Source organism: Meriones unguiculatus (assembly GCF_030254825.1).
Source record: "Meriones unguiculatus strain TT.TT164.6M chromosome 13 unlocalized genomic scaffold, Bangor_MerUng_6.1 Chr13_unordered_Scaffold_34, whole genome shotgun sequence".
NCBI classification, from domain to species: Eukaryota; Metazoa; Chordata; class Mammalia; order Rodentia; family Muridae; genus Meriones; species Meriones unguiculatus.
The window spans coordinates 2,164,786-2,236,874 of record NW_026843646.1 but is presented as its reverse complement, the minus strand read 5'-3'; the positions used below and the strand labels follow the sequence as shown (position 1 = coordinate 2,236,874).

Genomic DNA, 72,089 nt, shown 5'->3' with positions numbered 1-72,089 from the left:
AGGCTGTTCAACTCAGCTGTTCTGGCTCAGACTCCCCTCCAGTCTGGCTTCTCTTCGTTTCTGACTGAATTGCTCTGTTTGACCTCATACTAACTTTGGCAATATGTTATAATCCTCTAGATGGTTCTCATTCTCTGGCTCTGTCTGTCTTCACCTGTGCCTAGTTTCTCTCTTCAACTTGTGTCTGTAAAAGTCTCCCAGTAAAACTTTTTTTCTTAATTCTGCAAACTCAATTTGACTGCATTGCCTCTCAACTCACTGACTCACTCAGCTGAACAGCCTGAGCAGAAATGGCTAGAACTCAAACATCTGCATGCCTCAGTTTCCTGAGGGTTAGGATTAAAGGTTTATACCATCACACCCAGACCTAAGCTTTTCTTTCCTGAAGCTTGCACTATACCTGGCTTGCCTAGTCCACAAGGATCAGCTTATCTCTCTCTCCTGTGATTAAAGTTGTGTTTGTATTCCAACCAGACTGTATAGACCTAGAAAGTCTTTGGATTTGATCTCTTGCTAGAACAGTCATGTTCTGAATTAAAATTCATTTACCTAAAGGTCCAGATTTGTTTTTGGGAAAAGAATAGTTTTTTCCACAGGGGCAAGTCTATACTGGTTGACAACACTTTGAAAAGGAAAACAACAACAACAGAAAAAACAAACAAACAAATAAACAAAAAATGTCGTTGTGTTCATGGCTGACATGATCAATGAAGGCATTCCATGAGGCCTTCATGTAAGAGGAATGGCATAGTTCTTTCTCAAACCCATTAACATTCTTGGCATAGCCAGTAACAGACAGGGGCCTAGGCCTTGGGAGCTTTCACTAAGTTATCCATGTATTTAGAATAAAATGGAGTTCCTTCTCAAAAGCGAGAAACATGTTTGGGAGAGCCTGTAATGGTCTGAGTCCCAGGCCTTTGCGGGGGGGGGCATTGCTTCAGATCATAAGATACTAGCTCTTTCCACCACTTGGGGCTGTGGTTGTCACTTCCAAGGCCACTGTAGGCTTAGTTAATAATGTTCTTGAGAGACCCTGTGTTCCTCTTAATGCAGCTTTGTTTCATTAGACTCCTCATGAGTTTGTTCCTACATATGATATTTTCTGCTGACATTATAGAAGTTAACCATTTCCTTCCATTTCCCCTGTGTTGATATATTTTTTAATGTATACACCTTACCCTTGTTCATTCAAATACTGATTTCTTCTGCACCCCACCCCCAACTCTCTGGTTTCAATCCGGATATTGCATTGTGATACTCATTTTAGACATCCTGTCTCAACTCTTGTGTAAACAGGACAATATAAAGCAACTAAACACAATGTTGAGCAGGGAGGAGGCAGAGGACAGGAAAGAGGGGAGGAGCCAGAAAGCAGGAATGAGTGGGAGGAGCAGGGGTGAGAGGAGAGTGAGGAGAGCAGAGCTGGAGGAGAGATCTTGGAGGACATGGAACATGAACCAGACCTAAGATTTCACAAAAAGCAAGTTTAATGTGGGAAATCTAAATATTAGGAAACTGAGGGCTTGGAGGTTTAGGAGGGAGTAAATATTGCCCAGCATTGTGTTCTAGGTTAACTAAAAGCTAAGTCTCTGTGTGGTGATTTGGTTATACAGCTGTTTAAGATTAACTGCAAGCATTACCGGTAGATAAACCAATAGTAAATATTAATCGTCTTCTACAAAACCCTTGAAAGTAGTATACCAGATGTTATTCTTGAGAAGCTAACATGGCCATGGACCTCTCAGAGGCTGAACCACCAACTAAATAGTATTCATGGGCTGGACATAGAACCCCTCCACATATGTAGCAGATGTGTATCTTGGTCATCATGTAGCTCTCCTAACAATGGGAGTCCTGGCTGTTTCTGACTCTGTACCTGGGTTTGGATCACTTTCCTCCACCTGGACTGCCTTGCCTAGCTTCAGTGGGAAAGGGTAAAATTGGTTCCATTTAGACTTGATGCATCAGGGTATGTTGGTACTTAAGTGGGGAAGGAGATCTGCTCCTATGAGGATAGAGGTAGGGAGGAGTGGGGTGTGGGGATGAGACAGGGAGGAAAGGAGGGTGTATTTTTCCATCTGGCTGTTAAGTGATTAAATAAATGAACTGAAGGATAAAAATGCTTACTCAGCTTAACACATAGCTTGTATAAGACATCCCCACCCCAGCTTTTATTTTTTCCAAAGTTGCCTTTTTCTCTTCTGGCACACTCACTTCAGGACCCTGTCACTGAAGAATGACCTGCTGTTTGAGGGCACTAGTCTACTTCTGACAATATTTTTGCTGTGTAAATCTTTCTAAGTGGCTAGACTTACAAGTCTCCAGTCCCCATTTAAATTGTTGAAAACATAACCTGGGGACTGAACCTCAAAGTGACTTAAAGGTTACAAGATATGTGTAATGCAAAATTTTGTCCTCAGCTGGCTCCTTTTGAGCATTGGCCAGAGCTGAATGTATGCTGTCATTAATTGCATGCTGTCTTAATCTTTTAATTGTGTTTGCAGTGATTTCTCCTTGGGAGGGGATATTAATTCTAGACCAGCTGCATCTTCAGCCTGGTAGATAAATGTTTCCAAGACAAGCTATTCAGACTGAGGTCACCTTCATCCCAGTCTGTTTCTTCCTAGGGTAATGACCTTGATTTCCTCTTGATTAAACTTTCTAAATTCTTTAGTTAAAGGGTTGTACCAAAAAAGAACTTTATATTTTGAATTAGTGATATACTGTCCATTGTAGTTACAGTGAAAGGATTTCCATGTGGAGCATGGTTTCTGCCTTCTGTTCAGAACAGGAAGAACATTTTTTTATGTACAATTGCTGGGTGAAACAGGATAGGCAATAGCTAGATCAAGGACTAAAATTTAAGGCAGTCAGCTGCAGGGGTCACCCTATGAAGGACATGATCCCCACAGTGTTAGTGAGATTTTTCAATTTCTAGCACATATTAACTTTTGCATGTGAGTGAAAATAGACCAGATTGGTGGGTGTTCAATTTAGGTAGCTTAGATGGAGCCAGTGAATATTGAATTTCCAAGTAAGGTCTATCCTATGCATTTATGTGCAGTCTTCTTGGACAGGACTATGTCTGCTCAGAAATTTGAGACTAGTGCTAGTGGCAGTAATCTCAGCAGCTAACACTGCAGGTAGAATCAAGTCGAAACTGTATCCAATCAATGCCAATAGCTCTACCAGAAAAGGGCCTGCTTTTATTAAAAGTCAGTATACCTACACATTTTTCAATTATATTTATCTTTCTAAAAAAGTCAATTGTTGGTATTACTTACTAAGTTTTATTTTCTTTATGTATCACTGCTCTAATCTCTTATTTGTTTCTCTTTTCCAACATTTCCCAGTTATTAAGAATTTCATTCCTGGGACAGGAGACATGTCTCAGTGGTTAAGAGCACTGTCTCTTTTTCTAAAGGACCCAGATTCAATTCTCAGCACCCACATAGCAGCTCACAACTGTATGTAATGCTAATTCCAAGGGATCTGATACCTTCACAGTACTGCACAAAAAATAATATTAAATGATTTTTTTAAAAGAATTTCATTCCCATTTAAAAAGGGATTTCTCATTAGTTTCTGTTTAGAGCACTGTCTCCCAAAATGCATCCTTTCTTCACGCTGTGTAGTTAAGAGTTACTTTGAACACGTAATCCTGCGTCTGTGTCCCAGTGCCTTGCAACTCATTTCAGGCTGGACCTTAACCTGGTCAGTGAAATGGAAAAGAGACCAGTGAATGAGGTTCCTCAAACATCCCTGGCTTTTATAGGGTGGGCAATTACAAATAAAGAGGGACCTGTGTATGAAATGAGTTCACTGACCAACTATGAAGCTGGTGTCATCATAGCACAAAAAGGGATGGAGAAGAAGGATGGTGAGAGCTTTCCTGCTTGGACAGGAAGTGTCAGTTATTCAATTTTAGATGGTTAGGAAAAGTCCAAACTAGTAATACTTGGATTTCACATACCAAGGCAATTAAGATTCTGGAAGAGGAACTAAACTTATTTCTAGAAACCAAACTTCTGTAGTTACATTGATTCAACAAACACAGAAGATCTGGACAAAATGGTGTGGCCGAGCCTAACAGGAATGTTATTACTCTAACAATAATGGTGCGTCCCAAGATAAAAGGAGTGAATAATACTTGGTGTGCCCTGTTAGGCATCTCTAGTCCTAGAAAACTATTGGAGCATGAAACCTGTTTCAACTTTTACAACAGTTTTTGAGATTATAATTAAATCATTTCAGCCTCCTCATTCTTCCTTACTGTTAAGTCTCAAATGCTGGGACAAATGGCTGAGATACCTATTTAACAACTCAAAGCAGGCCCAGTTGCTGGTTCTCCCAGCATAATTCTGTTTCTACCTGCCATAGGTTAATGGTTGGCATTTCAGCCTTCTAGCCTAGGGTCTGAGTTCCCCTTCCCCTGGATGGTCTTACTAATGTAATCCAACCATTTTGGTTACCTGGTCTTTTTCATCTATTATTTAATATCCTAGCCTCTTGGTCTGGCTTTGCCCTCTCCTCTCCTCCCTTTCCTTGTAAGGCTCTCAGTCATGTCCCCTCTGAACTCTCCCAGACATCCCTGCCTCTTGCTATTCTGTCTCTTTTATGTATAATAAACTTTCTACTGTAACATACCTAGAATCATTCATGTCCTTACCTTTTTTTCTTTTTTTCATTCATTTCTCATTTACCACTCCTTACTTTTAAATTCATGGTCACTTTTTGCTGTAATTGTTGTTACTGTTTGACTTTGACTTGTTTGGCTTTGGGATTTCTCAGCTATGAGGTAGGGATAGCTGCACTGAACATTGATTGTGTGTAGGAATATGCACACAAAGGACCCTGTGTCTTGGAAGAGGAACTGTCTCCTTGTGTCTTGGAGGCTGGAATGTTGTACTAAAATACAGATTTCTTATAGTAGGTCTCTGTCTGACCCTAAGGTGGAAGGGCCCAACTAGGAAGGCCTCAGCTGTCTGAGCCTTTTGATTGGATTCCCCAGTAGAGGAGCTGCTACTGTCCTGAAGCCCAGCCAGGTGGCTGAAGGAAACAAGGGACTCTGGGCAGACCTACCAATCAGCAGCACTACTGGAAGGTAGCTCATATTTTCTTTTCAGGATTCTTCTCTGATGCAGCTGAAGAGAACTGTGAGGGGAACCACAAACCATGCAATGGTGAGTCTGTGGGCCACTGTCCCAAAAACCAGGAGGAACAGGTCTGCTAAGCTCTCTGAGTCTGATATGGTGATGCTGAGACTGTGAGTCTACTGTAGTTCTGTTGATCTATGTGGTGACTTGGGGAGTGGTCCTTTGTCACTGATTCTCCCTTGAGTATGGATTTCTTGGGGGCCTTGGGTGGGGATCTGGGAGAATTCCTCTGCAGCCCTGGCAGTTTAAAATGATGCTTAAAATATCACTGTCCAGTGTGCACACACATACATTGCTTTTGGTGTGTACTGGGAAGACAGACTGGAAAACTAATTGTCTGCTCTCTAGAAGTTCTGAACCTTGCATTCCACATTCAGGTTTGTGTGGACAATTTTATAAATAGTTTTAAAGCTGGTAGAGAAGGGGCTATGTGCATCCTCCAGCAATTTTTGTTTGCAATCTTTTTATCTTTTCACTACTTTCAACCACAGTGTTGTGACTCAGGAAAATTTAATTTCAGGACACAAAGTGAATTTCTGAAATGCAGAGGTTTTTAAGGTGTGCATGGTGTTGGGTAGGTGTGTAATGCAGATTCCATATCTTGTGGCACAATCCATGTGGGAGTAAGCAAACATGAAAACACTCACCACATCGGTTTGTGTGTGGCTTTCATTGGGGCTGGATTTGTCTGAAACCACAAGAATGCATGAGGGGCTGTAGAATCGTAGCCTACTTTTTGGATCACTTTTTTTTAACAGAGAGCTCCAGAGCATAGAGCATGTTTTCTCTCCTTTTGGAAGAACAATCTATAGTAGCTGGCGGGTCACAAATATACTTTAGCGGTCAGTTTGAGTTGCTTTTGTAAGAGTTTTGAAGTCTGTTTATTTAATTTCTACACATATATAACCAAAGGTAACTTGGTCAAGTACACATTTTTCCTGGCAGAGTTTCATTGGGAATTTTGAGGGAAATTGGAATATATTTTTAAGCTTATGGTTTTCACTTTTTCTCTTCATCTCCTAATTTTGTCAAAACTGTTGTACACATTCTTGGTAGTTGTAGCTCTGAGATACATTCTGAGGTCACAGCTGTCCATGTGTGTACTCTTACTTCATAATCCTATTTGGAATTCTGTATCATTTTTCATGGGATATAGCTTTGGAATCATCTTTCCTCTTAGAAATTCATAGAAATTTTCTTCAGATTCTGTTGAATTCATGTTGAAAAATAGCCAACATCTTTGTATTTTTAAATAGATCATTTCATTAGTGTCGTTTAGTATAAAAGGGTAAATGATATTATCCTACATAATCATTTGTTTAGCAAACTACAGTTAGTACATAAAATTGAAAGTGATATGAAATAATTTTCAATCTATAAAAAGAAGACCAGTATAGAGTTTACTGACAGAAAAAACGTTGTTACAGTCAGAAAAGCTATCTCATCAAGTATAATTTGAGAAGACAAAAAGTGAAAATAATACATGGTCCAGAATTGAACTATAAATTTGAATGTGATATGGGATCGTGTATTAGCATACAAAATCAACTCTTGATAGCAGAATTTGGGATTTCCTGTGGATAGAAACTAAAATTAGGTAACATCAAGTAGTTTTAGAGTCAATGTAAAACTGCAAGTATTTAATGTATGTAATCTGATGGTTTTGCAGATATTACCCCTACCCACACACCCTCATTACCAAAAGCAACACAATAAACCATGTTTTTACACATTTTCATTGTTTCTATGTTTATGTGTGCCTACATTGCACAGAGCTCTCATAAAATGACAGAATTGCTATGGATCCTAACAGACTTCTCAGTAAATTTTCAGGTACTTTAGATTGGTTTTAAATAAGTATCTGAATTCTCATGCTTATTGCATTTATGTTCGTGGTGGCATACCTTTCAAAATAACCTAATTCTTCATTTGTTGAGGTCACTCTGAGTATCTCAGGAGGACAGTATGGTAAATAAATGAAGACAATAGCAATGGTTAAAGGATTACACACTTTTAAAAGACTCTCACAGTCAGTGCTGTATTAGTCATGAAAGAGGATATAAGTACAGCATAAACAGTGTTAAATCAACAAACTTCTCTTTCTCTCTCTAATTTCAATCTTTCTGCATTTCTATTTGTCCATTGGGTAGGAGACGTTCAATTATCTTGTCTACCTAATGAAAGGCAGAAACAACACAACCTAGGTGAAGCAATCACTTTCAAAGAATTTTTATAACATTTTTTAGTTGGTATGTGGAGAAGGAAAATCAAATATCAGACTTTTTAGAGCAAAAGTTGTTATGGAAAAAAAGCAAATGTGCTTTTATAGTATAGTATAAAAATGCAGATAGTTGGTTTATTTTGATGGTCTGAGAGCTTTATGCCAATGAGTCATGAAATAATTTGTTATGGAACAAAATTATTATGGAAAAGTTGTTATGGAAAAAAAGCAAATGTGCTTTTATAGTATAGTATAAAATTGCAGATAGTTGGTTTATTTTGATGGTCTGAGAGCTTTATGCCAATGAGTCATGCTACACGAAGTGAAAATGAGTTAAGAAACAGACTGACTTGTTTTGTTTGAATTGAAATAATGACAATAAATTACAGTTGATTAAAAATGTAATAGTCTTACACAAGTGACACTTTTCTTAGTTTTGTTCTGATCAGCTAACCTGTCTTAGATGGTAATACTTTTATTTTTATTGGAAAAACATGTCTAAACACTTAACATTTTAAAACATCAGTTTGTATATACTTAATGTATTATATATTTAATGTATAGTGTATAACATTATGCATTTATTTCTGTTATTGTGAATATTATTCAAACATTCTTTTTGGTTGCTTCTTTTTAAAGATTTTATTTATTTAATTAATGTTCTGTCTGCACATGCGCCTGCATGCCAGAAGAGTGCAACAGACCACAGTATAAATGGTTGTGAGCCACCATGTGGTTGCTAGGAATTGAACTCAGGAGCTCTGAAAGAACAGAGAGTGTTCTTATCTGCTGGGCCACCTCTCCAGCTCCAAACTTTAGTTTTTATTATAGAGAAGAAAGAGTACTCTTTTGGAATTAAGTGAGCAGGGACCCCTATAATTCCACATAACAGCAGAAAATTACCATTTTTTTTACCTGCATGATATATATTTCACATTGGTGAGAGCAAAACTTCTGATTTCACAGATCTAGATGGGACTAAAGAATAAGCTTGTTAAACTCCTGAGTGATGCTTTCTCTCTATGCACAGAGAACAATAACTGTACGTCATGATTGTGTTTGCCTAGTCATCACTATTTCACTTCTCTTTGATTGCATCCCTTCTTCCCATTTTTTAGGTAGGAAAATTTAATTAATGCTTTTTAATTGAAAAGGATTCTTCCCTCATACAATATATTCTGACCACTGTTTACCCTCCCTCTACTTCTCCCATGTCCAGCATACCTCCCTTCTTCCCCAGATCCACTCCTTCCACTCTGTATCCTTTTCAGAAAAGAACAGGCTCCAAGATAGGACTGCCAAACAAGACCAAACAAGATACAAAACGATAAAGCAAACAGACCTCACATTGAGGATTGAAAAGGAACCTGATAGGGGAAAAAGATTCTCAAGAGCAGGTGAGAGAGTCAAAGCTACACCTGTTCCTAATGTTAGGATTCCCACAAAAATACAGAGCTAACAGCCATGACACCTCAGTAGAGGACCTGGTGCTGAGACATGCACATGCAATGCTTGCCATTTATGTCTCTGTGACATTCCTGGCCATGCAGGGAGTGGGTTCCATCCCATGGCTTAGGCTGCAAGTTAAACCAAACATTAGCTCACCACTCAAGCAAGTTTGGTGCCACCACCACCCCTTTACATCTTGTAAGCAGTACAGATTTTAGGTGGAGTGGTTTTTATTCTGGGTTTATATCCAGGTTTCTCTTTTGGGAGCCTGTACAGTACTGTCTCACCCCAAAGAGACTAGAACATAGTGGTGAAGTCTTTCAGCCTGCACCTGGTCCACCTCTCCACCTTCAGTATGAGTGAGCTGTCGCTTGTCCTGATAAACTTCACCATTCTGACATGTGTAAAATTAAACCTCAAACCTTAAAGGCTAAGGATGCTGAACCTGAACAGTGTTTCTCAGCTATTTGAGATTCTCCTTTTGAGAATTCTTTATTGAGATCTCTTCTCTGTTTTTTATTTTATATTTTTTTAAATATAAGTTACAGTTTATTAACTTTGTATCCCAGCTGTAGCCTGCTCCCTCATTACCTCTGATTCCCACCCTCCTCCCTACCCTTTTCCAAGTCCACTGATAGGGGAGGTCCACTTCCCCTTCAATCTGACTTTAGCTTATCAGGTATCATTGGGACTGGCTGCAGTGTCCACTTTTGTGGCCTAGCAAGGCTGCTCCTCCCACAGAAGAGGGAGGTCAAAGAGCCAGCCATTGAGTTCATTTCAGAAATAAACCCTGTTCTCCTTACCAGGGTACACACTTAGATACCAAGCTACCATGGGCTCCAACTTAGCAGGGATTCTAGGTTATATCCATACATGGTCTTGGTTGGAGATATAGTCTCATAAAGGACCCCTGTTCCCATATATAATTAATTGGTCCTTGTGGCACTCCTGTCCTCTCCATGTAATACTAACTCTCTCTTCTTTCATATGATTCCTTGCCCTCAGAGGACCGGACCCACAGTGCAATTGATGCTCAGCACAGAACTCACTGCCTGGTGAGATGTTTTTCAAAAAAATAAAATAAAATTTCTTAAGAATAAGATTAAAAGCTCTGATATAAGAAGGTTTTGTGAGGATGGCAGCAATGTCTGATTTAACGTCTGTGCACAGACAATAATAATTAGAGGTCCCCTCATCCACCCACTCAAAAATCTTATAAAAATTTAGTTATATAAGAAACCCTCCCTTAAACAAATCCTTAAAGCCTAAGGTCTTGCCAGTCATGCTTGCACAAGCCTTTAATCTAGGCACATGAAAGGCAGACACAGGCTGTTCTTTGTGAGTTCAGGCTGGTTGACAATAACAGGCCTAAACAAAACAGAAAATCTGAGATGGATTTGGTGGCACAGGCCTTAAATCCCAGTCCTCTGGCAGAAAGAAGCAGGCCAGTCTCTGTGAGTTTAAGGTCAGCCTGGTCTACAGATCTAGTCCAAGACAGCAAAGGCTAAAAGGAGAAGCCCTGTCTCAAAATACCAAATCATAATATATATCTCTGTGTCTGTATGTGTGTGTGTATACATATATGTATTAGCTGTATACATACACAGAGAAATTTATTCTGTCAGTTCTTTTCATGGGTAGAGCCTTCACTAGTATAACTTTCTGTTTTCTACATCTTCCCATTGAGGAGAAATTTTTACCTGATGATAGTACTCCAATGTGTCATGTTTTTCCTGCTTTTTTTTTCTCCTGGGTTTTCTCTGATCTTCCAGGAGAAAAGTGGCTGCAGTTTACCTGACCCCAACGTGAATTCACAGAACATAAAATCTCCTTCCCTTTTCTAAAATCTCTCTATAATTTTTAATACTCTTGGCACCCTTCCTCCTGTGGGACAGGCTGTTCGCTCTGCTACAGGTTGAATAACAGTTGTGCAATGTCCACTTGATTCCAGTGGGAAGAGGGAAATTGCATTGTGAGTGTGGAAGACAGAGGGTAGGCTGGGGGAGGACAGGCACAAATGATGAAATGCAAATCTCTGCATATCTGAAGAAGATTTGGTACTGAAACCGAAGCCTGAGCCATAGATAACTAAGCCTTGTCCCTTCATTACAGTGTAAACCTAAGGGAGGTGCTCATGTCACTCAAGACTCACTGGCCAATCAGAATCTTCCATCCCTCCATTTGAGGAAGAGGCTGGTTCTTCTTGGCGACATGGTGCATGTTCCCTCTATAGCTGAGTTGGATTGAATGGTTGGTGTGCTCTGGTATGAGTGCAGCTGCTGTGTGCTGTGAGGCGATTTCAGACAAGTTTGATGAGTTTGTGGTCAGTGCCCCCAACCTGGTGGAGCAGGAGGCTGAACGACAAGAGCTTCTGTGTAGGGTCTTTCATGGGGCTGGGTGGGAACCAGCAGCCAGAATCAGCCATGGGAGATGGGAGATGTCCCTTTTCCTAGCTCTGAACAGAGCAGAGCATCTGAATATCTTGGCTATGTTAGCTTTTGGTTGGGAGCAAAGAAAACTCATTTCCAGAACAGAAGGTTAAAATGAAAGCTTTATTTTCTGAGCTCAGGGAGGCAGCCAGTTCAGGATCTGAAAGGTGACCCAGAGTAAGCTTTATTGTATATTTAAAGAGTTAAATCCACACGGCGAGGGCCCCTTGGTGAGTCCTGGGGTCATCCAATCAAATTTTAACATTGTGGGTTAGGCAAGGGAGTTTCTGTTGGAGGCTGTGTTGATCCACTGGGCTCAAGGCCTTTAACTGTTTTCCAAGACATTTGGTCTGGATTCCAAGGCCCTTCATTTATATCCCTTGACACGTGGTCTGGAGCTCAAGGTGATAAAGAAACAGAAACAAAGACATGAGTGCTCTGTCTGTAATAAGGCAGGGCTTTGTAAGTGATATATTTTTACAATTCAGGCACATTGGTTAAGGTAGCAGCAAGTTTTACCAGTTAACTGATAATTAGGAAAATGTTTCAAGGGGTTCAGTGGGAGATGGCGCTGAAAGGTTTGGAATGTGAAGTTAATTTAATCTTGCTAGTAAAGTGGAAGAGTTGCTTGGAGAGGGCTGGGGCACTGGAGGATGCCTCCTTACACACTATGGGCTTGCATGTTTACAAAGTATTTGCAACAGGGGCTTGAACACAGAAATGTCCTTGGTAGGATGCAAACTCAGAGAGGCCTAGTTTCTAGTATCTTTTCCAAGTACTGACCTTGGCATTTAACATTCAGGTATAAGATTCCTTTGGAATTAATTTTGTGGAGGTTGTAAATAACATATGTGTTGAGTAGCACTTCATTATAAAGCTGTGGTGTAAACACCTAGAATTGTTCATGTAAAGGATTTACCAATACTTAGGTGACAGGAAGTCACACCAAGTAGAATTTAGCTAAGGGCTACATAGATAAGTAGCATGCCAACCAGGCATGCTTGAGATAAGGATGCTAGGTAATACATGTTTGCATAAGACGATAGTCAACAAATTTGTCTACAGCCATAACCAGGGAGACAGCCCTGATTCATATGAAGCACTGGCCCATGTCCATGTCAAAGAACAGGCATCTAACAAGCTGCTTAATTGCCATTACAGACTGACAGCCAGCATTAAAGACTGTTGTGCCATAAAGTTACAGTTTTCTTGAGAAAAGCATAGCTCTGTCACATGGGGAAGACATCTGGTGAAAACCAATTGAACAGGGAAAACACTGCCCTGATCAAACAAAGCTTTCCCCAAGAGCCTCGTGTATGGAGAGTGACCTAACTTCTTCTCGTACTCCTCAGATATGCTTGGCAGAACCAGATCAACCTGTGGCCTAGTCTTTGGGAGATTTGCCCAAGATTATGAGGTATTTGAAATAAAGCACTGTTCCTATTCTAAAACCAAGAATAGGGTGAGCTGCATGTTCAGGGCATTTGAGGAGTGTTTCCTTCAGATTCTGAGAACCCAACTCTTTCTAACACCTGGAGATACCCTCATCAGTTCCAAAGTCACTGTGTTCTTAGTAAATAATGTTCTTGAGATCCTGTGTTCCCCTTGTGCAGTGTTGTTTATTAGACTTTTCATGGTTTTATACCATTGTATGAGATTGTTTGATCAATTCATAGATGTCTCCTGTTTCCTTGCATTTCTCCCCAAGGAGTGTACAATATGCTATGCTCCTTAAGAAGCTTAATTAGGATAAGATATAGTTTGTGCAAAACCTTCCCACCCTAGCTTCTACATTTTCTACCTTCTACTTTTCCTAATATTTGAAACCTCTGAGACATCTCACTTATACCCTGTCACTGAATAATGACCTACTGTATTAGGGGAGTGGAGTACATAAATCATTCTAGGAATATCTTTGCTATGTAAATCTCCCAACTGGCTCAGTGGCTAGACTTGAACTCTCTGGTCCATATTGAAATTGTTTAATATATAAACTGGAGCCTAAAAGAGACTTAAGGAAGACTGCATGTATGGAGTACAAAATCAGTTTTAGGTTGTCTTATAGCATTAACTAGAGCTAGATACATGCTATTATTAAAGAAAACTTTTTTAATTAACCATTTAATTGTGTGTGGCATACATTCTCCCTGATGGTGGATATTAACTCTAGAATAGCTGCATCTTCATTGTTTTGGAAAAATATTTCTGAGACAAGTGTTGTTGGCTCAAGTCACATTTTTCCTAGTCTCTTGTTCCCCAGATGCATAACTTTGCTTTCCTCTTGGTTAAAATTCCTAAATTCTGAAGTTAAAGGCTGTGCACATCAGAGTCTTAAAAATTACTCATTTGAGACATACAATGAGCTGTCTACTGTGTGTGCAGTAGGAAGACAGCTTGGAAAAAATGAAAGTCAGATTTCAAGAAGCTTTAAACATTGTTTCCTAATTCAGTTGTTTTGTGATGAATGTTACAAGTTTACAAATAGGCTTCAAAATGGTGTTAAGGAAGAAATGTAGATCAGTCTTCAGCAGTATTTGCTTAGCATCCTTTTATGTTTCCACTCACAGCAGCCACGATGATGTGACTTAAGAACAGAATTCCAGGATTAAAAGGAGTTTTTGAGCTGCAGAGATATCTCAAGTGTACATAGTGTTATGCAGTTACATAGGACAGATTTCATATCTTGTGCTGGAATACATGTGGCAAGAACGAGACTTAAAATTACTATTTCACATTGTTTTGTTTATGGGATTCAGTAGAACTGTGTTTATCTTCAATCACTGGGGGCACATGAGCTATAACCCCATAGCCCACCTTTCTGGTGACCTCCATTTACAGATAGAGGTCTAGAGCATGGGTATTTTCTTTGAAAAATAATCAGTTATATCTAGAAGATAATTTGTTTTTTTTTAATTTTTTATTAATTACACTTTATTCATTTTGTATCACTCCATTAGCCCCTCCTCCTCCCCTCCCGATCCCACCCTCCCTCCGCTTTCTGCAGGCATGCCCCTCCCCAAGTCCGCTGATAGGGGAGTTTCTCTTCTCCTTTCTGATCTTAGTCTATTAGTTCTCATCGAATGTGGCTGCATTGTCATTTTCTGTGGCCTGGTAAGGCTGCTCCCCCCTCAGGAAGGAGGGTTTGAAGAGGGTTTCCTTCAGATTCTGAGAACCCAACACTTTCTAACACCTGGAGATACCCTCATCAGTTCCAAAGTCACTGTGGTCTTGGTAAATAATGTTCAGATCAAAGAGCAGGCCAATCAGATTATGTCAGAGGCAGTCCTTCTTCCTATTACTATGTAACCCCCTTGGACACTGAACTGCCATGGGCTACATCTGTGCAGGGGTTCTAGGTTATCTCCATGAATAGTTCTTGGTTGGAGTATGAGTCCCTGTGTTCAAATTTTCTTATTCTGTTGCTCTCTTTGTGGAGTTCCTGTCATCTCCAGCTCTTACTATTTCCCACTTCTTACATAAAATTCCATTCACTCTGCCCAACAGTTGCCCATCAGGCTCAGCATCTGCTTTGATAGTCTGCAGGGTAGACACTTTCAGAGACCCTCTGTGGCAGGTTCCTAGTTTGTTTCCTGTTTTCTTCTGTTTCTGATGTCCATCCTCTTTGCCTTTCAGGATGGGGATTGAGCGCTTTAGTCGGGGTCCTCTGTCTTGCTTAGTTTCTTTAGATGTACAGATTTTAGTGGGTTTCTCCTATGTTGTATGTCTATATGAGTGAGTATATACCTGGTGTGTCTTTTTGCTTCTGGGACGACCCACTCAGGATGATCCTTTCCAGGTCCCACCATTTGCCTGCAAATTTCATGATTTCCTTATTTTTCATTGCAGAGTAATACTCCATTGTATAGATGTACCACAATTTCTGCATCTGTAGATAGCTTTTGGTAAAATGGCCATTTTTACTATTTTAATCCTGCCAAGCCATGAGCATGGGAGATAGTTTCATCTTCTGATATCTTCTTCTAATTCTTTCTTCAGAGACTTGAAATTTTTTTCATACAAGTCTTTGACTTCCTTGGTTAGTGTTATACCAAGGTACCTTATGTCATTTGTGGCTTTGTGAAGGGTGTTGTTTCTCTAATTTCTTTCTCAGCCCTTTTGTCTTTTGTATACAGGAGGGCTACTGATTTTTTTAGTTAATTTTGTATCCGGACACTTTGCTGAAAGTGTTTATCAGCTGTAGGAGTTCCCTGGTAGAGTTTTTGGGGTCACTCACGTATACTATCATATCATCTGCAAATAGTGATAATTTGACTTCTTCCTTTCCAATTTGTATCCCCTTGATCTCCTTCAACTGTCTTATTGCTCTAGCAAGGACTTCCAGCACTATGTTGAAGAGATATGGAGAGAGTGGGCAGCCTTGTCTTGTCCCTGATTTCAGTGGGATTGCTTTAAGTTTCTCTCCGTTCAGTTTGATGTTGGCTATAGGTTTCTGTATATTGCCTTTACTATGTTTAGATATGTGCATTGTATCCCTGATCTCTCCAGTACTTTAAACATGAATGGATGTTGGATTTTGTCAAAGGCTTTTTCAGCATCTAGGGAGATTATCATGTGTTTTTTTTCTTTCAATTTGTTAATATGGTGGATCACATTGATCGATTTCCGTATAATGAACCACCCCTGCATACCTGGGATGAAGCCTACTTGGTCATGGTGGATGATATCTTTGATGTGTTCTTGTATTCGGTTTGCGAGTATTTTGTTGAGTATTTTTGCATCAATGTTCATATGGGAGATTGGCCTGAAGTTCTCTTTTTTGGTTGGGTCTTTGTGAGGTTTAGGTACTAAGGTGACTGTGGCTTCATAGAATGAGTTTGGTAATGTTTCTGTTTCGATTTTGTGGAATAGTTTGAAGAGAATTGGAGGTAGCTCTTTTTTGAATGTCTGGTAGAATTCTGCACTGAAACCATCAGGTTCTGGGCTTTTTTTGGATGGGAGACTTTTGATGACTGCTTCTATTTCCTTGGGGGATATAGGACTATTTAATTGATTTACCTGGTCCTGATTTAGCTTTGGTAGGTGGAATCGATCAAGAAAATTGTCCATTTCATTTAAATTTTCAAATTTTGTTCCTTATAGACTTTTGAATTAAGTCCTAATGATTGCTTTGATTTCCTCAGTGTCTGTAGTTATGTCCCCCTTTTCATTTCTGATTTTGTTGATTTGGATGGTGTCTCGCTGACTTTTAATTAGCTTGGCTAAGGGTTTGTCTATCTTGTTGATTTTCTCAAAGAACCAGCTCTTGGTTTCATTGAGTCTTTGAATTGTTTTATTTGTTTCTAATTGATTGATTTCAGCCCTGAGTTTGATTATTTCCAGCCGTCTGCTCCTTCTTGGTGTATCTGCTTCTTCTTTTTCTAGGGTTTTTAAGTGAGCCATTAAGTTGCTTGAATGTGCTGTCTCACATTTCTTCTTGAAGGCACTTAGTGCTATGAACTTTCCTCTTAGCACTGCTTTCATTGTGTCCCACAAGTTTGGGTATGTTGTGTCTTCATTTTCATTGAGTTCTAGGAAGATTTTAATTTCTTTCTTTATTTCTTCCCTGACCCAGCTGTCTTTTAGTAGCAAGTTGTTCAGTTTCCATGTATGTGTAGGCTTTTTGCTATTTCTGTTGTTACTGAGGTCCAGCTTTATTCCACGGTGATCAGACAGGATACAAGGGATTATTTCAATCTTCCTGTATTTGTTGAGGCTTGCTTTGTGACCAACTATGTGGTCTATTTTGGAGAAGGTTCCATGAGGTGCTGAGAAGAAGGTAAATTCTTTTGTGTTTGGGTGTAAGGTTCTGTAAATGTCTGTTAGGTCCATTTGATTCATGACCTCTGTTAGAGATATTGTTTCTTTGTTTAATTTCTGTTTTGTTGACCTGTCCTTTGTTGAGAGTGGGGTGTTGAAGTCTCCCATTATTAGTGGGGATCTATATGTGGTTTAAGTTTTATCAATGTTTCTTTCACAAATGTGGGTGCCCTTGTATTTGGGGTATAGATGTTCAGGATTGTGTTCTCTTCTTGGAATTTTCCCTTGATGAGTATGAAGTGTCCTTCCCCATCTCTTTTGATTAATTTTGGTTGAAAGACTATTTTATCAGATATTAGAATGGCTACTCCTGCTTGCTTCTTGCGTCTATTTGCTTGAAAAGCCATCTTCCATCCCTTTACCCTCAGGTAATGTCTATCTTTGTGACATAGGTGTGTTTCTTGTATACAACAGATTGCTGGGTTTTCTTTACGCATCCATTCTGTTAGTCTGTGTCTTTTTATTGGAGAATTAAGTCCATTGATATTGAGAGAGAGTAATGACCAGTGGCTGTTAGATCCTTTGAACTTGATGTTGGCTGTGGTCATACAGTTGTGTGCTTGGTTGTTTTTTGTTTTACTGTAGTAGGGTTATTTCCTGTGTTTTCTTGAATGTAGCTAGCTTTCTTGGGTTGTATTTTCCCTTCCAGTGTCTTCTGTAATGCTGGATTTATTTGTAGGTATTGTTGAAATTTGTTTTTGTCATTGAATATCTTGTTTTCTCCGTCTATGAGGACTGAGAGTTTTGCAGGGTATAGTAGCCTGGGCTGACATCTGTGTTCTCTTAGGGTCTGCATGATATTTGTCCAGGCCCTAGTCTCTGTCGAAAAGTCAGGTGTGATTCTAATGGGTTTGCCATTATATGTTACTTGGCCTTTTTCTCTTGCAGCTTTTAGTATTTTTTCTTTGTTCTGTATACTTACAGTTTTAATTATTATGAGGCGGGAGGATTTTCTTTTCTGGTCTAATTCATTGGGTGTTCTATAGGCCTCTTGTATTCTTATTGGCCTCTCCTTTAAGTTGGGGAAATTTTCTTCAATGATTTTGTGGAAAATAATTTTTGGGCCTTGGTGCAGGGAATCTTCTTTTTCCTCTATTCCTATTTTTCTTAGGTTTTGTCTTTTTATGCTGTCTTGAATTTCTTGGACGGTCTGTGTCAGGAATTTTTTAGATTTAACATTTTCTTTGACAGATACATCTATTTCTTCCATTGTATCTTCCACACCTGAGATTCTTTCTTCCATTTCTTATAGCCTATTGGTTATGCTAACCTCTGTAGTTCCTGCTTTCTTCCCTAAGTTCTTTCTCTCCACAATTTCTTCCATTTGTGGTTTTTTTTTTTTTTTTAATTTTTCCAATTCTATCTTCAGGTCTTGAGCTATTTTGTTGGTTTCCTTCCCCTGTCTGACTGTATTTTCATGTTTTTCTGTCAATTCCTTCAGCTGTTTGTTTGAACAATCCACTGTTTCTTTTATTTCATTCAGTGATTTAAGCATTTCCTCTTTAAAGGCCACATACCGTTTGGCTGCAGCTTCTTCTATTTCTTTTCGTATTTTATTTGTTTCCTCTGTTATCATCTTCTTGAACATAGATGTTAGGTCGTCTCCTTGAATTTCATTTATGCTGGGCTGTCTAGGGCTATTTGCCCCTGGATAACTGGCTTCTGGAGATGCCATAATGCTCTGGCTTTTGTTGGTTGAACTTTTACGCTGTCCTCTAACCATTGGGCTATCTTAGTTGTTTGAATTTAGTTTCTGGTTGTTCCTGGACTGTTGTAGTGGAGAGAATCCCTTTGGCAGGAAAATGGTTTTTCCTGAAGGAAGCCTTCTCAGCTTTTTGGGTATAGTCCCTGGATGTCTGGTGTTTTTCAGGAGTTGCTACAACTCACCTCAGATATAGAGACCTGGGTGGTAACTGTGGTCCTGATTAGTCAAGAGGGCTTTCCTCTCACCGGGAGAAGTACTGGAGACAGCTGCCCTCCTTCTGGATTTTCTTGCTGTAAATTTAGTGATCAGCTGCTGTAACCTGTGTGTCCCGTGGTTTGGTCGCTTTTGTTAGGGATAACTGGTTGAACCTTGGAGCAGTATCTGGGGGTTGATCTAAGGGTTCCCGGTCTTTTGTAGGTCTGAGGTTGGGGCTCTGTGCCCCAGAACCCAAGAGATAATCTGTGGCGGGTGAGTACTGCCCTGGTGTCTTGGGGCACTCAGTTCTGTCTGTAAGGAGTAGTTGCTATGAAGCAGGCCTCTGAGCTGGTGGAGTGTGCTCCCACCTGCTAGTCTGCGGGAGCTGAGTTTCCAATCACTCTGTGTTCCCTGTTTGCGCCCAGATCTGTGATGGCTGGCTGTACTCTCCTGTTTGCAATTTGCAGTCTGCTAGACTTTCCCTAGGTAACCCCAGCAGCACGGTTTCTTCCTTCTCTGTGGGGTCCTCTCCAGACAGGGGTTCCCAGTCCCTGTTGTACTGGGGCGCGCAGCTTGTCTGTACTGCTGAGCTGAGCGCAAAGCTCTCCATGCACGGCAGGAGCTCGACTGTGATGGTGGCAGAGACCTTCCGGGGAAAGACTGGGTGACCTGCGATCATACCCGCAACCCTGCTTCCCCGTGGGGTTCCCCCACGACTGGGACTCCCAGTCTCATGTACCCTTGTGCCCACAGATCAGTCTGGGAAAGTGACTGGGACACGCCTGCTTGCGGCTCCAGCCTGGATACCCAAAGCCTGCGTTACCTGGGATTTCTTCCGGATTCTGGCTGGGTAGCCGTGAGAGGACCCGACCAATTCACATGCTGTGGGAGCCTCCCCTCACCTGGGAAACACGATCGATGTAGTTTCAGGGCCCTGAGTTCAGTCTCCTGGTCTCTGCACGGAGAGTGCTGTCCTGCTTCTCAGACGCGCTGTTCTCCCGGCGCCGCCATCTTGGCTTCCCCTAAAAATATTTTAAATGAAGGGTACATTTCCAGTATTCTAAATATCATGCTTTCTGTTTTACATGTGTGTGGATATTTTAGACAGCATTGACCTACAATGATGTGCATGTGAATTTCACTCGAGAAGAGTAGGCTTTGCTGGATCCTTCCCAGAGGAATCTCTACAAAGATGTAATGCTGGAGACCTACAGGAACCTCACTGCTATAGGTAGGACAGTGAATTTTTTTTACCTTTTAAAATATGCGGAAAACTCTTTATTCATTATTGAAGTGCTTCTGCAATTTCTCTTGAGGATGAGCAAGAATGAGGTGAATGGATCTTTCATTGACCATAGAGCAGGACTTAAATTTTGTCTTATTTCCGATAATGAATCATACATATTGTGTTATTGTATTTTAGGCTACAATTGGGAAAGTCATAATATAGAAGAGCATTTTCAAAATTCTAGAAGATATGCAAGGTAATTTTTATGAATGAATATAGTTCTGAGAAAATTTTAATATGTTCTGGAAGTTTGAAAGAGAAGGGAGAATGCAAATGAACTGTTTTAAGTGTATTTATTGATGATGTCTAACTTGTTACTAAACCATGTACCTCCATGTTAGGTATTTGATATGTGCTTGCAAGGCACTCCTCAAAGAAAGAATGCAAGGAAATCATACACAAGATCAATGTTTAAATTGTTTACTCATTAGCGCTATGAGGTAAAAGTGAAATTTGTTTAGTCTCCTACAACTCAGATATGTGTGAATGCATCATGAAATCATCTTATTTATTATTATTCTTTAATAGTGATATAATCATGTATCACAATGTATACAAGTCATTATAACATATGTATATTGAAAGAAACAATGTACCACCCAGAACAACTAAAAGGTATAGTAGTCCCCATTTTGAGCGGATGTTTAAAAATTGATACCTATTATACTTTATATGGGCTATTTAGAGCTGCCAGCAGTACAAATAATGACACAGAGGCTTTTTAATATTTTAAAGCTTAGGCAATTTAACTGGGCAGATTCTGAACCCTTTTTTCCCTAACACAAACCTAGCACAGTGTCCGGATGCATGGCCAGCTCTACTTCTTTGTTCATGGTCATGTCCATCTGTTAACCTCACTGTCATGATGGTGAGTAGCCTATCATTTGCTTTCTTCCCAGCAACCCTCTCTCACTCAGAAGTTCTGTCCTCCATTTTGTGCAGTGCTATCACTTGTTAGCTCTTTATTATTTCCAATAGATAAGTAAGGAAGGACAAATGTTTACAAAATATATGACAGGTGATCAGCCATAGAACCAACAATAATATGATTTCGTCAGTACTTAGCTGGTTGCTGGCTCATCAATCAGCATTCACAGGTACTGGCACATTTTCACAGAATATACACTAACATCATTTACCTGGCTATTCACCTTCATTAGGAATTCTCACAAAATCACACTGCAAAAAATATAAGTTTTAGGAATATACAAATTATTCTTTTTCTTACAATTATCTTTACATATTTAGTTTGGCGCACAGTATAGGGAAATTTATTAATCCAGTTAGTGTGTTAAAGCTCTGAGGTATTCTAGTTTTCTATAAATATGTGGTAAAACATCTTATAGAAGAAAGTATATGATAAATGTGTGCCAGGTAAAAAAATATTTTTACCATCACAGGTATTTTCAAATATGCAAAACAACCCGTAGATAAGAACATCATAAATATAAAAATAATGATGAAAACTCAAAATGTAATTCTTCTTTACCTTTAATTCAAATTGCAAAATTAAGTCATGTGTCAAAAACATTCATTAGTGTAATGAATGTGGAAAAGGTGTCATATGTGCCAATTATCTTTGCAGGTATGAAAACAATCATTGTGCAGACAAACTCCCTGAAGATACTCAATATGAAGTCTTTGCACATCACAGTAGTCCCCACACATGTAAAAGTATGCATACTGGTGCAGATCACTATGAATGTAGCCTATATAGCAATGCCTTTGCACATAAAAGTCATCTGCTAAGACATAAAAGGATACATAGAGGAGAGAAACATCATGAATGTAACCGATGTGGTAAAGCCTTTCTACGTAACAGTCATCTCCTAATACATAAAACAACTCACACTGGAGAGAAACTTTATGAGTGTAATGAATGTGGTAAAGCCTTTGCATGTAACAGTCATCTCTTGCTACATAGAAGAACTCACAGTGGAAAGAAACCTTATGAATGTAACCAATATGGTAAAGCCTTTGCACGTAACAGTAGTCTTCTAGTACATAAAAGAACTCACACTGGAGAGAAACCTTATGAATGTAACCAATGTGGTAAAGCCTTTGCATGTAGCAGTAGACTTCTAGTACATAAAAGAACTCACACTGGAGAGAAACCTTATGAATGTAACCAATGTGGAAAAGCCTTTGCATGTAACACTGGTCTCCTAGTACATAAAAGAACTCACAGTGGAGAGAAACCTTATGAATGTAACCAATGTGGTAAAGCCTTTGCACGTAACTGTACTCTTCTAGTACATAAAAGAACTCACACTGGAGAGAAACATTATGAGTGTAATGAATGTGGTAAAGCCTTTGCATGTAACAGTCATCTCCTGCTACATAGAAGAACTCACAGTGGAGAGAAACCTTATGAATGTAACCAATGTGGTAAAGCCTTTGCATGTAACAGTAACCTTCTAGTACATAAAAGAACTCACACTGGAGAGAAACCTTATGAATGTAACCAATGTGGTAAAGCCTTTGCATCGAACAGTCATCTCCTAAGACATAAAAGAACTCACACTGGAGAGAAACCTTTTGAGTGTAATGAATGTGGTAAAGCCTTTCCATGTAACAGTCATCTCCTGCTACATAGAAGAACTAACAGTGGAGAGAAACCTTATGAATGTAACCAATGTGGTAAAGCCTTTGTAGATAACAGTGTTCTCCGAAGACATAAAAATTCATGTTGCAGAAAATCCTTATGAATATAACTGATGTCATGAAGTCTTTTCATGTAAGACTTATCTTGAACAAGAACACTTATTGGAGTGAAACCCTATGAATATAACCAATGAGTGAAAAAGTTTGTATGCCATAATAATCTCCATGTACATAGAAGAAGCACACTGGATAGAAACTTTATGAATGCAACCAATGTGATAAAGCATTTTGACATAATAGTAATCTCCTATGACATAAAGAAAGCACACTAAAGAGAAGCCTTATGAATGTAACTAAGGTGATAAAGCCATTGCATGTAACAGTAGTCTCCTAATACAAAAAAGAGCTCACACTGGAGAGAACTCTTCTGGATGTAATCAATGTGTGAAAGCCTTTGCATGTAACAGTCATCTCCTAATACATAAAAGACCTCACCCTTGAGAGAAACCTTAATAATGTAATCTATGTGGTAAAGCCTTTTCACAAAACAGTCATCTCCTAATAAAAATTTGCTCTTCACAATTATCTTCAATGTCATGAAAGAATTCATACTGGAACAAAAGACTATGAGTGTATTTACATGGTGAAGCTACTCCACATTTGTATAATCTTTGTCATCATGAAAGAATTCATACAGAGAGAAAATTTATGAATGTGTTAAAATGGGAGACCTTTGCACATATCTATATTCTACATCATCATAAAAGTTTCAAAATGGAGAGAAAAATCTGAGAATATAATGAATATGGTAAGGCTTTTGTGTTCTTCTGTCCACTGAATCGAATATAACTCAAACAGATCAATATGGATAAAATAAATATTGTTATCCAGTTTGATGAAGGACACATAATGTTGAACTGTGATGCCTACCCATCCAGTGAGCCAGAAAGTTACAGAGGTTCTGAGCTTGAAAATCATAAACATCTTTAGCGTTTTACAACTGAATTATTTCCATTAGTCATGGTTTAGGGATATGGGATTTGTTTATGTCTTTGAGGAAGTCACCTGATGCAAAATGTAGGTTTAACAGTCTAAACAATCATATCCATTTGTTCTTTTGTGGTTAGGAAAAGGCATTGTGTTTTAGTAAAGATATTCTGTGGTTTGGGTCAGTCATTATGTTAGGGGACCAGAACTCATGGTATAGAACAGTCATGTTTTGGGCAACAAAAGTTAAGTAATTAAAGCCGGTCAGCTATTGAGAACTCTACAGCTTTCCTAGGGACTATGAACTTAAACTTATGTTCACCCTATATATCAATGAATGCTGGTAACTAAAAGGAAATACTTAGAACAAATTGCTTTTGCATGTTCCCACATACAATTTGCTTTTACATGTTTTGCATATCAAAGTCATCTTCAAGTGTACAAACGATCAGATAGTAGAGAGAAACCTTATACATGTCTTCAATGTGATAATGCCTTTTCTTAATACAGTTATCTCCAAATACATAAAAGAACATACACTGCAGTGAAACCCTCTGAATAAGCAATGTGGTAAATCCTTTTCATAGGGTTTTCTTTGAAATCATGAGAAAATGTCATGCTGCAGAGAAACCCCATGAATGTAGTCAGTATGGTAAGGTTTTCTGCTTCATGCTACCATTATATAAGAGTAAAAGCCTTACTGTGTGGGGTACATCTTAAAGCCTTTGCATATCAGGGTAGTCTTTGAGAACCTAAAAGAACTCATTCTGTAGAACATCTATTAGAATAAAAGATTTGTTAAGTTTTTTGACCCACCAACTTGCATTCAATTACACTAGATTATTTTGCAGGAAAATTCTAACAATTCTAATGTCAACAATGTATGCATGCATTTGTGACATCCATCCTTATTTTGTTTCCAATTGAAATCTCATGGACTGAAGGCATATGAATTGAAACAATAAGATAATCCATTTTTATTTCACAATTCACTTCAATTACATGAAATAAATCATCCAGTTGTAAAATTTATGTGTGCGTATTAGTGCATTTTCTGTGACCAAACACAAGGTCTAAGGCAACTTCCAAATATGTTTACTTTGCCTTATGATATGAGAGAGGATATGGGATCACTTTAAATTGGGCAAAACAAGTGTCATACATGGCAGCTAAAGTAGGAAACTTGGAGCTCACGACCTCCACCTTTAGCATGAAGCAGAGAGTGGGAACTACAGAAAGTATAAAGCTGAACATTATCAAGCACACCCAAATAACATACTTTCTCCAGCAGAGATACATTTCTTAAAATTTCAAAAATGATACCACCAACTGAGAACGATTCATTTCTATGACTTCAAACCTATGTGTTTGATTTCTGTTACATGAAAGAATTCATGATGAAGAAAATATTTGTAGGTAAGCCTGTAGTTGCCTCAACACCTGAGTTCAGTAATGAATGCTTATATAAGTAAAACATTCATGAGTAAACATATATTTGTTTAAGAATTTGTTTTAAATTCCATTATGTAATAATACTTTGTCTTTGTGTGTTTATGTGCCCCTTCATTCTAGTTTCCATGAAGACCAGACCTTCTCATCTGCTCTTCTTGAGAAGAGATTGTCTTATACCAGGAATTATAGAAAGTTCTCAAAACCTAACCTAGGTCCTGGGAATGAAATTTGTCTTAACTGCAAAGCCATGTCTCTAGTACTGTAAATATGTTAAATCTTTATGGATCATTGTGATGTCAGGAAGTACAAAAGAATTCATAAAAGGAAGGAACCCTATTTATGCAAAAGAATTGATTATTTGGGACATAATAAATATATTTACTTTCAAGAAAATAAACTTTTTCGAATCTGTTTTTATCATAACCTTGCAGGAAGTAAATTATTTACCATGTTCCCTTAAATGTAATGGAGGAGATCACCAACTGATTGTGGTCTGAATTTTGAAACATTGGAGTAGGGATTGAATTTTCTGTATGTGTAGCAAATCCATTCACAGAAGTTTATTAGGTTGTTCTGATATTCCTTCTGTGGTGGTTATTCATGTTTTAATGCATTTCAACCTGGTAATAGGTATTTTTCTGTGCAATGTATAGAATGGGATCCCCATCATCTATGTGGTCCATTGCTTATTTATATCAGCCAGTGTGTGATCATAGTTTTAAAAGAAGGGTCTCTGAGAATGTGTGGTATTTTTTTTATGTTTTCACAGATTCATTTAAGATGTTTGTTTTTAGTCCTTGCTTGGATATCAATATTTAATTAATGGTTAATAGTATGTGTGTGTATATATATGTATGTATTGTTTAAAGTTCCATGCTTCTACATGTTCCCATATTTACTATATATAAACATATATTTGTTTAAGAATTTGCTTTAATTTCCATTATGTGATTACACTTTGTCTTTGTGTGTTTATGTGCCCATCATCTTCCTAGAGATTTATCTAGCTTTCTTAGAGATTTATCTAGCCTTCTTAGAGATTTATCTAAGAGGTGCTAATTAATGTAACAGCAATGAGATTTATTTCAAAACATGTTGTGTGTTTAGTGGACTATTCGTTCTTAGGCTATGGCAGATATATGAAGACTGTGTGACACTTTGTGGGGTTTATTTTAGTCATACTTATATGATCTTCAAGTTTATGTTGTCAGTTTCGCACAACACAAAGTCTTCCCACTAAGCTCATTGAGATTCATAAAACTTAGTTGAAACATTACATCAGTACAATATTGTATTTTATTCAAATTATGAATATATTGTCATCTGAGGATGGAAGAATATAAAATGATTTGAATAATAAATGCTACTTGCAAATGAAAATTATACACTCCTGTCTCATTTTGGTTCGTTTTGGTTCTTTCTTAGGAGTAAAGACTTGTTCATAAGACTTTCTCAAAACTGCAAGTGAATGTCAGAGAATTGTCTCAGTGGGTAAATTATTAGTTATTGCTAAGCCTGATGATTTGAGCTCAATCTCTGAGTAGTCCATGTCACTGCTACAGATTTTTCTAATGTTTCTATATTTGGTTGCTGTATATGCAGATTCACACACTAGCAGATACATAAATATATTTTCAGGCTAAATAAGGGCCAGTGTGGTCATTGGCCAAAAGACTCTATGTGTTCCATGTCAGGAACTTATATATGGAATGTAGATAATAAATAGCAATAATTTGTACTCTCACTAGCACGTATACACAATAACATGTATGTATACACAAACACACTCCAGCATTTTTAAATTCATTTTTATTTTTATTGATTACAGTTCATTCACTTTGTATCTCTTCTATAGACCTCTCCTCATCCCCTCCCAATCCTACCCTCTCTCCCTCTTCTCCTATGCCGCTCCCCCAATCCACTGATAGGGGAGGTACTTCTCTCCTTCCATCTGAACCTAGTCTATCAGGTCTCATCCGGACTGTCTTCATTGTCTTCCTCTGTGGACTGGTAATGCTGTTCCCCCCACAGGCAGAGGTGATCAAAGAGCCAGGCCCTGAGTTCAGGTCAGAGACAGTCTTTTTTCCCATTACTAGGGAACCCTCTTGGACACTGAACTGCAATGTGTTAAATCTGTCAGTGGTACTATATTATCTCCATTTGTGGTCCTTGTTTGGAGTATGAGTCTCCAAAGATCCCTGTGCCCAGATTTTTTCCTTCTATTTCTCTCCTTGTGGAGCTCCTGTCCCCTCCAGGTCTTTCTATCTCCCCCTTCTTTCATAAGATTACCTGTACTCTGCCCAAAGGTTGGTTATAAGTCTTAGCATATGTTTTGATACCCTGCTCGATACAGTCTTTCAGTGGCCCTCTGTGGTAGGTTCCTGTCCAGATCCCTGTTTTCTCTGTCTTCTGATTTCCATCCCGTTTGCCTTTCTGAATGAAGATTGAACATCTTACCCAGGGTCTGCCTTCTTAATTAGCTTATTTAGCTGTACAGATTTTAGTATGATTATCCTATATTATATGTCTAATATCCAGTTATAAATTATGAAATTAATAAAGCAATGCAGCCACTTATAGATGACAGAATTTTTTTTTTTGTAGAATTTGAAGACTTATTGCTGTTCATTAAAAGGAAATGGTTCTTTTGTACATCTTATTTTATCCTTTAATTCATTCATTCAAGAATAGACCACTTAAAAATCATAGCTTGGCTCAGACGTGCATCCCTCTCATCCTAAACCTAGGATTCAGTGGCAGGCTGATCTCTCTGAGACTGAGGCCAGATTGTTCAACAGAGTGTGTTCTCTGTTTTTGTTTTTTGTTTTTTTTTTTTTTTGAGACACAACTTTGTTGTGTAGCTTTGCCTGTTCTGGACTCACTTTGTAGTCCCAGGCATCCTCAAAATCACATAAATCTGTCTGCCTCTTCTTCCTTGAGTGCTGGGATTACAGGTGTGTCCCACCATGCCCAGCTCCATGGACAGTTCTAAAACAGCCATGGCTATGTAGAAATATCATGTATCAAAATGATTTCAAAATGAAAACTATATTTAAAGTTATAGATTTTTTTCCTGAGGGATAGTATACACAGGGATGCTAGAACTTTTCTGAATTTATGCTCTCTGTCCTTTGTGTAAGTGAGAAAAGTAGCATTGAAACATCCCCCTCATAGATCAGACGTCGTGATTACCAGATGGCATTGCCTCCTGTGCAGTCTAGTTTCATGGCCTCATTTACTTCATTTTCAGTTAAGAACTTGTGATCACAATTAAAAATCTAAGTGTCATTTCTGTCCATTTTAAAAATTTTACATATTTCCACATGACTTTGAGCCAAAAGTGCCTTTTTATTTCTGATTTTACAATATGATGACTTTCAGAATAGGACTTAATTTAGCATGGCTCTGAGTAGGGAACCCACATTTGAACATATCCACATGCCCTAAGTTAAATCCTGGTGCTTGCTTTGTTGAAGAAAATCATTGCTTTGGAAAGGCCTCTTGTGCTCCTCTTGACTGTGCCAGGAAAATATCTTTCTCAGGTCTTGTGTCTTGGCTGGTGTAACAAAACACCAACAACACAGGCTCTAAGCAACAATCAATAAATGGGACCTCATGAAGCTGAAAAGCTTCTGTAAAGCAAAGGACACTGTCTACAGATTGGGAAAGAATATAGGGTTCACTAACCCTATATCTGACAAAAGGGCAAATATCTAGAATATATAGAAAACTCAAGAAGTTAAACAGCAACAATTCAAGTAATCCAATAAAAAAAATGGGACACAGAGCTAAACAGAGAATTCTCAATAGACGAATGACAGAGAAACACTTAAAGAAATGCTCAATGCCCTTAGTCATCAGGGAAATGCAAATCAAAACAGTCATGAGATTTCACCTTACAGCCATCAGAATAGCTAAGATCTAATGCTCAAATAACAATACATGCTGAAGAGGATGTTGAGAAAAAGGAACCCTGCTCCACTCCTGGTAGGAATGTAAACTTGTACAATCACTTTGGAAATCAATCTGTCACTTTCTCAGACAATTAGGAATAGTGCTTTCTCAAGATTCAGCTATACCACTCCTAGGCATATATCCAAAAGTTGCTCAAGAATACAACAAAGACATTTGTCCAACCATGTTTGTAACAGCTTTATTTGTAATAGTCAGAAGTTGGAAACAACCCAGATGCCCCTCAACTGAGGAATGGATACAAAAATTTTGGTACATCTACATAATGGAATATTATTCAGCAATAAAAAAAATAAGAAAATCATGAAAATTGCAGGCAAATGATGGGGACTGGAAAAGATCATCCTGAGTGAGGTATCCCAGAAGCAGAAAGACACACATGGGATATACTCTCTCATAAGTGGATATTAGATATATAATATAGGATAAACATACTAAAATCTGTACAACTAAAGAAACTTATGAAGGAGGAGGACTCTAGCTAAGATGCTGAATCCTCATTCAGAAAGGCAAAGAGGATGGACATCAGAAGAGGGAGTAAACAGGGAATGTGATAGGAGCCTACCACAGAGGAAATCTGAAAGGCTTTACCCTTCAGGGTATCAGAGAAGATGCTGAGACTTGTAGCCAAATTTTAGGCAGAGTGCAGAGCACTTCATGAAAGAAGTAGGAAATAAGACATGGAGCAGACAGGTGCTCCACAAGGAGAGCAAGAGAACCAAAATATCTGGGCACAGGGGTCTTTTCTGAGACTGATATTCTAACCAAGGACCATTTATGGAGATAAACTAGAACCCTGCACAGATGTTGCCAATGGCAGTTCATTGTCCAACTGGGTTCCATTGTAATGGGAAGAGGGACTGTCTCTGACATGAACTGATTAGCCTGCTCTTTGATCACCTCCGCCTGAGGGGAAAGCAACCTTACCAGGCCACAGAGGAATCCAGTGAATCTATTCCTGATCAGCCCTGATAGACAATGATCAGAAGGAGGGAGAGGAGGAACTTCCCTATCGGTGGACTTGAGGAGGCACATGTGTGGAGAAGGAGGAGGGAGAATGGGATTGTGAGAGGAGGAGGGAGGGGGCATGGAGGGAAAAATGGAAAGAAAAAAAGACACAGAAGCCGGATATATAAGCTCTCATTGGTCAAATGACAAAACAATTTAAACATCAAAATGATCTGCATATCTATATCCTCCCAAAATTCCTGTATTGAAGTCCTGAGACCAAAAGTAACATAACTGGGTGAGATCTTTGGGAGGTACTCAGGTCTGGGAGGTGAAGCCCTTATAAATAGGTTCATAACCTTATTGAAGAGATCCTATAAAATCATGTGGCCATTTAAAACACTGAGTTTAAAGTGAGAACATGACTGTAGACAAGCATGGACCCAACTAGACCTCATAATTTAACTTTAGACTTTCCAGAGTTCACTACTATGAAAAGTAAAGCCTTTGTTTATAAATCATTTGTCACTTAGCTCCAGCAGACTAAAACAAACAGTAACAGTCAAGTCCACTACAGAAGACACATAAATCATGAATCCATATTGATGTAAGTGTATGGCAAATGCATTAACATTCTGATGAGCACCAAAGACACAGAATGTCAAGGTACTCATGGGGGTGCAGGGTGTTAACTGTGTAGCAGAAAAGCCTGGAAAACACTGATTACAAGTAAGCAAAGTGAAAATATGTCCCACCTGATAGGACACAATGTGTTACACTTTTGTGATACCCTTGTCCCAGTTTATGTATTGATGCATGAGAACACAGAGAGCTTATAGAGAGACTATAAAAATAACTAACCTGGGATATTAGCCATATAGTACAAGATAACCATGTTACAACCCACAGACCTAAATAAACTAAATAACATGGAGGGTAGAAGAGAGGATACTTGAATCCCACTAAGGAGGGGGCAGACATGGGAAGTGGAAGGAGAGAGGAAGTGGGTGGGAGAGGGAATGAAGAGAGAAACAGGATGGATCAGGTGGGGGAAAAGTGCAGATGGGGATGAGAGGGCTAGGAGAGAAGGGAAATTAGTGTTGCAGCATCTCTGAGATAAGATGAAGACCTGAAATTCTGGAGGTACCTGGAAAAATATGTGGTTCTCTTGTGTACCTGAGATGCCCAGCAGCAGGGATATTGAGACTGAAGTGGACCCATCTTGTAGCCAGTGGAGGGAGGGGGACACCAATCAACTCACAAAACCCTCCACCCAAATTTGTCACCTACAAGACATGCAGGAATAAAAGATGGAATAGAGATTGAGGAAATGGCCAACCAATAACTGGCACAACTTGAGACCTAACCCATGGGAAAGACTCAACTTCTGACACTGTTAATAATACTCTGTTATGTTTGTAGATAGGGGACTAGCTTAACTATCATCTGAGAGGCTTCATACAACAGATAATGGAAACAGTTACAGAGACCCACAGCCAAACAAACATTAGGCAGAATTTGGAGAGTCTTGTGAAAGAGTTAGAGGAAAGATTTAGGGAGCTGGGGGGGGGGTAGTACACCAGAAGACTTACATATCCAGCTCACCTGGGACTATGGGGCCTCATAGAGACTGAACCACCAATAAAAGAACATGCCTGGACTAGTCCTAGGACCCCTCCACATATGAAATTGATGGGCTGTTTGTCCTCAAGTGGGCCCCCTAACAACTAGATCAGGAGCTGTCTCTGACTTGGGCTCCTATCTCTGTTCCTCCCTCTGGATCCCATTTTCCTAGCAGGGCTGCCTTGTCTTGCCTCAGTCAAAGAGGAGGCACTTAATACTGATGTAACTTGATGTGACAGGGTGGGTTGGTTGGTGGCTATTTGGGGAAAATGGGTGAATGGGATGAGGGCGGGACTCAGAGAAGAGGAGGGAATGAGGTTGTGAGTGGGATGTAAAATCAACAAATAAATAAATTAATGAAAACAAAATACAATTGACCCACAGTCATCAAAAGTGACAGGATCATGAAAAAGATGATGGAACTCTTACATATTGAAAGAGACTAAAGAGATAAGGAAACAATACAACACTTAAATGTACCAACTTCCTCGACAATTATGTGAGTAATAACATAGTCAACATAGCCCAAATTAAATGCAATAATGTGTCAGTGTGAATTACCAATTTTGATAACTGCACTGTCATTATGTAAGACAAAGTTCTTGTTTGTATAAAATCGACACTAAACCATTCTGAGTGACAGGGCAAAAGGTCAGCAGCTTCCTCTCAAAATGTCCAAAGTGAAAGAGCAATTAACTGTACGTAGTTGGTACAATCTTCAAGTTTGTTATTGTTTCAAAATTGTTGTGGGAAAGCTGCACGTGGTCTTTAACTCTAGCACTTGGGAGGCAGAAGAAGGCAGATCTCTGTAGGTTCAACACTAGCCTGGTCTACATAGGGAAGCCCAGGACAACCAGGTCTCTGTAGAGAGAATTTGTTTCAAAAAAACAAACTAAATAAAATTGTTGTAAGGAGAACAATGTAACTGAAAACTGAACAAGATTAAAAACAAAGCTGATTCTCCACACTGGCAGTCTGGATAAGACTATGTAAGAGATTGAAAAATGAAATGTCATGACATTTTGGAGCAGCAAGAAGATTCTCTAAATACAGCCCACAGTCTTATTTTTTTTATTGTGTATGTGTGAGTGGGAGGAGTGTTCATGATGTAGGTAAAGGATGAATACTAGTGAGCACATGGGAAGGTCAGATGACAACTCTGTGCCTTCCACCTTTTCAGGAATTCAGGGATCAAACTCAGGTCTCCAGGCTTGCCCAGCAAGAGCCTTTATCTGCTAAGCCATCCTACCGACCTGCAAGCGATTCTCTTAAATGACCTCAATTAGGTAATAATGAGAAAAAAAATGTGAAGGGTTCCTTCTCCTAAACAATTTCTTAGGGATGAATAAACAATGAAAAAAGAGAAGAGTAGAACATTAGTACACTAGTGCTACCAACGACTAACAATCATCCAAAAACAACCTAAGCACCTCCTGAGACAAGAGGATGCTGGGCTGGTAGCTAAAATTCCTTGCAAGTGTAAAACTGGATTAAACCTGAAATAAAAGAGCTTTCCCAGCTCTACAGTAACCTTGTTTTTACATCCTGATTATCTACACATAGCAACACAAAGAAATACAAATAGGAAAATAAGCCGGCATGAACCCTTCATACTCCTGGTTGTGCAAGTCCATCAAAGTATAAACAGCAATGTATCTGCCAAACTGTTCCTTATGAAGAATTCTCTGAGGAATAAAGAGAACAATCAAATCACGTGAAAGCTAAGTGTGAGAGAGAGAGCACCTGCAGTGGCTGTCTTTACTTAAGAAGAGTCACTTTATTCTGGAATGCCTGCACATATGTCCTCAAATGATGTTCCTAGAAATGTGCATGGATTCTGTGGACTTTCCAAGTACCCTGCTTTCTTTTGAACCGAATGTCCCAGCTCCCCCACCCCACGAGCCCCAGGGCAGGCAGGAGGCAGAACTGGACTCTCTGTACTTCCTTTCCAGGAGGCCTGGGCCTGAATCACTCTTCCTCAGGATGCAGGGCGCAAAGTGTATCCCTAGGAACTCCACACAATATGCTCCCGCCCTCCCATCACTGGTGGCCAAAGGGGGCGGTCCCGGGTACCAGTAGCCAGCACAGAAGCTCTTGTCTGAACACGGGCAGGCACTCCCGACCCGCCTAGCCCGCCAGCCCCTGGCTGCAATGCTGAGGCTTAACCCTGCGACCGCCTGCCGGGTGGTCCCTCACACGTGCCCATAGCCAGCCAGGCTCCGACACCTGACCCGCTGTTCCTCCACCGTGGGAATCAACCTTCTAGCCTCCCCGCCACCCAGCCTCAAAGCCCCACCCCGCCCAGCCTACTGGAAGGCTGCAGGGCTGGAGGCGGAGCCAGGGGCGGGGAGAGGCGGAGGGGGAACCCGTGGGGAGGCAGAGCGGAGGAGGGAGGCGGAGGCAGAGCCAGGGGAGGCGGAGCCCAGGCGGCGCCCACCCCACAGCCTTACCTGGCTTCTCCTGGTCTCAGCCTACCACGATGAAGTAGTCCACTAGCGGAGTGCCTGGAAGAGGGTTCCCGTTGCTGCCCTCGCCGCCGCCGCCCACCAGGTCCGGGAGGAGCTCAGTTTTCCCTTCAGCGTCTGTAGCTATAGCAACGGCACTTACATCACTCTTGACAGTGGAGGCTCGCACTGCGCCTGCGCCGAGCCTCGCGACAGCCCCTCCCCCACCCCACCCGAGAGGGCGCAGCCTTCGGGTTCCTCCGAGGCCTCTGGGACCCTCAGCTTGGACAGTGGGCGGCTGGGCGCATTCTCACCACCAAGGCCGAGCTCTTAGATGCCCGGCCTCTGCCTCAATGCCCCCCTCCCCTATTCTTTATTTTCCTGTATCAGGGGTCTTTCCTTCTGCGTTCTCTCTCCCTTTTGCAGTGTGGGGAGAAGGGCATGGAGGATCGCGGGGTCACTGGAAAGTTTGCACTTCCCTGCTGCCTGCTTGCCACTAGGTCGCACAGCAGAGATTCTCCCGCCCTCTGCTGGAAGGTTGGAATTTGCACCTCCAAGGCTTTTTGCTGCACGTTTCCTGTTTATGTTGTGCAGAGGGAGATTTTAGAAACAAGACACCGAGCTGGCGGGGGGAGGAAAAGACTTGTGCAATCTTCAGAAGCGCCTATGGTTTCTGGGATTCCTGGGCTGGGGGCGTTCACCTTGTGCTTTCCTCTGAGTGCCCAAGAGAGTTGGGTTCCTCCTAGGGACAGGGCATCAAGGCATCCCAGGGATCCTCCTGAAATGGCCCTGTATCCTCCCCCCCAGCCCTGCCCACCTGACTTTCACTGCTTTTTTGTTTCAAGGCTCTGGTAGCTGAAGTAGGTGTTAACTTCCAAGTTGTTCTGCTGTGAAAACACAATTGAATAAATTCATCGGGCTCTTTGTCCAGTCAAGAGATTATCCTAGTCAATTGAGTTTATTTTGTATTTCTTTATTTTTATTTTTTTAATTTCCATTAGTTACAATTTATTCACTTTGTATCCCCCCATAGCTCCCTGCCCCTTCCCCTCCCAAATGCCACCCACCCTCCCCCATCTCCACCCATGTCCCTCCGCCAGTCCACTGATAGGGGTGGTTTTCCTCCCCTTCATTCTGATCCTAGTCTATCAGGTCTCATAAGGACTGGCTGCATTGTCTTCCTCTGTGGACTGGTAAAGCTGCTCCCCCCTCAGGGGAAGGTGATCAAAGAGCAGGCCAATCAGTTCATGTCAGAGAGAGTCACTGTTGTCAAAATATCCGCTATTGATGTTTTCAGATTTGGCTGGCACAACACTTGGATGAGTTTACTTTGTCACTTCTTAATGATCATGAAGTTTTAGTAGTTGAATATGTACCCAAATTAAGACTGAAGTTTTCAGAACCTGTGGTTTAGAAACTATCTTTGTGAGGACATCATTAGCTGAGGGGTTTGATCCTTACATGTTGTATATAGTAGATGCCAATGTGCTTAGTGCAACACATACACCCTCTGCCAATGACTAGCAGAATGCTAGTGACTAGAGCTGTGAACTCAGAGTCATGAGCTCAGACGCTCTGATTGACTAGTTCGCTTTTATGGGCCAGCGTTTCCCTTCCCGATTCCGTGCTGGTAATTGAACTTATGGTCTCATACATGCTAGGAAAGCCTTCTACCATTAAGCTATATTCCCAGTGACAGGGCAGACTTTTTCAGCAGGGGTCTGAGTGGCCCATTTGGGCCGGGCCATGATAGAAGAATTGAAACTGAGGGGGTCCTTTAAGTCAGGACCTCCTTTGTAAATGGTTCCTCGTCGGCCGGGGGAGTCAGCATAAGTGATGAAGAGTAGGTTGGTTTTCAAAATAATTAAAGCAAACAAAACCTCTCACCACACTTCCTGTAGACATTTTCCCCGTCATGTCCCTGGGAGCTCTTCCTCTACCTTTTCAGTAAAGAATAATCTCAATTCCTCGAGAGACAACCTGTTCCATGGCTTAACAGCAGAGTTATGAAGTCAGAGTTGGCCCCCTGTAATCTCCCACATGTTCTCTGAAGCTACCAGAAGGGGAGGGACACCACATGACTGTGTGTGATTTTTTAAAAAAATTATTCATGTGGGGTCCCCTCCCCCACCAATTTTACCTTCTTTTTGAAATTTGAGATAAGGGACTGGAGAGATGACTACACAGTTGAGAGCACTGTGTTTCTCTTCCAGAAGACCAGATTTGACTCCCAGCATTTGCTTGACAGTCCACAACCATCCATCTGTAACACCAGGTACATGGGATCCTCCTCTGGTCTCCTCCAGAAACAAACATGCATGGGGAACATGAACATGCAAAATCCACACACATAATTTTTTAAATCTTTTTATACCTGTGATAAAGTTTATATATCATCAAATTATATGTACACTCCAGTGGCATTTAATATATCTCACCGTTGGACAATGAATACATCTATCTAGTTTCAAAATATTTTCTTCTTCTTCTTCTTTAAAATCCATTAAACAGACACTACCATTTCCATCTCTAGTCCCTGCCAATAACACTTGCTTTCTGATTCTATGGGTTTACCTATTTCATATTGTAATGCCAGGTTCATGGGACCCTCAGAGACCACCAGGAGATGGTGCAATAGACGTGATGCAATAGCAAGAGAGCTTTATTCTGAGAGTGATCGAACTCAGGACCCAAGTCCCACTGACACAGCAGTAGAGAAGTGTGACCATGAGCTTTGAATGAATAGGATTTTTAAAGGGAAAGTCTGATCAGGGGGTGGGTTTCCATGGCAACAAGCAGGGGAGGACAAGTCTTGGCTTACAGAATTGAGTTTAGCAGTGAGGGGTGACCTTTTCTGAGGCACACAATCACAATGGCTACATATAATCACAATGGCTATTTTTTTTTCAAGCATATCTGAAACATCTAAATTTTCCCACCCAATTTCCAACTGATTCCCATTGATTATTGCAAGGGAGTTTGTCTCTATTTTCTATGAAGCATTTATTCTGTTACATTTCCTGGAGGCTGTTGCTAGGAGAGTTAACTTTGTTTTCTGCCAGGTGTACATTCTTTGATATTTCCTGGTACCTGAATTCAGTTTCCAGTCATGATCTTTATTTCAAAATGGAGTTATATTCAGGCTAACTTAAACTCTTCAATATAACTTGAATTAATCATGATTTGTATATTGTTTCCTAGGTTTTTGGGTTTTGCTTGTTACTTGGGTTTTTGAGACAGGGTTTCCCTATGTTGCTTTGGCTGTCCTAGAATTCTGTTTGTAGACAAGGGTGGCCTAGAACTCACAGACATCTGCCTGCCTCATGCTCCTGAGTGCTGGTATTAAAGGTGTGAGCCACCACACCATTCCCTGGCTTGTTTCCTAGTTTTATCCCTGCTGTATCATTAGTACTCCCTTCTTCTAAATCAGATCATCAGTAATGCATTCTTCCTTATTGTTGAATAACCCTCCACTGTATGTACAAACCAGGCTTTGCTTATCCACTCGTGGTTTGGGGCATTATTTCTGTCTAGCAACATGACCATGTATAGAAAGTATGTGAGTGGGGCTAAAGAGATGGCTCAGTGGTCTTAACTCTAAAGCACTGGTTGCTCTTCCAGAGGTCCTGAGTTCAATTCTCAGCACCCACATGGTGGCTCATGACCATCTGTACTGGGATCTGATGCCCTCTTCTGGCATGCAAGTATACATGCAAATAGAGCACTCACATAAAATAAATAAATCTTAAAAGAAAAAAAAATGTATCTGAGTACTAGTTTGCAATTCTCTTTATATATAATTAGGAATAGCAGTATTGGACAGTAGTGAATTACATATGGTAACGATTTTATCTACCAGCACTGAACAAGGATTCTAACTTTATTTTTAACTTTATATCTTTGTCAACACTTGTTTTCTTGGTTGTTTTTATTTTTAATATTTTGGACATCTTAGGAGGTATGGATTACTTTTCGTTTGTTTGTTTAGGGTTTTCTTGTTTTGGTTTAGTTTTTGTTTGCTTGCTTTTGAAGACACGGTTTCTCTGTGTAGCCCTGGCACTAACTCTGTAGACTAGGCTACCCTCAAACTCAAAGATCTGTCTCCTAGTACTCCTGAGTGAGTGCTGGGATTAACAGAATGCCCTACCACTGCCTGGCCCAAAAAGTATGAATTATTAACCTTTGCTCTTGCTCTTAAGACAGGGTATCACTAGAGACCTAACTAATCTGTAACCTAGTTTACTCTTGAACTCTGGACCCTCCTACCTAATTTTCACCCCCAATATTGAGGATAACAGCATTGATTTAAACCACCAGGCCTAGCTGAGTAGATACCTTACTGTCCTCCTGATTTATATTTCTTTAATGACTCATGTTGTCATTATTGAATTATTGAATCCATTATTGAATATTGAATTATTGAATCCATTATTGAATTTGACATCATGAAGATCCACTTCTATGTAAGCTCTGCATAGTTATAGCTCTTATATTTGGGTCTTTGATCCATTTTGGGTTGACATTATAATGGTAGGGTTCTCATTTTACCTTTTAAAAAAGATCTATTTTTATTTTCTGTGTGTGTGTAACTCTGTGTGTGTAAATGTGTATGTGTGTTCCTGTGATGACCAAAAGACTCTGTCAGAGCTCCCAGTGCTGGAGTTAGAGGCAATTGTGAGCTACCCAGCATGGATGCTAGGAACTGAACTTAGTTCTTTGGATGAGAATCAAATTCTCTTAAGCACTGAGCTATCTCCCCAGTCCACATTTGCTCTTTAAATGCATATTGTTTAAATTCTATTTGCAAATATTGACATTAACCCAAGGTAATCATTATTCCCCCTACTAATACTAAACTACATTCCTAACCTGCAAGTTATTTTAATTTCTTTCTTTTGATCAAAGTTGTTTCTCAAACCTAGAATTGAGCACTACCTTCCTGAGTATTTTTATTCTATTAAGGTCTTAGATGGACTAGTAGATATTTAAATTGATGCTTTGTAAATGAAGTTTTACCATGGCATAAGGTAAAGGCCTAAAGGTCCTGTGTGTTCCTATCTACACATGAACACATTAGCATCCACTGAAGCTATACTTTGATTTCTCACCCAATAACTGCCAGGCTGCTGAAACTGATAAGCCCAGACAGGGCAGGTTGGCTGAAGTCCATCTCACCCCTAAGATAACTACAATTACCTTTCACTAACAAGGGATAGAATAAAGCAAGTCCAGGTTTGTTTTGCTAAGGGCTGGGAGCCTCAAGGGAGGAAGGCTATACATGTTCCTGTGCTGACCAAAAGAAGGTGTCAGAGCTCCCATAGCTAGAGTTAGAGGCAATTGTGAGCTACCCAGCATGGATGCTAGGAACTGAACTTAGTTCAGTTAGCAATAAAGCTACACAAGAGAGACGACAGCATTTCTTGCCTTAGAAGAGAAGATGGAGATGGTTCCACCTTGTGGGGAGTATTTCTTACCCTGGTACTCCCCCAGTAGGCTGTGATGGGATAAGTGGTTTCACTGTACAGTCATTGCAAGTGCTTCCTGTGGTTTTACATATCTCAGGCTAGCCTCAAATGTGCCAAGCACACAAAGATGATGTTGAACTTCCAATCCTCCTGATTGCACCTCCTTATTGGGTTTACAGGTGTGTACCAAAGGAAAGGTTTCATGGATACAAGTGTTTACCAGATGAGCTATATTCCAAGTTCAGGCAGGCAGTCTGAGAGTTGGATTTGACTGTATGCCCTGCAGGCACAACAAAGGCCCCTTCAGATTGCTTCTCCCAACCCATAACAAAGGAGACTGATAGATTTGTTGGAAATTTTCCTGATACATCACCACAACTCAGACCACTCACTTGGGTAAGCAAGGATCTTAATGACTGCTACCCTTGATACTGGCCTTTCTCTCAGTCCCACATTTGTTATTCAGTCCTGTTGCTCCTACTTCCCACATGTCCACTTCACCCGCACATCATTGTCATCTCCCATCTTGTTAGTTTATAATAACTTCCTCACCTGTTTCCCTGTTCATTGGTTCCATGTATGTAAAAGATGGCTTTATATATGTAAAACTTATTTTTAAGATCAGGTTTTATGTATCTTAGGCTAGCCTCAAACTTGCCAAGTAAACAAAGATGACATTGAACTTCTGATCCTCCTGACTCCATCTCCTTATTGGGTTTACAGGTGTGTACCAAAGGAAAGGTTTCATGGATACAAATGTTTATCAGATGAGCTATATTCCAAGTTCTTATATAGAAAACCTAAGGACAAAAAGCAGGCTATCGACTTAAAATTAAGTCTGTTTTAAAATTAAGTCTGTAATCCAGGCACAGTGAGGCATATCTGTGAGCCCAGCACTCAGAGAGGCTGTTAGTTCAGTGCCACCCTGGTCTACAAAGCCAAGACAGCCAAGGCTACACAGAAAATCCCTGTCTTGAGAAAAAAAAAATGTTTGTGTACCAAGAACACCATTTTCAATTTGAACTATGTTTGGGGTGCAAGAAAGAGAAATTCAGAGGTTGCTGATCAATTGTGTCCTAGGCCATTGAGTCTTGACATTTATTTTGAAGTAACTGTGACTGCAGTGGCTACAATATAAATAGGTACTGTGATGCTTTGCAGGCTGCTCTTACTTAGATTGCATGTTTGGTAAACAGGCCTTGGCTACATAATTTGCAGAGTCCAGTGCAAAACATAAGTGAAGGACCCCTTGTTCAAAAGTTAATAGTGCTGTCTCAAGATCCAGCCATACCACTCCTAGGCATATACCCAAAAGAGTCTCAAGTACACAGTAAGGACATTTGCTCAAGCATGTTTGTAGCAGCCTTATTTGTAATAGCCAGAACCTGAAAACATCCCAGATGCCCCTCAGTGGAGGAATGGATGCACAAATTGTGGTATATCTACACAATGGAATATTATTCAACAATAAAAAAACAAGGAAATCATGAAATTTTCAGGTAAATGGTGGGATCTGGAAAAAATAATCCTGAGTGAGTTATCCCAGAAGCAGAAAGATGTACACAGTATATACTTACTCATAGATGCATATAATATAGGATAAACCTACTAAAATCTGTACACCTAAAGAAACTAATCAAGAGGGAGAACTCTTGCTAAAATGCCCAATTCCTATCCAGAAAGGCAAAGAGGATGGACATCAAAAGGAGAAAAAAGGAACAAGTCTGGAGCCTGACACAGAGGACCTCTGAAAGGCTCTGCCCTGCAGACTATCAATGCAGATGCTGAGACTTATGGGAAACCTTTGGGCAGAGTGCAGGGAATCTTAGGAAAGAAGTGGGAAACAGTAAGATCTGAAGAGGACACGAACTCCACAAGGAGAGCAACAGAACCAAAAAATCTGAGCGCAGGGGGTCTTTCCTGAGACTGATACTCCAACCAAGAACTATGCATGGCGATAACCTAAGATCCCTGCACAGATGTATCCCATGGCAGTTCAGTATCCAAGTGGGTTCCAATAGGAACAGAGATGGTCTCTGACATGAACTGATTGGCCTGCTCTTTAATTACCTCCCCCTGAGGGGGAAGCAGCATTACCAGGCCACAGAAGAAGACAATGTAGCCACTCCTGATGAGACCTAATTGACTAGGATCAGAAGGAAGGAAAAGAAGACCTCCCCTATCAGTGGACTTGGGGAGGGGCATGCATGCAGAGGGTGGAGAAAGGGAGGGATTGGGATGAGAGGAGGGAGGGGACCACAGGGGGAATACAAAGTGAATAAAGTGTAATTAATAAAGAATTAAAAAAAGAAGAAGAATTTCAAGAGCTTTAGCAGAACATTAGAAGGAAGGTGGGCTCCTCAGAGGGCAGATAACGAGCACCTAAACAGGGTGCATTTCCACAAAGCTGGCTGTGTTGGCGCAGTGAATTTGCATGCTGGAGTGGGGAGGGATGCAGATGGCATGGAGATCTGGTGCAAGCTCTATCCTGGGTGCTACCACCGTTTTTCCTTTCCTGCTCTTCTAGGCCATCCACCACATTCATTAATAGAGATGATACTCAGCTTTTGCTTTTTTTTTTTTAAAAAAAACTAAGATTTATTTGTTTATTCTGTATACAGTGCCAGAAGATAGCACCAGATCTCATTATAGCTGATTGGGAGCCAAAATGTGATTGCTCGGAATTGAATTCAGGACCTCTAGAACAGTGGCTAGTGTTCTTAATCTCTGAACCATCTCTCCAGCCAGGTTTTTTTTTGTGCATATGAGTGCTCTACCTGTATATACACCTGCATGCCAGAAGAGGGCATCATATCCCAGTACAGGTGGTTCTGAACCACCATGTGGTTGTTAGGAGTTGAACTCGGGGCCTCTGAAAGAACAGCCAGTCCTTTTGGAACTGACAACGGGACCTAGAGCCACTTGTACATGCTTAGCACATGATTTATCACTGAGCTACACATCCCAGCCTCAAAACAATCTCTTGTTGCTGTTGTCTTGTCATTATTTTTGAGATGATCTCAGTATATAGCCCAAGATCACAATCCTTCCACCCCAGTCACCTGAAAGCAAGGATTACAGCAGTGTACCATTACACACAACCATCAGTCTTCCTTTTGTAGATGTATTACTCCATCTGAAAGTCAAGGTTGGTACCTCCTAAGTAGGATCCTCCTGCAAGGAATTTGAGGACATCCTCCTCCTTCATCTGCAGGATATCAAGTGCTCAGGACATTGTGTAAATTTCCCCTTGAAGTTACTATAGGAATCAAGAAGAGCACCATATGGACCCGTCTCTGGGCAGCACAGAAATGTGTGTGTGTGTGTGTGTGTGTTAAATTTCTGAAATCTTACTATTAATTTTGCAGGGCAGAAAGATCTTTGAGGTAAGTGTACATCAAATCATTTCTCTCCTGTTTTCAAACCCTTGTCTTAGTTACTTCTCTATCACTGTGCTAAGATATAATGGCCAAGGCAGCTTATAGAAGAAAGTTGGTTGGGTACCTAGAGTTTCAGAGGGTAAGGCCATGACCATCATGGCAGGGACCATAGTGGCAGACAGAATGGCAGGCAGAGCACCAGAGGGAACAGTGGCTGAGAGCATTCATCCTGATTTGCAAGTATGAGGCAAAGAGCAAACTGAGAATGGTATGGGATTTTAAAATCTTAAAGCCCACCCACAGTTACACACCTCTTCAACAAGATCACACTTCCTAATTTTTTCCAAAAAAGTTCCACCAATGGGGGATCAGATTTTCAAACATATCAGCCAAACAACTACACTCCTCAATAGCTTCCTATATAGCCAGGAATTAAGTTAAAAAATTTAAATGTCCAACATGATCACAGGCACTCAGATTCTTGTGCAGTTTTGTTGTTCTTGCTGCTGTTTTGTTTCTGAGACAGTTTCATATAGTTCAGGTTGACCTTCATTCCTGACCTTCCTGATGCTCCATTTACAGGCTTGTGTCATCACACTTACTCACTTACTTTATGATCTTTTTTATTTGTTTTTTTTTTTGTTGTTGTTGTTTTGTTTCGCTTTTCAAGAAAGGCTTTCCCTGTGAAGCTTTGCCTGGACTGGACTAGCTCTGTTGACCAGGATGGCCTCGAACTCACTGAGATCCACTGTGAGCCACCACTCCCACTGACCATTTTTTGAGGGGGGTATTTTTATCTTTTTCATAGATGAGTGATAAGAGTATTTTACTTGTATATATATAAGTATACCACATGGGTGCCTTATATCCCAGGAGGTCATATGGCATCAAATTCCCTGAAACAGGAACTACAGAAGATTGTCAACCATCATTGACATGCTAGGAACTCTGCAAAAAAAAAATCAGAGAATGATTATTTTTTGTTTTAAGATTTATTGTTTATTATGTATATGATGTTCTGTCTGTATGTATACTTGAACGCCAGAAGAGGGCACCAGATTTCTTTATAGATGGTTGTGAGCCACTATGTGGTTGCTGGGAATTAAACATATGACCCCTGTAAGAGCAGCTGAGCCATCTCTCCAAACCCACAGGAGGTATTTTTCATCACTGAGTCATCTCTTCAGCCCCTCTAGCTTCCTCCTTAATCATTTATTATTATTATCATTATTATTATCATTCCTTTCCTCTTCCCTAGTATATTCCAAACAAATTCACCTTCTTTCATTTTCCCTACTGAACTAAAATGTTCTTACCTCTCAGCCTTTGAATATGTATGTTCTTTATCCCTTCTGGGGTTTTATGTCCCTCTTGCTTTCCTTTAGATTTCATAGTGGAATGTATATTGATGTATACATTTCTGTGCATGGTCTATGGGTTTGTTTATGGTGGATTACCCCACAAGACTGTAAGCTTATAGAGAAAGAATAGTGTTTGCATGAATAATGTTTGTATGTTCAGGAATTAGCACAGTATTGGGTACCTAATTCACAAACAGCAACTATCTGGAAAGGGGCAAATAAACTTTTAACAAGTAAATGCCTTTAACAAAGTCTTCATAATCTGATAGTAATACAGAATTCCCACCTAGAGGATGGGGGCATGTAGCTTTTTATTTGTTAATGCCAGCCATTGTACCAACTGTAATAAACTTCTCCTGAAGTCTTTATCTTCTGTTACTGCTGTTACCAGGACAGCCTCCTCTATGCCTGTTGCCTTCTCTGTATTGTCTTTCATTTATCCCATAACAAGTTACTTCCTTTCAACTTTAGTGAGATTTAGCATCTGGCTTTATGATATGCAAACACTATATCTGTCTGTTTTGTACAGAAGCTAGGAATATAGCTCAAAGGTAGAAGATTGCCTTCACATTTATGAGGTAAAGAAAGAGGAGGAAGAGGAGGAGGAAAAAAAGGAACAGATGCTCTGCCTTAAATACAGAGGTTAACAGTCTTCCTGTCTCTGCCTTCCAAATAAGATAGAAATTACAGGTACAGCAACAGTGCTACTTATTTGGTGTTAGTTTTTATCCTGGTCCTTCTCCTGACATTTGCTGTATACATGCTTATACATGGTTTTATGTACATGTTCATTTTCTGAGAAGAATCTATATTTTCATTAGGTTTTATGAGAGGTCAGGTCCCCAGAAAATATCCTGGGCTTTGCATCCTGCCATACTTATCACTAGGAGACCATATCCACAAAGCTGATTGTGTTCTCTCTGTACATCATTAGATGTTATGACTTCAGGATGCATCTTGAACCTTGTTTTCAAGAGCATGTGGTAAACAAGCCCTAAGCTTAACAGGCATTTTGTTCCTCATGAAAAGATTTCATCATAAAATGACCTGTCTGAAAAGATCATCTGAGATCATTATACAATGCACTCACTTACTTTCATTTTAGTCACTAACATTATTAGTACTGTTTATTGTTTTTCATTACTTGTCTAGAGACCCAAGTATGATGACCCTGGTATAATGGACTGTGGACACACTATTAACTAAGAAAATAAAACAACACATTCAAAACAAGCAAAACTTCCAAATATTGATAAGAATTAGGTCTAGATTTAGGGCCCAAAAATAATTCAGTTGAAGTGTAAGGAAGACATTGAAACACCATTATTCAGCAAGCTTTTTCATCATATATGTAAATATGATGAAAGGATGTACAAATAAACAAACACAACTTAAGAATTCCTGAACACACAAAAGGTGGAAATTCATTAAGCAGGATTTTTTTTCCTTTTAGTTTTCTTGCCAGGAAGATTTTGAACATGTTCCTTCACTCCCCCTCCATTCCCCTACTCTCTCCTCCCCTTTACTTTCTTCCCATTTTTTTCCTTCATTGCTCAGTGAACATTGCAGGTGAATGGATAAAATTCTGCAAAAGCATTACCAAAAGAACCCATGCAGCCTCACTTTTAGACCTTGAACTTAAAATACTTTCTAGCTATTTTTTTCATGCACTAGTGATTAAGTAAATCAACTCATTTTCTGGGGGGAGGGGTAGATACCCAGATATGGTGAATTACTCATCTATCCCTCTCCCCACCCTCCACCACACCCTCCACTTATATCCTTTTGTACTTTGGAGAGCACATTGACAGAAGTTCCCTGAGGAGTTTAAGTTAGCCTGTGTGACTCCATTTCAAAATAAGGCACCATCTTGAAAAGGAGATGAACTCAGGTACCAAGAAATATCACAGAAGTCCACCTGGCAGAATACAATGTTACCTCTCCAAGCAACGGCCTCCAGAAAATATGACAGAATAAATGTTTAGTAAAAAATAGAGACAATCTCCTGGGGAATTGTGATTATGTAAATGGTCACCCCTCCCCTATGGCTTCTACCCAATTCTGTAACATCAAGGCATGAACCCCCCTGCTTTCTCTCATGGAGACATGTATCCCCCTGCTCTCTGTTATGGAAACCACCTACGTAGAGTCTTTCCCTCTAAAAATCCTGCTCAGTCAGGGCTCAAGGTCTCAGTTTTCTACTGATGTGTCAGTGAGACTTGGGCCCCGAGTTCAATCACTCTTTTTTTTTATTGTTTTTTACTTTTTTATTTTATTTTATTTTTCAATGCAGTTTATTCAGGAACCTTGAACAATCCTCGGACCCTGGGGAAAGCCAGCCCACAGCTTAAATAGCCTCTGGGTAGCCAACCCAGGCATGCCACGTGGGCAATGCAGATAGGTCCACATACATGGAAGCAAGCCAGATCCCCAGCCTTAGCCAAATGTGGAATTGTTCGTGACAGAGAGCACTCACCATCGGGAAGGTGGAAGGCGGAAACCAGCTCCATCTTTAAGGCATAGCATTCCGCAGCTCTCTACAGTTCCCCCTTTTTGTTTTAGACGCATCAGGCAAGAGTAGAGGTCTGATCTCTGGTATTAGAAATAAATTGGGACTTTGTACAGATGTTCATTTAGGTGTCATCCACCCAAAGAGCATCAGACCCGTCTGATACCTTTTTCTCAGAGGCGGGACCTCTTATAATAAAGCTTTCTTGCTCTTGCATCAAGTCATCTCCTGGTAGTCTCTGAGGGTTGTGTGATCCTGGTATTACATCCCCACCCAAGCAAACCACAAATGTTCTAACAAACTTCTTATAGTTGCCAGTCTGAGACCTCGCCTAAAAAAAGAATTGGGTGGGCTGGAGAGATAGCTCAGAGGTTAAAAAACAATGACTACTCATCCAAAGGTCTTGAGTTCAATTCCCAGCAACCACATGGTGGCTCATGACCATCTATAATGAAATCTGGTGCCCTCTTCTGGCCTGCTGTCACACATGCAGGCAGAACACTGTATAAATAAAAAAATAAATCTTAAAAAAAAGAAAAATAATTGGCTTAGTTCTCAGGTGACAATTTCATAAGTGCAGTCAGGCTAATAAACCATGTGCCAAGGTGCTCAGGTGGGTATTCTCAGAACAGTGTCAGTACACAGGCACAGCCCAGGATCTCAGTGAAGCCAAGCCTTCTCCTTTTGGGTTCAGTCCACTTCCTTGTTGAAGCCACCTATGGTTCAATATAAGAAGTTTGAGGGATTGGGGGTGTAGCTCAGTTGATAAGATGTGGAGAAGAAGGATCAGAAATTCAAGGTCATCTTATAGCTGTTTAGTTTCAGGTCAGGATGGGCTACAGGGACCCTAACCAAATAATTACAATAGTAATAACCACAATACATTTTGGCTAAGAGCATATTTGGCAATCATTGTTCCAAGCCAGAGCTAACCTCTGGTCACCACCTTTCCTCAGAGAAGAAGCAAGGAGGCAAAGAGGTCCAGCCCAGCAAGATTTTCTGCACACAGACCCCTCTCCAACTGAGCCTTCCCAGCCAACCATGTAGAAATGTGTGCTCCCACTAATGACCAGAGGTGCCATGGGGAAGGAAAAGTCACCAAGAAGCACAGATGTTTGGTCACTGGCCTGCTGAGACCATCAAAAACAAACAAAACCACAAAAGAACAACACAAGAAAAGAATGTACCAGGTACAATGTGCACAAATGGAATAGAAGAAGAAAATACTAAAACTCAGAACAGTGGCCTGTCTCTCTATTGGCCATCTATCCTGTTCCATTAGTGGTGGCCTACCACCAAATCAGGATCCACCCAACTACACCAGTGTTTGGAATGGCGAGTGCATTCAGCCAGACCATAGAATGGAGCAGCAACATATCTTTTGATCTCTACCAGATCATAGGCCAAAGCAGCAGCCAATATCCACCAGACCAGAGACCATAGCAGCAGCCAAGCTCTGCCAGACCAGAGGCCAGAGAACATTTGCAGAGGTGCCAAGATTGGGGCTCCGTATACCTTATCCGTCCCATGGTGTCTCCTTGCCACTGTCACTGGAGCCTGTGGAGCATGGCTCAAGCCTCCTGAAATGGGAAAGAATCAAGTAAAGGGGATAGAAGGATTCTGTTACATATCCTCAGTCAGTCCCAATTAAAAAAAAGGCAGCTGGCAGCAACAGACAATACAGTCAACCAAAAGACACAAACAGCCACAACCCACTGCTTGTGCAACAGAAAACACAGGGCCAGACAACAAATCCCACTACTCATGCAGCAGAAAAACTGAAAGTAGGACATCAGTCAATCAGTGCTGCAGGAGCTACCTGTCTTGTCCTTATCCAAAGATTCAGAGATCACAGAAAACTGGGTTCTCTCCCACCCTTTACAGATAGGGGCACATTCATCATCTCTCCTGGTGACCTTGGGGTAGAGTCAGTAGTCTGGTGACCTTTGGGTGACTTTTTTTAGGCCTAGTCCCTGGTGACCTTTAGGGGTGTCAGGTCTGGTTCTCTCAGTTCTTAAAAATCCATTTGGACTTTGTGGGAATTGTAAATTGTATGTCATGTGTCAGAGAGCACTCCAATAGTAAACTGTGATATAGAAGAGTAGAACTGATGATGTAAAGGATTTCCTATTGCTGAGAAACTAGTGGCACCAGTTAGATTTTAGCTGAGGGAAGACTGCCTGTAAAACATTCCACAGATAAGTAGTGTGCTAACCAGGCCCGTTAGAGATTAGGATCTGGGGATACACATGTTTGCTCACCAGGATTATCTAGAAATGTGGCAGAGTGAAGTTTTTTAATTTGTAATTTCCCAACCTGTATTTATCAATTCATGAATCGGAATGAAAACAGACTTGATTGGGGGGTGTACAATTTGGGTCAGGTAGCTTGATGCAGTGAATATTGAATTTTGAATTAAGGGACTATCCTATGCCCATATGTACAATCCTCATTGACACAGTTCTGTCAGTTCAAATTTGAGACACAGGCTATTGGCTAAAGCTTTGTCAGGTTACAGGTCTCAGCAGCTAATATTGTACACAGGGACAGCATCAAACAATATCTTATTAATGGATTTCCCTCTACAAGAAAATGGCCTGTGTTTTTCAAAGTCAGTATGACTATGTTTTGATTTTTTTTTCAACTCTGAGGTTGATTACAAATAAAGAGGGACCTGTGTAAGAATTGAGTTCACTGACCTACTTTGAAGCTGGTGTTGTCACAACACAGAAAGGGAGGGGGAGGAGGGAAGATGTCAATGTGTCAGGTAATCCATTTTAGATGGTCAGTAAAAGTGAAAAGTGTACACCTAGGCCTGGGAGTTTGCTGAACTTGTTTCTGGAAAGCAAATTCCTACAGTTACACTATTTCAAACACACAGAAGATCTGGACAAAATGGTGTGGTAGTGCCTAACAGGAATGCTTTCTTCTCCCCCCATTTGAAAATGCACAACCTGAGAGAAAAGGTGTGAGTAATACTTGGTGTGTTTTATTACATACTTGAATTTCCTGAAGAATATTGGACCATAAAGCCATTTTCAACTTTTAAAAATAATTTTTGAGATTATAATGAAATCATTTCATCCTTCTCATTTCTCTCTACTCTTACATCTCAAATGCTGGGATGAATTGTTAAGGAGGATACTTAACAATCAAAGCAGACATGGCTGTCAGGTTCTCCCAGCATCCCTCAGTCATTACCTGTAACAAAGTATGGGTGTCAAAGACAGATCTCTAGTCCAGGTTTTGAGCTGCCCTCTTCCCAGCAGTCCTTCCTTTTGTATTCTAACCGTTTTGATTACCTGGTCTTTTTCATTTTATTATTTATCCTCCTGGCCCTTTCTTCTGGCTCTCCACTTACTTCTCTCCTCTCGTCTCACATTGCTCAGGGTCATGTCAACTTTAGACTGTCCCAGATGTCCCTGTGTCTGACTATGTTCTCTCCTCTATCTATAATAAACTTTCTACTCCAACATTCCTAAGTACAGACATATCCTTTTTGTTTTATTTCTCATTTTCATTGATCTCCCATTAACTACTCCTTGCTTTCAAATTCATGGCCATTTGTTTCTTTTATGGTTGTTACCATTTGGCGTTGACTGAAGTTTGGCTGAAGGACTTCCCAACCATGAGGTAGAGATGACTGCACTGGACACTGATCATGTAATGGAATGTGCAACATAAATGACGTGTATCTTGGAAGATTAGCAGGTGCCCTGGGAAAGTGGAAGACTGTACTTTAAAACATTTCCAAGATGAGGTTGTTGCAGGCTATTTGATCCCAGTGTGATCCATTAGATTGTGAACTGTAAAAACCTGTGCTTTGTTGGTATGGTTAAGCCCTAACACAAACCTTAATTCCAAGAACTTTCTGTTTATTCCAAACAGGTGATTATGGTATGGTTCCATCAGCCCTAGAACATGCCTTTAATTCAAAAGCTCTCTGTGCATAGAGTTTAAGGCAAAGCAAGAAACCAGCTGACAGGGATTAAGGAGTAAGTGGAACTTTCAGCTGACATGTATTTAAGACAGAGTGTAAAAGTGGAAGGAGTTTTAGCTTGGTAGCTTTTGGGCTTTTTGAGCTTTGATCTAGAAAGCTTTGGCCTTGGGTTCCTTTGGTCTATCCCCCCTGAGCTGTCATCTGAGCTGGTGAGCTTTTGGGGCTTTTTCCTCTTGGTGAGTAACAGGGTCAGATGGGTCTTTTCTCTGCCTCTCTGTGCTAGCAGGTTTTAAAATCGATTAATTGGGATTTTCATTCTTTTATAAAAACACTAGGGTTCTGTGTGCCCATAGGGGTTAGGGCAAAGCTAGAATGCCTCTGCTATCTGCATTATTTGATCTTTGATCCACTGGTAGAGGAGCTACTACTATCCTGAGACTCAGCTCTATTGTTCAAGCTAATGAGGGGCTCTGGGCAGGTCTAGCAGTCAGGGGCAACAGTGGGAGGTAGTTTATGGGTTTGTTCTGGAATTATCCTCTGATGTAGCTCTAAAGAGCTGTGAGTCAGACCAGAGGCCAAGTCATGGTAATTGTGGAGCCATTGTCCTCAGTCCAGGAAGAGCAGTCTGCTGAGCTATCACATTCTGCTATGCTTTGAAGGAGATGGACTGTGGTTCGGTCTGTAGTTCTGTTGGTCTCCATGTGGTGATCTCAGCAGAGACCCTTGGCCTCTGACCCTTCCTGAGTGTTTATTGTCCAGAGAAGTGAGGATTTTGTGGCCTCAGCAGTAGAAAGTTGTGGTGCTTATAATATGACTATCTACTGTGCACACACAGACATTGGTATTGTAGTGGACAGACTGGAAAACTGAAGGTCTCATTTCTAGAAATAATGAATGTTGTATTCCACATACAGCTTTGTGTAACAAATTTTGCAAATCATTTGAAACTGGAAGAAAGAGGTGGTGGTGGTCATCTTTCAACAACACTTGATTTCTTTTTTTTTTAGCCTTTCAACTACCACTAGTCACAATGGTGTGATTTAGGGAAATTCAATTCCAGGATACAAAAGGAATTTCTGAGATGTAGAATTTTGTCAGGTGTGCCTGGTTTTAAATAAGTGGATAGGGCAGATTCTACATCTTGTGACATAATTCATGCAGCAGGAAACAGATACTAAATTATTCTCCAACATTTTTTGTGTGTGAGTGTCGGCAAGGGCTGGGCTGTGCCTGAACCCACAAGGGGACATGAGGGAATGTAAGCCATAGCCCATCTTTATGATCACCTCCATTTTCCAAGAGACTTCCAGAGCAGAAGGACTCTCTGTAAAGGATGTTAGTAGTATCTGGAGAATCAGAAATATAACAGTTTAGGTGTCACTTTATGTTTGTCTTGTAGAAGTTGTGAAATCTGTTTATTTAATTTGTATTAATTAGAAAATGAAAGGTATCTCTGGTCCAGTGCACATTTTTCATGCTAGAGTTCATTACATCTTTTCATGTAAACTTGACTATATTTTAGGCTTATGTTTTTGGCTTTTTCTCTCACTCCCTCATGCTTTCACAAACACTGTACACATTCTTGATTATTGAAGTTTGTGGTAAGTACAGAAGTCACATCATGCCAGAAGATTATGAGATTCGTGACAATAGAATCATCACTTACTTTTCTGTTTTCCTTTGTTTCTTACCAGGTGGCTTTTCTGTTATGAGATAGAGATTTTGGATTGTTCTTTAGCAATCACATAAAGACAATTTGCACTTATGTCTATAGAAGGCAGAAGAGACAACATGAAGGTGAGTGATACCCGTTGGCCAGCTTACTCCTTCTCTTTTGACATTTTCTTTTGGTGATCTGTCATTTTCTCAGAAGTTGCATGTGTCCAGTGCTCTCCATATTCTAAGGTGGGTGATTTTATTCTCCTGAAAAGATTAAATCAAAACCCTGCCCCATCCCTAATTCAGGGATGAGGGATGTACCTTTTTAGGCATGTTATATCTTTTAAAGGGCAAAATGATATTTTTGGAAATGGAAAAGTATAATATCTCAATTAAAGTTTAAAAAATCTTTGAAAGTTTACAAATATACCTTAAAGTGTATTTATTTATAGATAATAAAGGGCATTCACTTTGATTTTCAGCCTGCCTTTTATAAGCAGCTTTTAAATAAAATCACTGTAAATTTTATGTGCCTGCCTCTGCCTCCCAAGTGGTATGTAAAAGGCATGTGCCTCCCAAATGCTGGGATTAAGGCTATGAACCACCAACACCCTGTGATTGTAACTGCTGAATTTAAAAAAACAACTAATTAATAGAGAACTGCTTGTCTCAACTGGGATTAAATGCATGGTTTATCACCACACTGTTCAAGTATGTTATATTCACTCCAAATTATTCCAACTCAAACAAGTTTATACCTTTGAATTTACTTCAAACATTTTAAACCTCTTAACTCTTTTAAATATGAAATGACAAAAGTATCCTTTTTTATTTGAGAAGAAAACTATAGTCTTTATTAAGTTAGTTTGGACTGAATGACCACACTATCTGATGAACAGTTACCTCTGCTTATTCAGGAGATCTCTACTATTCAAATCTAATCATTATCAATTTTGATAGGATCCACCTTTCTTTTCCTGTGGAAACATTCGGTTTTACCAGTGAAGACACAGTTCAGTAATTTCTCACTATCTACTTTTAGTTTTGTTTACTTCTTTTTTTTTCTAGAGTATTTAGGTGTGCTGTTAAGTTGTTACTAAGAGATCTTTCTGATTATTTTTTCTGAATGTACTTAGTGGTATGAACTGTCTTCTGGTCAACAATTCCGTTGTGTACTATGACTTTTGATATGTTGTGTCTTCATTTCATTGACTTTTAGGAAGTCTTTAATTTCTTTATTTATTTCAGTTTTGATCCATTTTTTTATTCAATAGAGTTGTTCAATTTCTATGAGTTTGTAAGCTTTCTATTGATTTTGTTATTGGTGATGTGATGCTTTAAACCTTAGTGGTCTGATGGGATGCAGAAGGTTATTGCAAGTTTCTTTTATATCTTTTGAGACTTCCATTGTTCAAGTATATCATCAATTTTGGAGAACAATATATGTGTTGCTGAGAAGAGGGAACAATCTTTTGTGCTTGGGTGGATGTTCTGTAAACATCATTTGTGTATATTTAGTTTTTTGATGTTAGTTAACTGGAGCATTTCTCTGTTCAGTTTGGTCAGGGGGAGCTGTCCATTGATGATAGTTATATATTGAAGCCTTCCCCTATCAGTTTATGAGGACCAGGATGTGATGCAAGCTACAGAAGGGTTTCTTTTATAACTTGGGTGCTCTTATATTTGGAGCATAGATGTTAAGTATTGATATGTTTTATTGCTGGTTGTTTTATTTTAATATATCATGTCTTTTGCCATCTTTTGTTTAGTTGTTTTTGAAGTCTGTTTTGTTAGATATTAAAATTGCTATACGAGCTTGATACTCTAGTCCATTTATTTGGAATATCTTTTCCAACACTTTACCTTGAGATAATATCAATCTTGATGTGAAGCTGTGTTTGATGTATTTAGAAGGGTGGATTCTGTTTTATCATCCATTTTGTGAGCCTGTGTCTTTTTGTTGGTGAATTTGGGTCAATGGTATTAAGAGATATCAATGAACAGTGATTGTTAATCTTGGTATTTTGGTGGTGAAAGTGGTGGTGGTTTTAGCACCTTGTGTGGGGCTGTATTTATAGATACATATTGTTTAAATTTGACCTTAACATGCAACATCGTATTTTCTCCATTTGATGATTGAAAGGTTCTGGGCATAGTTAGTAATTTTTCTTGGCTTCTGTAGTTTTTTAGAGTCAGAAGCACAATGTCTATGTCCTTCAACCTCTAGCATCTTTACTGAGAACACAGGATTAATTCCAATAGATCTGCCTTTGTTTATTTTTTGGTTGGTTTTTGTTTGTTTTGGTTTGTCTGTTTTATTGGTTAGTGTGGCCTGTTTGATTTTTTTTTCTATTACAGCTTTTAATATTCTTTATTTGTTCTGTACATTTAGCGTTTTTATTATTCTCTGGTAAGAGGACTTTCTTTTCTGGTCCAGCGTCTTTGGTATTTTTGTATGCTTCTTGTGCCTTGATAGACATCTTCTTTAGGTGAAGAAATTTTTCTTGTATGATTTTGTTAAAAATATCTTCTGGACCCTTGATCTCATCCTTCTGTTAATCTGATTATCAACATGTTTTGTCTTTTCATAATGTCTCAGAATTCCTGGATGTTTTGTGATAGGGAACTCCAGGATTCCCTAAATTTCTGCATTTATAAAATAATTTTCTTTTGGATTTTTGAGCCTGGGATTCTCTGTGTAGCATATGCTGTCCTTGCCTTGCTTTGTAGACCAGGCTAGCCTCAAAGTCACTCTGCCTCTACCTACCCAAGTTCTGGGATCACAGGTGTGCACCACCGTGGCCAGCTTGTTTTTGCTTTCTTTATTGATACTATTTCCATATTTCTAGAATGTGCTTCATTCTGTCATTCTCCATTCAGCGGAGGCCTGGAGCTCAGCTTTCAGATGGAGAACAGTGGCTCCATTTCTCTCAGGGACAGCTAGAACAGTTTAGGGCAACACCCATTTTCACTAGATGGGGGTGTGGAAAGAATTTTCTATTGACTATTACAGGTAGCTAGCTCTTTTGAAATGAAATCACCAGTGGTAGTGGAAACTTTGGTATTCCAGAGCCTATGGCAATACCAAAGTGTTACCATTCTTGGATAAGCTGCTGTGCCTTGCTCTAAGGACTTTCACCTCAGAGGTTCAAGTAAAAGTCCATGCCTGGTTGGCTTGCAACCAAGACATAGGCCTAGTGAGACACAGACCCAGTGAGGCCTAGGCCCAGTGGGCCAGTGAGCAATCCCAGATGGGAATAAATGATGAATCTCAGAGGCCATGATGGAAGGCTGATGGTATCAGGTGGCATACAACCTACCAGAACACATGCACCCCCTGCATGGGCTGGATTTCTTAGGAAGAACATTTAATCTGTTGAATGGTTATTATTAATGAGACCTTCAGGACCACAGTGGAAGAAAGAGTCAAGTGGAGCAGAAATAAATGTAGTCTTTGGTTTGTAGAGAAAAGCATCACTAGGTAGTTTCAGATGGCAGTCACATGCTGAAACAGAGACAGGAATTTTTAAGGAGATCATCATCAAAGAGAATGTCCTAGGTCTGGATTTGAAGCCTAAGTTTATGTCCTTAAATTAACACTCCCTCCTGATAATTCTTCCATTAATCAAAGAAGTAGGCTAAGTGATTCCTAATACCAGGAAAGAACTTCATATAAAACCTGCTCCAAATGTGTTCCAAGTGTGGCAAGATCCATCCCATTTTGTCCATCCCTACTTAAAATCCAACTTGACAGTCTCACTCATGTTTTGCACATTCTGGAAACAAGAAGAATGCAAAATTTAAGATAATAGATTCTTCCTTTTTGTTTTCAGTTCAACACTGTGCCAGCCATCTGTGTTTGGCAGAGTCAGCTCCCCAGGGAAGATACTGTAACTGTTTATTGCGTGAAGTGGTGAGAGTGAAGCCTGAGTTGCATCTTGACACTACAAGATGTTGAGATACCTAAGTTAGGAGACACCTACCATATAGTGCTGCCTATAGGCAGTGGAAGTAAGCAATCTTGGGGATGTATGAGATGTTTCAGGGATAAGACCATCTAAGCCTTTCCAAACAGCATCAGGGTTTGTTGTTTTCCTTGCTGATCTTCTTTCCTTGGTCTACTCTTCCCTAAAAATGTACACATTCCTCTCTACAAGAATTGGAAAGGGGTATTCTGTGCATCTATGTTGGAATGATATAACTTGCTTCTGATGTTACAAGATGTGGCACCCAAGAGATTCTCTGTGTATCAGAAGAGACTGTGAACATTTGAACAGTGTATGAGCTATGGCAGAATTTTAGGATCATTGAAGTTAGACTACATTTTCGTCATGGGATGACAATAAGCTTATAGAGAACTTGGTCAGAACTTATTTGATTGAATCAAAAAAGCTCCCAGAGAAGATCATGTTTCTGTTTTTGACACTGAAAAAAAAAGTTTCTTTGTAGCCTTGGCTGTCCTGAAAGTTGGTATGTAGACCAAAAAGGTTTTGAACTTACGATCTAACTCCAGTTTAGTGTTGGTCTTAAATTTAGATCAACATGCCTGGCCTCAACATCAACATCAACATTGGCTGCTGAGCCTGGAATGTAGCATTTTGTTTTGTTTTGTATATGTAAGCATAGGTTGTTGTGCTGATCTTCATCCACATCTTACCTTTGAAATTTGGCAGAGAGTATATCTAATTTCTTAGGATGGCATGTATTCATGACACTAACAGTGTCTGAGCTTTCTGAGTTATTGAATTTCATGTGTATGACATTCTTTCTACCTGTTGTGTTCATGTTTTAAGACTTTATTTATTTATTTTATTCAAACTTAACTCATTTTAATTTAAATTTGTTTTTCTATAATTTATTCTCTGACATGAACTCAGCTCTTTGAACACCTCCTGCTGGGGGGTACACTCTTGTGAGGCCACAGAGGAATATACTACAGCCATCCTTGATGAGACCTGATAAGCTATGTTCAGACAGAAGGGGACGAGTTCCTCCGCTATCAGGAGAATATGTAAGGGGCATAGGGTGAGAAAGAGAATGGCTGGGACAGGGAGGAGATGGTGGAGGGGGCTACAGTGGGTATACAAAGTGAATAAACTGTAATAAATAAATAAATAAAATTTAAAAATAATTTATCCATTAACATCCCAATTTTACCCCCCTCCCTAGTCTCTTCTTGGTTTCACCCCTCTGTTCCTCTTTCACCCTGATCCCATTTCCAATTCTCAGATAGGGGGAGCCCTCCTCTCCTACCATCTGACCCCAGCCTATCAAGGCTCACTAAGACTGCCTGCATTCTCTTCCTTTGTGGTGTAGCAATGCCCCCTCTACCAGAGGGGAGTGATCAAAGAGCAGGTAACAGAGTCCATGTCAGAGCCAGCCCCTACTTTTCTTACTATGGATCCCACATGAGACTGAGCTGCCTATCAGCCATAACTGAGCAGGGTTCTGGTTCCTCTTCATGAATGGCCTTTGGTGGGTCCATCAATCTCTGCAAGTCCCCATGAGCCCAGATTTGTTGTCCTTGTTGGTCTTCTTATGGCAGTCCTGCCATATCTGGCTCTTTCTACTTTCTACCCCCTAGTCTTTTCTATGATTCTTTGTGTTTTACCCAAAGTTTGGCTGTGAGTATTAGCCTCTGCTTTGATCCCCTGCTGGGTAGTCTTTTGAAGGATATGAAGGATATGTATGTTAGGCTCTCATCCTGTTCCATCTCCTCAGTCACTTCTGGTGTAGATTCTATTTGCCCTTTTGAATATGAATCGACCATCCTCCATAGGGTCTTCCTTTTTATTTAGCTCCTTTAGGTCTGTGGATTGTAGTATGTTTATCCTATATTATGGCCATTATCCACTTATGAATGAGTACATACCATGCATGTCTTTCTGGTTTTGGAATAACTCACGTAAGATGATCATTTGTAGTTCCATACATTTGCCTGAAAATTTCATGGTTTCCTTTTTTTTTTTTAAATACCCAAATAGCATTCCATTGTGTAAAAGCACCACAATTTCTGTAAAACAGTGGTTCAGTTGAGAGACATGTAGTTTGTTTCACTATTCTGGCTATTATAAATATAGATGCTATGAACATAGTTGAGCAAATATCTTTGTTGAATGGTGGAGCATCTTTTTGATATACTCCCAGGAATGGTAGAGCTGGGTCTTGAAGTAACACTATTTTCAACTGTCTGAGAAAGCATCAGATGGATTTCTAAAGTGGTTGTATAAGTTTGCACTCCTACTAGCAATGCAGGAGTGTTCCTCTTTCTCCACATTCTCACTAGCTTGCTGTCACTTCAGCTTTTGACATTATCCATGATGGGTTTAAGATGGAATGTCATTTGCATTTCTATGATGACTACAGATATTGAGCATTTAATCTCCACCATTTGATATTCCTCTGTGGAGAATTCTCTGTTTAGTTCTGTACCCCAGATTTAAAGTGGATTATTTGGATTGCTGGAGTTAAATTTCTTGATCTTTTTATATATCTTGTTTATTAGTCCTCTCTGTTGTATGTAGGGTTGGTGAAGATCTTTTGTCAGGCTGTAGGCTGTCATTTTGATCTATTGACAGAGTTCTTTGCTTCATAGAAGCTTTTTGTTTCACGAGATCCTATTCATTAATTCTTGATCTTAGAGCAAGTGTTCTTGGTGTTCTGTTGAGGAAATTACCTTCTATGCCAATGACATCGAGGATCTTTCCCACGTTTTCTTCTAAGAGATTTAGTGTATCTGGTTTTATGTTGAGGTCTTCGAACAACTTGGACTGCAGTTTAGTGCAGGGTGATAAATATGGATCTAGTTTCATTTTTCCAGATGTAGACATCCAGTTAGAACAGCACCATTTGTTGAAGATGCTGTCCTTTTTCCATTGCATGGTTTTGACTTCTTTGTCAAAAATCAAGTGTCCATAGGTGTATGGGTTTATTTATGGGTTTTCACTTCAATTCCATTGACCCACCATTCTGTTTTTATTCCAGTACCATGCAGTTTTTATTACTATTAATTTATAGTAGAGCTTGAGATCAGGGATGGTTATACCTACTGAAGATCTCCTATTGTACAGGATTGTTTTAGCTATTCTGGCTTGTTTATTTTTCCATATGAAGCTGAGAATTGTTTTTTTTTCAAGTTCCTTAAGGAATTGTGTTGATATTTTGATGGGAACATCATTGAATCTGTAGATTGTTTTTGATAGGATGGCAATTTTTACTATGTTGATCCTACTAATCCATGAGCATGAGAGATATTTCTATCTTCTGGTATCTTTTTCAGTTTCTTTCTTCACAGACTTGAAGTTGTTTTGTTTTGTTTTGTTTTTCATAGAGGTTTTTCACTGTCTTGTTGAGGATAACATCAAAATATATTTTTTTTCCTGGCTATTGTGAAGGGTGTTATTTTCCTAATTCTTTATCAGTCCATTTGTCATTTGTATACAGGAGTGCTACTGATTTTTTTCTGAGTTAACTTTATATCCAGCCACTTTGCTGAAGTGTTTTTCAACTGTAGGAGTTCACTACAGTAGAATTTTTGGGGTCATTTTTGTATACTGTCATATCTGTGAATAGTGATATTTGATTTCTTCCTTAACAATTTGTGTCCCCTTGATCTCCTTTAGTTGTCTTATTGTCCTAGATAGGACTTTGAGTACTGTATTGAAGAGATTGAGAGAGAGTGTATAGCCGTGTCTTGTCCCCGAGTTCAGTGGAATTGATTTAACTTTCTTTTCATTTAGTTTGATGTTAGTTATGGGGTTTCTTTACACTGTCTTTACTATTTTTAGATATGTGCCTTTGTCCCCAGTCTCTCCAAGACTTTAAACAAGAATAACTGTTGGATATTGTCAAATGTTTTTTCACCATTTAAGAAAATGATCCTCTGTTGTTGTTTTTTGTTTTTTCAATTTGTTTATATGGTGGATTACATTGATGGATTCCATATACTTAAAGTCTATTTTATTAGACATTAGAATGGTAACTCCTGCATGTTTCTTGGGTCCATTTGCTTGGACCCTCCTTCCAGCTCTTTACTCTCAGGCAATGTCTATCTTTGTGGCTTAGATGTGTTTCTTGTATGCAACAGATTGTTGGGTCTTGTTTACATATCCATTCTGTTAGTCTGTGTCTTTATTGGAGTGTTAAGTCCATTGATGTTGAGGGAAATTAATGACCAGTGGCTGTTAGATCCATTTATTTTGATGTTGCTTGTGGTAGTGTGTTTGTGTGCTTGGTTACTTTTAGTTTTGCTGTAGTGACATTATTTATTTCCTGTGTTTTCCTGAATGTAGTTAGCTTTCCTGGGTTGTAGGTTTCCTTCTAGGAGCTTCTGTACCTCTGGATTTGTGCGTAGGTATTGTTTAAATTTGTTTTTGTCATTAAATATCTTGTTTGCTCCATCTATGATGACTGAGACTTTTGCTGGGTATAGTAGCCTGGACAGTCATCTGTGTTCTCTTAGGGTCTGCATGATATCTGTTCAGGCCCTTCTGGCTTTCATAGTCTCTGTTGAGAAATCAGGTGTGATTCTAATGGGTTTGCCATTATATGTTACTTGGCCTTTTTCCTTTGCAGCTTTTAGCATTTTTTCTTTGTTCTGTATACTTACCATTTATTATGTGGTGGGAGGATTTTCTATTTTGGTCTAATTTATTGGGTGTTCTGTAGGCCTCTTATATTCTTATAGACCTCTCTTTTAAGTTGGGGAAATTTTCTTCTATGATTTTGTTGAAAATATTTTCTGGGCATTGGAGGAGGGAATCTTCTTTTTCCTCTATTCCTATTATTTTTAGGTTTTGCTTTTCATGTTGTCTTGGATGGTCTATGTCAGGAATTTTTTAGATTTAACATTTTCTTTGATAGCTACATCTATTTCTTCCATTGTGTCTTCCGCACCTGAGATTCTTTCTTCCCTCTCATAGTCTATTCATTATGCTTAACTCTGTAGTTCTTGTTTTCTTCCCTAAGTTCTTTCCACAATCTCCTCCATTTGTGTTTTCTTTAATTTTTCCAATTCTATCATCAGATCTTGAGCCATTTTATTGATTTCCTTCACCTCTCTGACTAGTTTCCTTCAATCCCTTCAGCTGTTTGTTTGAACAATCCTCTGTTTCTTTAATTTCTTTCAGGGATTTAAGTATTTCCTCTCTAAAGGCCACAGATTGTTTGGCTGCAACTTCCTGTATTTCTTTAAGGATGGCCACAATCACTTTGTCTTTATCTTCTTCTATTTCTTTGCAAATGGCAATATTCTGTTTGACTTTATCTGCATCTAGGTCTTTATGAAGTTTATTTGTTTCCTCTATTATCCTGTTCATAAGCACAGATGTAAGGTCATCTTCTTGAATTTCATTTACGCTGGGTTATCCAGGGCTGCTTGCTCCAGGGCTGCTTGCTCCTAGATAACTTGTTCTAGGGATGCCATATTGCTCTGTCTTTTGTTGGTTGAGCTTTTATGCTAGCCTCTACCCATTAGGCTATCTTAGGTGTTGGGGGTTAGTTTCTGGTACTTCCTGGGATCCTGTGGTGGGTGGAATCACCTTGGCAGGAAGATGATTTTTTCCCAAAGAAGCTCTCCTCCGTTTTTTAGGTATGGTCACTGAATGGCAGGTGTTTTTCAGGAATTGCCACAGCTCATCTCAGGCATGCAGACCTGAGTAGTAATTGTGGTATTCATTAGTAAAGGGAACTACCCTCTCATCCAGAGAAGTCCTGGAGACAGCTTCCCTCTTGCTGTAAATTTAGTGAGCTGCTGCTGTAACCTGGGTGCCTTGTGGTTTGGTCAGTTTAATTAGGGAAAACTCATTGTCCCTTGGAGCAGTATTTGGGGTTGATCTTAGGGAACCCAGGCTTCTGGAGGTCTGAGTTTGGGGCTCTCTGCCCCAGTACCCAAGTGGTAATCAGTGGCATATGAGCACTACTCTCATGTGTGCAGCAGGAGGCTAGAGCCTGGAGCCTGTGGATAACCAGAAACTTTTATAGAGCTAGGTGTCCTGAGGTAGGGCCAGATATTTCCGCCACCTTTGGGTTTTTTCTCAACAGAAAAACCCAGTCTGTACTGTTAGGGAGGGGGCGTGTGGAGTGAGTAGGCACTTGCTTGTGAGTGGTGGCTCCAAGCTGGTGACTGGACAGGAAACTGAGAACTTTTTCTGAGAACATTCCCGTATGTGTGGTGTTAGTGGTGGTGGGGGGTCAGCTGAGTACTCTAAGCTGGGACCTGCTGTTTCCCTCCCTGTGGGGTTTTCTCCCAACAGGAAAACCCAGCCTCTAGTGCCCTGGGGTACACAGTTCTGTCTGTGATGGAGAGTTAGTTGTGGGGTTGGCAGCTGGAGCCCCACTCAGGGCTGGCTGCTTTGTGCCTGCAGGTCTGCAGGACCTTTTCCAGGGATAGACTGGTTGACCTGAGGTCAGCCCTACTTGCTTCCTTCTCTGGGGTTTTCTCAAGACTGGGACTCCCAGTCTCTTGTGCCCTGGGGTGCACAGTTCAGCCTGGGAAGGTGATCAGGACATGCAAGAGTGTGCTTCTGGTCAAGTGACCCAGTGACTGTGTGACCTGGGGTTTCTTCTGGGTTCTTGCTGGGTGACCTGAGAGTAGACCCAACTTATTCCCACTCCGTGGAGTTTCCTCTTACCTGAGAAACACAATTGCTTTTGTTTTAGTGTCCAGAGTTCAGCCTCTTAGTCACTGTACCAATATTGCTGCCCTGCTCCTCAGACAGTGTCATCCCAGCACCGCCATCTTGGATTACCCCTTTCTCATCTCTTTCAATTAATTTTTGGTGAAAGTCTGTTTTATTAGATATTAGAATGGTTACTCCTGCTTGCTTCTTGGGTCTATTTGCTTGAAAACCTTATTCCTGCTAAAACATCCCAAGAAATTTTCAAGGGATTAGCTGAGTGCTCTGAGGTTGAACCCGATTGCTTTTCTCATCTCACCTGGTAAATACAGTCAGTGGTGTTTGGAGGCTTACAGTTCCAGCTATTGGTCACTGTGCAGTCTCTGCTACCCTGCTGATCAGACACAGTGTGAGTTCAGCCCTTCCAGCTGGGATCTGTTTTTAATTTTTACTGAATATGAGTATTTTGATTGTATGCATGAATATGCATCTCTTGTGTGCCTGATCTTCACTATAGTCTGAAGATGTGTTCAGAACTCATGAACTGATAGTAGTGGGTTCCAGGTGAACAATGACAATTGAGCCCACTTATTTGGAAGAGTAGCAAGAGCTCCTCACTGCTGAGCCATCTCTTCTACCTTATGTTGCTTATTTATGATCAGCATTGACATTGCTAATATTTTCATTTTTCTATTTTTAGCTGTTTAAACATGCATTCCCTTTTAGTAAGATGTTATTAGAGTTAAAGTTTAAGCTGGGGCAGTGCAGATTTCTGGAAAAGGAATGCACAACTGGAGTGGATGTATAATTTCTTGTACAAGCTTCAGTTAAGACCTCTGAGTTCTTTCAATCTTTTATGATTGTTTGATTGACTTTTAGGGGAGGCTCTGTCTTACTATATAGGTCTAGCTGTCCTGGAACTTTTTGCATAGATCATGCTGGCATCCAATTCAATAAGATACACCTGCGTCTGCCTCCTGAGTGATGGAATTAAGGCATAATAGAATACACCCAGCTTGTCCATAATTTTTGTAGTTAGTAACTGTTCATAAATTTCTCTGATGTGTACTTAGTACTGCTCATCTCTTAATTTCTCTGTGTGTCTCTGTCTCTCTCTTTCTATTTCGCTCTCTTCTCTCTGTCTTTGTCCACATTAATTACCATGACTATTCAAAAGCTATATCCTATTCAAAAGAGTTCAGATATGACATAGTTAAACTTCATTATTCAGTTTTCTTCTAAAATGACTTAGTGATAACATTAACACTTACGTTTTAATAGAAAAGTTTTAATCTTTATTTTTAAACTGTAGACTATACATGATTTAGAAAGGAGAATAAACAAAACAATGATCAAAGAATAATCATGTGTTCTATGCCTTTTCTTTTGTCTGGGAACTCAGAAATATGATGTTATCAGCTATGATTATTGTTGCTTGCCACTCACATTATTTTTATCCATCTGTTCACTGTAGTACAATTTCCCTTCCACAAATATATGAGCCCCCATTTTCATATACTGGTATGCCACATCTCTGATCCCTGGTCAAAACATGATATCCAGTGCCATGTTGTCTTTTGACTGACACCACCCATCTGTTCACTGTCACATGATAGCCACATCTCATTTGTTGCTAGATAAAATATCATGCTTGTGTTTTTTTCCTTCCACCTGTCTCATGAAAGTGTCCTGACCTACTCACCCAAGTAACTGGAGATGATTCATAGATCACTCAAGAACCCAACTAATGGCTACTTCATATTCATGTCTTACAAACCAATACAAAACCTTTAACACAGGTTTTCAAAGAAAGCCTTTTTTTCCTTTACAATCTAACCTTTAGGCTTTTTCTTCTCCCATCCTTTACCTGATGCACAGCACTCAAATGTCTAACATTATCACTTCTGTGTCAGAAAATAAATGGAAGAAGCATTAGAATTATATGATTATATTGCCAATGAAATATAAATTTATATTGTTGCCAGTCTTTCTTTTTTACAAATGTATGGTATATTTTAGAATTCAGTGACCTTTAATGATGTCCATGTGAAATTCAGCCAAGAAGAGTGGGCCTTGCTGGAACCTTCCCAGAAGCAACTCTACAAAGTTGTGATGCTAGAGACCTGTGAAAACCTCACTGCTATAGGTAAGACTGCAATTTTTCTTTCACTTTTAAAATAAAAAGACAACTCTTACTTTGTTATTGATCCTCTTCTGTAATTCCAATTGAGAATGAGGAGGAATGAGGTAAATAAAACAGGCATGGTTCTAAGAGTCACAGAAGATAGTGATTTAAGTTTTGCCTTAATAATAACATGATATTTCCAATAATATATATTTTCTGGTACTATATTTTAGGCTACAATTGGGATGACCATAATATTGAAGAACATTTTCAAAGTTCTACAAGTAATAAAAGGTAACTTTATGTGCATGTTGATACAGATATAAATCTTAAAATTTAATGTGTCCTGGAAGTTTGGTGTTTTTTTGTTTGTTTCTTTGTTTTTTTTGTTTATTGGCTGCTTTTTATTTTCTGTTTTTGAGATAGAATTTTTTCTGGGTATCTGTGACTTTCTTAGACTTGCTTGTTAGACCAGCCTGACCTCGAAATCACACATATCTGCCTGTTTCTGCCTCCATGAATGCATGGATTAAAGGCACGTAGCAGCACACCTGGCTGTGTCCTGGAGGTTTTAAAGAAAAGCAACAGTGTAAAAACAGCACTGCTTTAAGTATAATCTCACAATTCCATTTACCTCAATGTCAGGTATCTGATTTGTGTTTGCAAGGCATTCCTTAAGATAGAAGAAAATAAAATAATGTTGTAACAGAAAATACCATTTAAATCATATAGACATTACAGCTACTGAGTTGAACTGCCAATATGTTTAGTCTCATTTTATCTACTCAGATATTGTAAGAGGTATACATATTGAATAGGTGATCAGTATGTGTCCAAAACTTTCTAATAACAACCACTGTTACTCATATTCATGCAGTCATATTGTAAAGTTTAGTGAAAGGAGCAGCTTATGAGAGTCAAGAATATTGTTGTGGAGAAACCTTAATCCCTATATGACATGTCTATGATGAACAAAAAACAAACTGTGTTAATTCAGTGAGGGAATCCTTTATTATTCTTGTAATTTAAATAGGTATATCATATGTCACAATGTTTGTAAGGCACATGAGCAGAGGAATATTGAAAGAAGCAGTGTACCTGTCTTTCTCCAAGAACAATTAATTTTGTAGTAGTCCCCACTTTGAGTAGATTTTCTGAATACGATAAATGGTTACTATTAATTGCTTTTGCAACTTCACTGAGAATTCATCAGCAACTAATACTGCTGAAAATACCTATGAATACTAAGAATTTGGAACTTCTTCTGCTTCTCGTGGCTCACTTTGCAAAGGAAGTGTCATTCATACAGTAAAAACAATGCAAATGGGATTGCTGTGGTAAAGGTCTGTATTCTTACAATAATATATATGTATGTATATATATATATATAACTCTTATAGAAAAATGAAGCTATAAAAGTGAACCACGTAACAAATGCTCTTACCATCACAGAGATCTTCAAAAATACCCATAATGAAGGGAAAAACCATTCATGTAAATAACATGATAAAACTTTAAAATTTGATTCTCCTTTACCATTAGATCAAATTATGAAATTAATTAATATAGATGAATATATTTATTAGTGTAAAGCACTGATTGTGGTAAATCTTTCACATGTGGTAATTATCTGTGCAGGCATGCAAGCAGTCGTACTGGAGAGAAACCTTCTAAATGCACTGTATGTGGTAAAGTCTTCTCCTATACCACTGATCTCATAAGGCATAAAAGAGCACACACTGGAGAGAAGCCTTTCAAATGTAATCAATGTGGTAAAGTGTTTGCACAAAAGAGTCATCTCATAAGCCATAGAAGAACACATACTGGAGAGAAACCTTATGAATGTAACCAGTGTGGTAAAGCCTTTGCAGAAAACAGTACTCTCTTAAGACATAAAAGAACACACACTGGAGAGAAACCTTATGAATGTAACCAGTGTGGTAAAGCCTTTGCAGAAAACAGTACTCTCTTAAGCCATAAAAGAGCACACACTGGAGAGAAACCTTATGAATGTAACCAGTGTGGTAAAGCCTTTGCAAAAAACAGTACTCTCTTAAACCATAAAAGAACACACACTGGAGAGAAACCTTATGAATGTAACCAGTGTGGTAAAGCCTTTGCACAAAACAGTCATCTCTTAATCCATAAAAGAACACACACTGGAAAGAAACCTTATGAATGTAACCAGTGCAGTAAAGCCTTTCCACAAAAAAGTCATCTCATAAGCCATAAAAGAACACATACTGGAGAGAAACCTTATGAATGTAACCAGTGTGGTAAAGCCTTTGCAGAAAACAGTACTCTCTTAAGACATAAAAGATCACACACTGGAGAGAAACCTTATGAATGTAACCAGTGTGGTAAAGCCTTTGCAGAAAACAGTAATCTCTTAAGACATAAAAGAACACACACTGGAGAGAAACCTTATGAATGTAACCAGTGCAGTAAAGCCTTTCCACAAAAAAGTCATCTCATAAGCCATAAAAGAACACATATTATAAAGAAACCTTATGAATATACCCAACATGATAAAGCCTTTGAACAGCAGTGTGGTATCCACAAAAAAGAAAAGACACACAGTGGAGAGAAGCCTGGTGAGGGTGATTAGTGTGATAAAGCCTTTGCATGTAATATTCATCTCCTAAGACAACAACACATTGTGCAGTGAAACCATATGAATATAACTATGTGGCAAAGCCTTTGAACATAACTTCTCCTAATAAATAAAAGAACACATACTGGAAAGAAGCTGTCTGACTGCAATCAATGTGAATAAACTTTTGCACTTCATAATCAATTTCAAACTCATGAAAGAAATCCTAATGGACAAAAAGCCTATGAGTGCTTTTAACAAGGCGAAACTATTCCACATTTGTATAATTTTCATCTTCTTGAAAGGATTCATACTGGAGAGAACTTATGAATGTGTTAAAATGGTGAGGCCTTGCACAAATCTAGAGTCATCATCATCATCAAAATTACCTTACTGGAGAGGAATTCTGTGACTACAAGCAATGTAGAAAGACCTTTGTGTTCTTTGGTCCAATGAGATCCAACAGAACTGAAAAACTAGCTCAATGGAAATGACCTCCCATTTCTGGAGGGGAAAGGGAATAAGGGCAATAGGAAAGGAGGGTAGTTCTGGGGGAGAGAAGGGAGGGGGACTATGATTGGAATTTAAAGTAAATAAACTTATTTTTAAAAAGAATACAATGAATGGTAAATATCAATTGAATGCAACAGTATTATATAATAAGGTGTTTATGGAAGACTTATTGATAATCCTGATTCTCAACATTTATTGTTTTCAATTGCCTCACTTTACACAAAAAAACTTTTAATCCAGTGGATGAATATGTAGGGAATGGTGAACTAACACCAGCCAGGAAGTTCTCTGAGAGTAACACAACAGTGGTAGCCTGTAGAATTTTCTTTGTGTACACATACCTATTGTTCCAGGGGTTCTATTGAAAATCATCACAATCCACACTGAATTTTGAGATATGAGGGAGGAGGCTTTCTTTTCCATGTATGACTCTGCTTCTGGCCTAGATGGGTAACCATGTCAATGGTGCGTTTTCTCTGCCTGACTTCATCTGGAGAGTATCTTTAGACATGGAAACCACCAATCAAATTTGATAGATGGCCTTTGACACAGATCCCTGATAACTCTCCCCTCCCTTCAAATATAGGATAATTTGGTTCTGTGTTCTTGTTCTTCTTATTCATATAATAGGAATGTGCTTTTTAATGCAAATCTAGCATTCTTGAATTTCCTAGTATTAAACAATTATCTACACCTATGCTTGGAGCATCCCAGGTACTCCCCAAGGAATATAAGCCACTGTGTTCTGTTTTCTGGAATTAAAGTTGAACTTACTTTCTGAGGTGGCTCCCAGAGTGGCTAACCACTGTTATGCTCGTGAGCTTTCCAAGCTTTATACTACTCATCTTCTGCCCCTCATGCCTTCCTGGGCTGGTGGGAAACAGCCCTCCAGGCAGCAAGAGAATCACATTCTCTGAAATGCCTGTGATAAAATATTTCAGACTGCATAGCATTTCAAATTTCACATGTTTCTGGATTTGAGATGGTCAATCAAACAGTATCTTGGGATGGGACTCATTAAAATGAGTTATACTTAGTGTTTAGTTCAAGGTAAGGTTGCAGGCAAGCTTCATGGTATGAAATCTTCTAAGGTGAGTACAGTGGCCCATGGAAAATAAATACAAGCAGAAATTTTATTTTTCTGTTTTTAATAGCTGAGTACTGTTCTGATAATGTAAGGGTGAATGGCAGGGGAGAGGAACTCTCCTTTTGAGTAGTCTACGAGAAGGGGATGGGGGAAGGTGGAGGGAGGGACCAGTAGGAGTTGAGGGAGTGACCTTAAATCAGCATATATAATGAATAAATTGTGAAAAATAAAAACAATTAATAAAATAACATATAGTAAGGAAAACAAAGCAAAACAGCAAAAATTTGAGTCTAGTTTGGTTAACTGCCCTCCCTCAAAGAAAAGAAAGAAGATATATAGAAAGAAAAGAAAAACAGAATCTTTGTCTTTGTCACCTTTCTTCCCTGTGAGCTCAGTTGAAGATCATTATGCAATGGAGACCATGATTCTCTCTCTGAAGTTTATGTTACCATAGAAGTAGGATTCAAACCTGAAACTAATGGCAGAGTTTCCTAGTTAACATATCAAATCAAACCTACCTGCCATTTTCTCTCAGAAATCCTTCAGTCCTTCCATGTTATCTGTCCGTCCAGGCTAGTACAGCCCATGCAATACCCTGAATTCTCCTTCCCAGGGCCTGGGATAACCTTACCCCCCCTCACCCACATATAGGCAAATTATTTGGGCTACCTGGTTCTGTCAAGCACCATGCAGGAGCAACAGCAGAACAGCTATAGAACTCATGGAATGTGGCTCCCTTGTTAGCATAATCATGATGAGTTTGTCTTGGAGAAGCATAATCCCAAGAACTGATTTTCCTGATGACTTTGTGTTCTTATGTAGCATATCTCTGCTTGTTGCCTTTGTGATGCCCATATTCCTTATAACATGAGTTGTATGAAAACTTTAAGAAAGCTTCTATCTCATCACTGGGCAATATCACTGGCATTTAAAATTAACAATGCTTGATCTCTTTTCACATGTTTACTGGAGCAGTTTAATGAATTAAGCACTGCCCTTGAAATGAGCTATAGATATAGATTGTTAGCAATGACCATTATACTTAGAAAGAATTTGGAAAAAAATAGATTGTTTAATAAGGTCAGGGAAGATGTTTTTGCTAAAGGCTCTGTTGTAAAAACTCTTAGAGAACAATTTAAATTTAAGAAAAGTACACTATTAATAGTAAAGCCATGGATGTTTTAAGGTTGATGAGCTGAAACAATAGCCCAAGGTAGCATTGGCTGTCTGGGCACCCTCAAACTGGGTCTAAAACTAAGACAGCAGTTGATTCCTCTATATTTGTTTTTTCCCCTCAGCTTCTTGATATGATTTAATAAAAATGATTAATGAGTAGATGCACACCCCTTTAAGATTTAAAGTACCGTTGCCAGTACCATGCCATTTTTTATTACTGTTGCCCTATAGTACTACTTGAGATCTTGGATGAAGATACCTCCAGAAAATATTTATTGTGCAGGCATTTTTTTTAAATCAATTCTGTTTTTTTTGTTTTTCCATATGAAACTGAGAATTGTTCTTTGAAGGCCTGTAATGAGTTGTGCTGGTATTTTGATTGGTATTGCATTGAGTCTTTAGATTGCTTTTGGTAGAGTGGCCATTTTTACTATGTTAATCCTCCAATCCTGGAGTATGGGAGATCTTCTGATATCTTCCTGAAGTTCTTTTTTTTTTCATACAAGTCATTCACTTGCTTGATTAGAGTCACACCAAGGTACTTTATGTTATTTGTGGCTTTTGTAAAGGGGTTTTGTTTCCCTAATTTCTTTCTGAGCCCATTTGTCTTTTGTATAAAGGAGGGCTTCAGAATTTTTAAATTTAATTCTGTATCCAGTCATTTTGCTGAAGTTGTTTATCAGCTGTAGGAGTTCCCTGGTTGAATTTTTTAGTGTTATATCACATCATCTGCAACACAAGCTGGAATGGATGTGGAGAAAAGGGAACCCTTCTCCATTGCTGGTAGGAATATAAACTTGTACAACCACTTTGGTTATCAATCGGGTGCTTTCTCAGAAAATTATGAATAGTGCTACTAGAATATTCATTTATACCAACCCTGGGCATATACTCAGAAGATTATCAACCATACAACAAGGACATTTGGTCAACTATACTCATAACAGCATTATTGACAATAGCCAGAATTTGGAAACAACTTAGATGTCCCCAAACCGATAGACAGAGAAATTGTGGCACATTTATACAATGCAATACTATTCAGCAATTAAAAAGAAGGAAATAAGCAGGCAAATGGATGCAACCAGAAAAGATCACTCTGAGTGAGTTATCCAGAAGCAGAAATACGCTCATGGTATATACTCACTCATATGTGCATATTAGTCATATAATATAGGAATAAAATACTAAAATCTAGAGTCTTAAAGGATCTAAACAACAGAAAGAACCGTAAGGAAGATGCTTAATCTTCATTCAGAAGGGCAAATGGGATAGACATCTGTAATGGGGGAAGATAGGAAACAGGGCAGGAAACTACCACAGAGGGCCTCTGAAAGAATCTACATAGCAGGGTATTGAAGCAGATTCTTAGACT

At 39.5% G+C, this 72,089-nt stretch overlaps 2 protein-coding genes across 2 annotated transcripts; both read left to right on the top strand.

The window, feature by feature from the left end:
- Positions 1 to 22,098: 22,098 nt before the first annotated feature.
- Positions 22,099 to 34,624, top strand: LOC132650902 (zinc finger protein 180-like; the record flags this gene model as incomplete). The annotated part of the gene is made up of 2 exons (XM_060376235.1): positions 22,099 to 22,905; positions 34,397 to 34,624. Coding segments are annotated over 2 exons (1,035 nt in total), but the record flags the coding sequence as incomplete, so codon positions are not given.
- An 18,112-nt stretch (positions 34,625 to 52,736) lies between these two features.
- Positions 52,737 to 67,767, top strand: LOC132650901 (zinc finger protein 120-like; the record flags this gene model as incomplete). Its single annotated transcript, XM_060376234.1, has 4 exons — positions 52,737 to 52,742; positions 65,240 to 65,366; positions 65,579 to 65,639; positions 67,068 to 67,767. Coding segments are annotated over exons 1-4 (894 nt in total), but the record flags the coding sequence as incomplete, so codon positions are not given.
- Between the last annotated feature and the right edge of the window lie 4,322 nt (positions 67,768 to 72,089).